This window comes from Anabrus simplex, chromosome 6, assembly GCF_040414725.1.
Source record: "Anabrus simplex isolate iqAnaSimp1 chromosome 6, ASM4041472v1, whole genome shotgun sequence".
NCBI classification, from domain to species: domain Eukaryota; kingdom Metazoa; phylum Arthropoda; class Insecta; order Orthoptera; family Tettigoniidae; genus Anabrus; species Anabrus simplex.
The window spans coordinates 341,187,947-341,260,035 of record NC_090270.1 but is presented as its reverse complement, the minus strand read 5'-3'; positions in this window follow the sequence as shown (position 1 = coordinate 341,260,035).

The following is a 72,089-nucleotide window of genomic DNA, read 5'->3' as shown; positions in this document are numbered from 1 at the left end:
TGGATCCGTCAGGGACCTACCTCTTTCTACAAAACTGGAATAAATCCTTGTCTCCCAGGGGGATAAATGCAGTAACGCTTTTGGCAATTTCTTTTGAATAAAACCATCCAATGGTCACGTTGTAGCGGGTGTTCAGTTTTTAGTTAACTGCTCCTTATATATCTAAGTCAGTACGCAACGGAAGATAAAATTTATCACATGCAAACATGCATGGCCATACACATTACCTCTCGCTCCTTGGAATTCTTCTTTAACGCAATGTGACTGCTATTTCACATTTTCAATATTTTCCAGATAAGTCACCTGGATACTTCTTCCTTTTTCTCCGGTTGGAAAGAAAAGGGAAGGTGACATGTAGCAGGATGAAGATTGTCCACCGAAGAGAGCTTCCGAAACGTGCAACAGTACTTTAAGAATGAACGTTAGTCAGTACACTGAATGCTTTACTTCTTACACTTCCAATCCTGGAAATCTTGTAATATAGGTTATACATCACTATTTACCATATCATACAGAAGTACGGCATTTTGCTGAAATTCTGGTTAAGCGAATTTGAGAGTAAGTTATACTCTAATCCCTTGAGTCATACAGTAGTACCTCGAACGAAATTCGAACACATCTAGTTTTACGTTTAAGTGTCCCGAGCAAATGGCTGTACGCTTTGGGTCACGTAAATGTGAGCTTGAATTCGGGAGATAGTGACTTCGAACCCTGCTGTCGGCAGCCCTGAAGACGGTTTTCCATGGAATCCCATTTTCTCTTCAGGCAAATGATGGGGCTCTAACTTAATTAAGACTCCGACCGCCTTCTTCTCACTCCCAGCCGTTTCAAATCCCATGGTCGCCATAAGAGTTATCTGTGCCGGTGCGACGTAAAGCCAATATTGAAAAACCTTTAAGGTATTCTTACATCTTATAAAACCGGGCGAGTTAGCCGTGCGGTTAGAGACGCGCAGCTGTGAACTTGCATTCGGGAGATATTGGGTTTGAACCCCAAGGTCCGCAGCCCTGAATATGGATTTCCGTGGTTCCCATTTTAATATCCAGGCAAATGCTGGGGCTGTCCGTTAATTTTGCTATTTTGCTTAACGTCGCACTGACACAGATATGTCTTATGGCGACGATGGGATTGGAAAGGTCTAGGAAGTGGAAGGAAGCGGCCGTGGCCTTAATTGTACACTAATTAAGGCACTTCACACTGCAAGCCCTTTCCTATCCCATTTTCGCCATAAGACCTATCTGTGTTGGTGCGACGTAAATGAATTGAAAAGAATCCATTTAGGTGCGCTTAAATGTTATACACCCATGGCAGTAGATTTACGATATTTTAAATAGCAAAATATTAACACTTTGCTACTTTTCAAACCTTATAGCAATCTGAGGGTCATTGAACACATTATTATTATTATTGTTATTATTATTATTATTATCATTATTATTGTTACGGAGTTTCCGTGGAACAGAGAGAGGTGAAAGAAGGTGCGGGCTGACTGGGTCTATCTACGAAAGTCAAAGATTCATTTAAAACTTTGAAATAGAGGTTATATTTCTTTTCGGAAAATTAAATGGTTAACCAACAAAATTCTTCACTTTGCGAAAGAACAAGGAATCAGGTATAGTGACAATTTTGACACTAAAATAGAAAACACAAGAATAGTTAAATTTACAAGTATATAACTTTGCATATATTGGGTTTAGTTAGAGAAGGAGAGATATTTCCCCAGACACAATTCAAGAGCACTTTACTCCAACGGTTACAATATACGGCCTTCCAAAGGCACCACTCATTTTTACACAAATATCAAAAAAGGGCTTACATGCTCTCCAAATTTTACCAAGGAGACTGAGCTCCCCTACTCAAGGCCACTTTACACAAAACTATACAATTTCTGGCCTCTCTAGGTACAACATACAATTTACAATTTAGTTAACACAGGGGTATCTACCCATACTACTGGGCTTTCGTGAAAGGAAGAACATGTTAATTTACTGACCCAAACTCAAAAATTTATGGAGGCGTACACTTGCACTCCTAGAAAACCAAGTTTTAAAAACCCTACTTGGACTTCTTGTGGCCCGATGATGCAGAGGCTAATCCCACACTACTGAGGTGACTAGAAAGAATTTAATTAATGTTTTACAGGAAGAAGAACAGTTACAAAATCGTAGTCACCTCAAGATAAATTGAAACGGAATTCAAGTGGGTAACACACTCTCTATCCCCGACTTACAGATTAAGTCGTTATGAAATTTTACACGAGAAAGAAGTAGTTTACATTTTAGAAACAGACGTTTACACACTTAAAGGATAGAAACGTCCTCTCGGGTCAGTTTGCAGAGATAGCTACAGAGATAAAGAAACTGGTGGCCATTACCTTGGCTGATGTTCTGCCTGCCGAAGAATGGGGAAACCCGCCTCCTTTCTTAACACACACACTCAGAAACTTGACGATCAATAAGACAAGGTAACTTGAAAAAGCCGCGGCTTTTATACCCGAGGGGAGGGTTCGAGAAGGCTCTGGACTAAATCCGAACACACCCTCTCATTTTTATTGGCAGATAAAATAGGTACAAGATACGATTGATTGGTTGAAGAATAATTACAGAAAATTTCTTATTGCCAGATCCAAAGTCGGCGGGAAGCGAAGGTAGTGTTGCAAACTTTAAAGTTTCAAAATAAATGAACCTCAATTCTGTTGAGACAACCTATAAACACAAAACCTCTTCCAATCACTAATTATTCCACCTTGCACCAGAGTGCATGACCTCAGTTTTCTAGTAGAGACATCTATAGAGAAAAGTGAGAACTTCTCGATGTTCGATAGATAGTGCTCCTTAGGGCGCTTCTTTTAAATGTGCGGGGTTGAGGTGTACCTTCCGGTACAATTATTATTACTGAATAATGAAAGAGGCATCACATCTATCTCTATGGCCATACATGTAATTTCCTCGAGACCGTGAATCGCTTTATTCAGAAATGGTGCCATCTCTGGTCTATGTTAGGCTGAGTGCGCCACTAAAGGTTGTTAACATGTCAAGAGAAATGCTATGGAATGCAAGAGCTTTCCCTCAACGTTTTGACAAGAATACGTCTAATGGCTTGGGGTCATCCGAAAATTTGTGTAACGTGACGCGACAAAATGTGTTACGGAAGTGACGTCACATTGGTCGTTACCGTAGACCTTGGTCGCCAAAGATGCTGCGGCAGTGGATTTGTATAATAGGTAAGGTAAGGGTTATTCTGCCCGAAGGCAGGTCCGAACCTCCGCAGATGTGTTCCTGAGCCGGAGTTTACGTGCGGTAGGGTGGCCAGTTCCTTTCCGCTCCTCCATTCCCTTACCCCCACCAACAGCGCGTGGCAACCCATCCAACTTCTGACCACGCCCAATGTTGCTTAACTTCGGAGATCTCACGGGATCCGGTGTTTCAACACGGCTACGGCCGTTGGCTGTATAGTAGAGTGTGTTGAAATAGAAAGTGTACCGTCAGTGACGTCACATTAGTCGTGACCGTAGACCTTGGTCGCCAAAGATGCTGCCCCTGTACCCATCTCTGTGAAATGATGCAAATAACTCCTTCGTTATCAATATTTGGGTTTCATTCATTGAAAGACGTGGTGATTAGTTCCTCGCGAAGCGATAAGTTTCTTTTTTAACAGTCTATTACCTTGGCCGGGATGAAAATCGTGACATTTTCATGTCTCACTATCGCACTGATCCCCCTAGACAGCTCTGTGGTGATAGAACTAGAATCTCTAACTTCAAAGAATTTTCCCGATCATCGGAGTCTGGTAGGTAGCACATGAGCTCAATGTGCTGAGAGAAGACTTTCGTAAGCAACCTTCCTGTTTCCCCACTAACAATTATAATTAACGAGATTGTGCGGGTAGGGTTGTGATGGTATTTGGACGGTACCTGATGAAATCAGAGTGCTAGAAACCATACTTTCTATTAAAGTCCTCTTATAATCACTTGCTGTGTTTATTTCTTATCAGGATCTTCGCTAATTTCTTAAGAAACCGGTTATTTGTATTAATACGTAGGGTTCTTGTGGAGACCACGTGTATGAATTACTGAGACACTTAAATATTCCATAAGATAGCGGCGTCAGGGTCTGTGATTAGAAACTGGGAACCGTGCCCGGCAGATAAATCAGGCTGTGATGCACTGTGTTTACCATCTCTAAACACAGAGTGTTCTCCTTATTGATTCTATCTGGAGTATTTAGAGTAATGCATAGAGTGTTTAATTAGAACAAGGTAATATTTGTGTGGCGGTTCCTACTCGTCGCTCTTAGTGCTGAACTCTTAATATATGAGAATTATTGAACTAAAACAAGGTGTGTTCATAACTTCTTTGGTATGGTAATTTATACTAATAACATTGAAATTCAAGTGTAGCGATGTATGTATGTATGAGAATTAAAGTATACATTAATTAACCTTCAGATAATCTAGAAACGTAAAGTTTGGTAAGGTAGTGGGGCCAAATTCCGTCCCCGCACTCAATTTCGTTCCCCTAGAGACTTCGAGTTACTGTAGCACGGTTGATACCTAAGGTTCAGCCGTGTAGCCTCGTCCCGTTTATTTTCCACGCTGAGCTGACTTAGTGCGGCATTCAAATTAAGACCTTTTATTTCTAGAGTGAGCACTGATATGTGTATGAAATACTGGACTGATTACAGTCGTGTAGTGTAGTTCCTGACACGTATCCGCTACAGTCAGGTGGTTGGCGTGAGTTACTGTAGCCGCCATTATAATAAATCAGGGAATGTTCATGATTTCGTCCTCCTTCATTTTATTTGTTATTTATGAAGTTTATTATTATTTTCAGATGGAAAAACGCAAGCAGTGGGATACGGAGGCTTTTTTTTTGCTATTGGCTTTACGTCGCACCGACACAGATATGTCTTATGGCGACGATGGGACAGGAAAGGGCTGGGAGTGGGAAGGAAGCGGCCGTGGCCTTAATGAATGTACAGCCCCAGCATTTGCCTGGTGTGAAAATGGGAAACCCCGGAAAACCATCTTCAGGGCTGCCGATAGTGGGATTCGAACCTACTATCTCCCGAATACTGGAAACTGGCCGCACTTAAGCGACTGCAGCTATCGAGCTCGGTACGGAGGCTTTGAAAAAGGCAGTAAGGTACAAGATAATAGGTCTCAAACGTGCATGCAAAGCGTTTAACAACCCACGAGCAACGTTGAAAGACTATGTTAGAAAAGAAAACCAAGAAAACATTTGTTCATAAATGGCCTTCAAGTAATTCATTATAAGTAAGTGTTTGGTTTGCCCTTGCTGGCGGGACCTAGTGTTTACAGTGCACTATGTCTTCTGGTATGGGCTAGAGCAATCTTGTTACTTTCATTGATCTGTCTCAGCTTTATCCTTGGCTTTGACAAAATGAAAGTGACTGAGGTATGAGTGATGCTAGTAATGCCATTCCTTCTGCAGCCAGTCCCTGCTATGAATGGTGTGAAAATATTGCTCATAGGGTCGGTTGGTGCATGCATTTCAGTGGGCTTGGCAGACTGATATGTAATAGCAACTTCTGGCTCAGTGAGGAAAGCAACGGGAAACTACCTCACTCCTCATTTCCCTAGTACGCCTCTTCAGTGATGCCTAGGCCATCTATGACAGCTGATGGCGGAGCTGTTGAGGATCCAACCAGCCTTCGGGCTGAGGACTAAACATACATACAAGTGTTTGGTAAGGTTAAAAAAGGAAAAAAAAATGAAAAATTAATTGCATTTTTCATAAATGGCCTTCAAGTAATTCATTATAAGTAAGTGTTTGGTAAGGTAAAAAAAGGAAAAAAAATTGAAAAATTAATTGCATTTTTCATAAATGGCCTTCAAGTAATTCATTATAAGTAAAGTGTTTGGTGAGGTTTAAAAAGGAAAAATATTAAAATTAATTGCATTTTCATAAATTTTGTGGGGGGGGGGATGAAATTACGAACACATTTTACGTAGTGTCGTTTTTGCAGTGCTGATGTTTATTTCAAATATTGACTACGTTACGTCATAAAAGTTTCATTGTAACTTGTTTGCAAGCGGAGAATATATTCAGTAATATAGATACCAATTTCTAGCTTAGTCAATAATATTCCTGAATTTATACAAGTCCAAATGTGCCGAGGGAACGAAATATGCCCCCCCCCAGCCCCCCCCGCCCCCCCCGCCACCTTACTACAGAACCCAGCTGCGTCTGATGTGATTCCCGGCTTTTAATGACGGGTATGTCCGAATTAATTTCCGGCTTTTAAGGAAGTGTACATTCGAATTGATTCCATGGAGCAGAACCACTGTACTTGCTTTACGATTTTCCACAAACTTAAGACTGTCTACATGTTGAAAGCGCTGTTTTCTGCGAATCAGCCCCAGCTCCATGGCTGTATAGTCAGGCCATCATTGCTCTTCCTTGTTTAGTTTGTACTGTGTCACTCGATATGTACCAGTGAAAGCTACATGGTATGCGGTCCAGAAAATGCGCCATAAACTACTGATACAATTAATTGATTTCCGTACCAAGCGTATGAACAAGGTTGACACACTGACGTTCGATTTGGTGAACTCTCATTCTTAACGTAAAGGCTGCATGCTATAAAATTGAAAATTAACATTACTGTCACACATATATTTTACTTAATGTAGAAACTCCGCTCATAATGATTCTAAAGGTACATTCAAGATAATGCATTGCCTATTATGTCGAGAGGGATGTATGCAGCCTCCCCTATATTTCACAACAAATTAAGGGTAGCTGCATTTGTGGTTAGTTTTGAGAGTGTAGGGAGGATCGCCCATTGTAATTGAAATGAGTTGAGCAGTGACAGGGAAGGTTGTGTGCTGCTAGCTTGGCTTCCTAAATATCTACAACAGAAGAAGTGGTTGAGAGCATGGTACCCAAGCTGCCTTGCAGCAATTAAAATTTACATTTATAACTCATTTTCAGAACTTTATTGTTAGAAAATACATACGTACATACATGCATAGACTTGTAGACTGTTATGCCTTTCAGCGTTCAGTCTGCAAGCCAACTTCGCACTTGCACTATTCTGTATTTGGAACTAGCTGTATGACCTCATTTAGCTTTACACCTCTTATCCTTAAATAATTAAAACCGAGCCCAATCATAATCACGTTAGTCTCACCCAGCCTCTCTTACCTTCCATAAACGACTTCATTATTCTGCTTCATTGTTAATCAGTCAATGATCTGTCGCCAGGTGGCAAATTCCCAGTCAATTGTCTATCTAGCTTTTTTGAAACGATTACAGAGAACTTGGAAATTCCATTCATTATTCCAATCCCTCTCTCCTCGTCCTATGAGTGATTATTTGCCCCCATTACAACTTTATCTTCATATTATGATCTTCCCCACTTCTAGAAGCTTCGGTCGAGCTTACTCGCCTATTAATGACATTGCACGCTAACTCTCTACTGACAGATCGAAACATACCGCACAGTCGAGCATCTCGTCTCTTACTCTCAGGTCTTCCCAGCCCCAACTTTGCAACATTTTATTAACGCTACTCCTTTGTCGGAAATAGCCCAGAACAAATCGTGCTGCTTTCCTTTGAATTTTCCACTCGTCGTTTCAAGTATTCTTGATGAAGATCTATACTCCACTTTTGGTATTAACAGAGACGTGTATGCCCTCTCCTTTACATCCTTACTAAAACCCCTAAATACCCTCATACCCATGTGAAGTGATCTGTAACCTCGTTGATATGATCACCCCAATGAAGATCACTTCTTATATTAACATCAATGTTTCTCCATGACGTAGGCCTACTGTCACCCACCAACACAGTAATTATTGTCCTCCTTGGTAACCTATGCAATACGTCGCCATCGGAGCCGTTTTATGCCTATACGTTTTTCCATAGAGTTCACTGCTACGTTACCCTTTATCTCCTCATACCGAATAGCAACTAAACATACAAACTAATAAACAGGGTATCATGAAAGAAACCGCTATTGGCTGATGGCAAACCGGAAGAGTCACTGCCTCAACTGCTCCTCTATAGTAGTGTTCCATTACATCATTATAAATTTGTACTGGCGACATGGGACGTTCTGAACCCCCGTGCAATTGCATACATAGGTACAGTTGCTGGACAGTCTACGCATACCAAGACTAACTTCACGGCCGACTTGATGCGTCGCTCTAGCTAAAAGGAGCGCAGCGAGGGATTCAGTCGGCCGTGCTAACTTTCACACAGTTACGCATGACTCCTGTAGATGTCGTTTTCGATGGCTGTGCCAGCTTACTGCCTCGCATGCAGGATTTACTTCGAAATAGGACTAAACCAGGAAGTTTGATCCAAGATTTTCGTAGACGGTAAATGTATGCATTTATTAATTTTTACTAAGATATGACTCGCTAATGCCAGGAAATGGGAACCAGAGTCATCTTACACTTCCGCCCAAATAATGAATAAATATAAGTTATCTACCTATTCAGTCCGATTCCATGGCTAAATGGTTAGCGTGCTGGCCTTTGGTCAGAGGGGTCCCGCGTTGGATTCCAGGCAGGGTCGAGAATATTAACCATAAGACCTCCATCTGGCGAGCCGAACTTATCCTCGGACACTCCCGGCACTAAAAGCCATACGCCATTTCATTTCTTCATCTACCTAATCAATAAATATAGCATGGGATTACATCCCTTTTCCTGAAATAAAATATATTTGAGAGTCCTGAACAAAATACATCTGAAAGCAAATGGAGTAATCGATGAAACTGCTCCTACATCGATTGTAAGAGTGGTTTTTCATGATTTCTAACTGCTGTCACGATGGCATCCAATGGAAACCCCATAAATCTGCTTTCTTCCAAATCTCAAAGAAAATTAAGCAGAAGTGCGGACAATAATCCAAGGACAAACATTGTGACAGATACAGCGGAGATACCAGACACATTGGAGTGTTGAGCGCTTCAGTCGTAGAGTTACTACAAACGTAAGCCCCCACGAGGAGACAGAAAGCTAACATCACTTCGGAGTGAGTTTTATAAAAACTAACATGTACTTGCACATTACCAATTAACATTTACTTGTGTCACTTATTTTTAAATGTAAATCTGTCAAAGAGAAATCTGCACATGCTCTTTTCAATTTTTAAAGGAAAAATTATTTCTTTGATAAGTAGCTAGTTATTTAAAGAAGAGATTCTGACTCAATCTGAGGACATTTTTCTAATAAGATGAACTGAATTACTATCAAAAAATGGAAATACATCTACGTAATATGCGGTATCAGGTAGTAAGCACATCTACTGTGCTCAAGAGTAGTTTGTACATTCAGTGCAGGTTTTATTATGCTAGCACGTAAATTACATATTACGAAGGGGTCGTACAAATAAAATCAAAATGCAGTCAGCCATGCAAAATTTAAAGAAACACAACAAAAGAAAAAAATGGTAATTAGGGATTCTGAATGCAAAGTTACTTTAATTGTGTGACAGATCAATGTCGTATATCGACACCTCGGGCCAGATGAGGTATACTCAACATCAAAGAATCCACATTGTTTTGCGGCAGATTATACTACACTTTGATGGTACCTTCAGTCAGTAGCTGAGTGTTAGCACGAATAGCACGACGAGCAAATACACTTTTCAGTTCAAGCCATGTATGTTCATGTCCGGAGAATACGACGGCTACACCATTCACTGCCTGCCATGCGTCTCAGTGAACTCCTCGATGGGTACGTGCGTTATCATCCACAGTGGCAGTAACCGGAGGTTGGACAAGAGGCCAGTCATGTTACCCGGAATATGAATTAGAGGCTCATGACGACCGAAACATGACGGAACCTCCTGATGATGATGGCGCACCAGACTGAAGGGCTCGTTTCATGTCTCATCGATTCGTCTTCAGACTGTAGTGTTTGGTTGCAAGCCGTCATCAGAACACTTTCACTGTTCCCAACCGCGCGTGGCCTCAGAATGGAGGTGATTCAGATTTATCTCGAGTTGACGCACGATGGATGACCTGAGCGTATATGGAAGTGCAGCCATACCTCATATTAATTCTAATGTTAAAGACGGCACGAATACCCGGCCTCCGAGCCAGAAGAAGTAATCAGTGGGAGTTAAAATCCTCTCACCCTACCGAGAATAGCACTCGGGATCCCATAGTTCAAAGACTATCATGCTAACTATTCGCACATGGATCCGGACTCTATTGTTCCTGATTCCATGGGCTATGAGTTGTTGACCACATCACACGAGCTACGCTATGGTATGGCGTAAGAGGAGCTTTGAGCACAGGCCTCATTGACATCAGTCCTGCGTCTTGCAGCCCATTTCACAGTGTTTGATCTGCCCCACTCCGGTTACCCTCCGAATATCCTGGCGTTACAAGGTGACATTATCAATGGGCAGGCAAGGTGATGAAAACAACAAATGCTGATCTCTCTGGGACTGCGTGGGCGTCTCGTCCGGTGCGTCTCCCTGACCTTTTCTCAAACTCTGGAGACATCACTCACTCGCTCTTGTGGCATCCAGTTGTCGCCATCCTTCTTAAATCAATTGTGTAATTCGAATGTGGTCAGTAGCCATGTTTACCACAGTAGTACACGCGCTGTCTATACACAACGAATCATACAAATGATGTTTTCAAACTGACCAGCACAACAAGTGTCCCCTGTGAGACAAACATCATCCAGGTTTAGCGTCGCTATGACTTTCATATACTATTCTACAGTGTAAACTGTAAACGTTCTGTGGATGTTCCATGCCAGTAAGTCCAAGAAATACATCATTGGTTAAAATATGTGAGCCTTAAATGTTAATAATATTGATTTTGCAATGCTTATTTGCGAATTTCTGTTTCACATTGGTTTATACGCAGTTATTTGTCACTGATAGTATTAATCAATGCACTTATTATAATTTAACAATAAATTATGGTTGTACAAGAAGATGCTTTATTTGTCAGCGAGACCGACTCACTGACTCATTTTGTTTTAGTTTCGTTCTGTTTTCTTTTATTTCATTTAAATCGTTTTAAACTGTTTATGTTTTTTTAAATGTTCTATGTATGTACTGCCTTTTGTAATTGGAGACAATCTCTGTAAAAGGCAATGTTTAAATAAATAAATAAATAAATAAATAAATAAATAAATAAATAAATAAATAAATAAATAAATAAATAAATAAATAAATAAATAAATAAATAAATAAATAAATAAATAAATAAATAAATAAATGTTACATGTACCGTGACATACACCGCTTGAAATCGTAATATGTAGAACTTTTTGATTCTTTCTCCTTAACGATTTGAAATATTCAGTGAACCGTGTCTACTGCGCCTCCTTCCCCTAAATTATCTCCATTCCGAAACGTCCAATGTTCGATATCTGACTGTGTCAGAGATTTAAAATCTTGTTTGAGAGACTAAAACAAGGTACTCTCCGCCTCTTAAGGACAGTTGAACGTTCGTTGAAACCCCCAATATTTTCAGCGGAACATGAAGTCATTTTCCGAGCTATTCAGCATCAATTCCGGACAAATGTCGGTATGCTATCTAACATTAATTCTAAGGCTGCCTCGTTGTTAATTATAGCCCACCCCTCCTATTTTTTATTTTTGAATGATCGTTGTTCGGTTTAGTGGGCGTGGCAGCCAGCCTAAGTAAAATGCTAGTCCCTCCAAATTCACTTGAAGCCAAATTGTGTATGTTCTACTCCAGAACATTGGGTGTCTCTGAATTCAAACTCAGAGGCTCAACGACTATGAAGAAAAGAAGTATTTCAGATAGTCTGATTGTAGAGAGAGGAAGCATAGTAATTAGATAATACAGTAATAAACCCTTCAGGAATTTTAGTTTTATTTTATCGCCAATGATCGCTGTCTCAGATTTAATGCATGTTTTTCTCGACTGCGTTGCAGTTGAAATAAACGTTCACTGTATTGGACTCAGAAAAAATGGCCAGCCGGGCACCCGTAGTATTCGAACCCACACCTTAATAGTAATCCTTCCGAAAAGAACAAATATGGCCTAGGCAACCATCGATCAATTTTTAAGAGTATCTGATGTCAAGTAGGAAACTTGTAGCCATTTTTGTTCCGTACTTCAGCATGTGCTATTTGTAAACAGAACCTAACACAAACAAAGCTTACTTTGAGCTATCTGAGATTGTTACATGTTCCTCCTATGTCTGTTTTCTGGATTTTATCCTCATTTCTTCTTTATCTTCCTTTACTACTTTCTGTGTGGCCTTCTATTTTCCTCATTCTTCCAATTTCTTTAATTTTTACCGGAAGATGGTGGTCAGAAGTCGTCACCGTCATCACTCTCGCAGCAGAATGTTATTTTATACTCAGTTTCTATAATTATCTGATACTTCTTTTGGTTCATTTTTAATTCTCTCAATGAATATTTTCATCCTCCGAAGACAAATGCTGCATTTCGAGGCGACGTAACGGGAAGCTAAAGTTTTGAAGAAAAATACATAATAATAAGGTTTTCTAGATGACTACCGAATTAGTCTATTATAATGACAGTGATGACGATAACAAGCCCTGTCATTATGTGACTGCAACATTCTTGTAAGTATACTATTAACATAATCGGGATTTTGCGTATAATTTATTCTCAGAAGATCTCCTCAATTACTCGCTAACTTCACACGTAGCCGGATTCCATTATGTTAAGTAGTGGGCTTCCTTTTGAATTTTAAATATTGTGATGTACCGCCGACTTTGATAAGATCAGACATCTGGTTATACCTAAACACTTCCTGTTTCGAGTCCACTGAGTACTTTAATCATTAAAGAGATCCAATAAATTCTTAAAGATTCACTATCGCTTTGTGATTACTGCATGATAGGACATATTAGTGAGATTTAATCGCGTCATCAGACAGTAACTGCAGCACAGCGTTTTATCACTAATGCTACAGCAAGTATATCCACCAGCAGCAAAGAGTGTAATCAAAGATTCATTAGTAAATTAATTTCTAAATGATTGCAGTGCATTAAACTTCACATTTGCGCATTTTGTTTGACCTCCCAGGGTTTCATGTTTATTCAGTATTCAAACACTTCTTATCGGTACAAGAAAATCATCAGCATGAATACATATACGATACATATTTCGATAAGTGAATGCCGTTTGTTTGAGATGAAATAATAATGTACTGAATTTTGTGATTTTTAGAATTGTCATAAATGAGACATGTGATAAAATCATGTGCCTTCATCCTTACTAATATCTCTGTGTGGCGTGCGCCTACTCTGAAGTAGCTATAAAACGCAAAGTTTGGCTTAAACTATGACATCTTTGTATTCGTTAATTAAGGGTGAAATTAACTTATTTCTCCTTCCTCCATTTTGAGGTTGCCAAAAAGACAAAGCTTACATAAAGAGTGGATTGACAGCTATAAGCGTCGTTTAAAATATGTCTATAAATTATTGGTATATCAGATTACAGCCTACCAATTATCCAATAAAAATCGTATCAGTCAATAATTTTGAAACCCATGGCGAACTCCTTGTAGGACAAAGATACAACTAAGAGTATAAACGATTCCTTACTATTATTAACGAGCATTTCAGGCCTGCTAACCCAATGTTGCATTTACCGGGTATGGGTCCGACTCCTTGGCTGAATGGTCAGTGTTGAGGCCTTTGGTTCAGAGAGTCCCTGGTTCGATCCCCGGCCAGGTGATGGATTTTAATATCGTCTGATCAATTCTTCGGTCTCGCGGACCGGCTGTTTGCGCTTGTCCCAACACTCTTCTCTTCATATTCACACAAGACACCACACTACCAACCGCCACAGAAACACGCTTGCATCCCCCACATAAGGTTGGTGTCACGAAGGGCATCCGATCGTAAAATAGGGCCAAATCCACACGTGCCACACAGTTCGCACCCGCGAACCCACAGGTGTGGGAAAAGCGATAGGAAACAGTGAGATGACAAAGTGTTGTTACTTAAGATTCTTTTTACGTTCCAGTAACTGTAGCTACAGGAGGCTGGCGTATTTGAGCCCTTCCAAACATCACTGGACTGAGCTAAGGTCGAACACGCCAGCTTGGGCTTAGAGGGCCATTCTACCACTTATTCTGTCGGAAAAAATCATTATAATTTGAGGGGTACACTGCCAAAAGGATAAGGGTCATTTTTTTCCGAAAATGAGTTTATGTTGGTGATGGATCGTCAACATAAATCATCATTTAACATTGATGTGCATTTAGGGCAGTCGCCCAGGTGGCAGATTCCCTATCTGTTGTTTCCCTGGCCTTGTTCTATATGATTGCAAAGAATCTGCAAATTTATTGAACATCTCCCTTGGTAAGTTATTCCAATCACAAGCTCCCCTTCCTATAAACGAATGTTTCCCCCAATTTGTTACCTTGAATTCCAACCTTATCTTCATATTGTGATCTTTCCTACTTTTGAAAACGCCACTCAAACTTATCCCTCTACTAATATCATTCCACGATATCTCTCCGCTTACGGCACTGGACATACCACTTAGTCGAGCAGCTCGTCTCCTTTCTCCCAAGTCTTCCCAGCCCAAACTTTGCAGCATTTTCGTAACGCTACTCTTTTGAGATGCCTTTGCTGGCAGGACCTAGTGTTTACAGTGCACTATGTCTTCTGGTATAGGCTAGAGCAATTTTGTTACTTTCATAGATCTGTCTCTGTCTTATCCTTGGATTTGACAATATGAAAGTGACTGAGGTATGAGCGATGCTAGTAATGCCAATCCTTATGCAGCCAGTCCCTGCTATGAATGGTGTGAAAATGTTGCTCATAGGGTCAGTTGGTGTATGCATTTCAGTGGGCTTGGCACTGATATGTAATAGCAATTCTGGCTCGGTGAGGAAAGCAACGGGAAACTACCTCACTCCTCATTTCCCTAGTACGCCTCTTCAGTGATGCCTAGGCCATCTATGACAGCTGATGGCAGAGCTGTTGAGGATCCCACCAGCGGAATCGCTGACGGACTGAACATACATACTCTTTTGAGGCAAATAACCCAAAACAAATCGAACTGCTTTTTTTTCAGTTCTCGAATCAAGGAATCCTGATGAGGGTCCCATACACTGGAACCATACTCTAGTTGGAATCTTACCAGAGACTTAATATGCCCTCTTCTTTACATCCTTACAACAGCCCGTAAATAACCTCATAACCATGTGCAGAGATCTGTACCCTTTATTTACAATCCCATTTATGTGATTACCCCATCGAAGGTCTTTCGTTGTATTAACACCTAGGTACTTACTGTGAGCCCCAAAATAACTTTCATCCCACCAACACAGTAATTAAAACTGAGAAGACTTTACCTAATTGTGAAACTCACAACCTGACTTTTAACCCCGTTTCTCAAAATACCATTGTCTGCTGTCCGTCTCACAACACTGTCTTTTTTTGCACTTGCTCATAATCTTTTAACTTATTTATTACTCTATACTGTAACAGTAAATGTGGTAATTTGGTGAGCACGAGAAACGCAGGGCGTGTACCAATCTGTTGAAGTGCATACAGAGGGAGAGGGTTTTCTTTAAAAGAAATCTTAAGTTTTTCTCTGAGTATGTTAATACGTTCAAAATCATATCACCTCTGTACAGAAGAAACAGTATGAAGTGTTCTTTCCTCGTCCTAGGGTTGGCGATGTCCTAGAATTCCGGCTGCTTCCCTCCTTTCCGCACCATTGGACCACCATTCCTCCCTCGATGGAAGTTCTAGAAGATCCATGCGATGTCTAGAAGATCCATACGGTGTTGAAGTAAGGGCGTTGGGATAGACTACGTAAATGATGAACGTGAACGAACACCGTTAAGCCTTGGGGCGTGTTAATGCAAAAACTGCTTCTGCACAGATGAGAAAAAGGTGGAGCAATGGTTTTATCAAGGTTCATAACACGTAAGAATTGTATGATTGAAGGTTTATCACACGGTAGAATGTCACTGAAATCTATCCCGTGTTGTCATTAATCATTTGAAATGAAAAGGAATGTCACTAAACTCGAATAAGTATATAAGTTTAACACTCATAAAATGAAAATCCACTCGAAACTTGTCGTCGAATTTCATTAAAGTCAACTAATAAATAGTCACCTAAAGTTTGTGACACTTAGCATAATGTGAAGTTATGCCACACGACACATTTCTTAGTTTGAAATGTAATCAATTGGATTAAAATGAAGTAAGAATGTTTCACTCGTGAAGTCAATCTTGTTCATGCATGTTAATGAAATGAAATGAAAATAAAGCAAAATTAATCATTTATCAACAGTCCTTAGTTCGACTGTTCGTAGAATTGAAAATGCACAGCTCTTAGTTCGAATGTTCGTTGAATTGAAATACGCAGTTCTAATACACAGTCTACAGTTCATCACCTATAAATATTCACACAGTTTAGAGAATTATCTCCACACGAAATTGTAAATTAGTGACGTAGTCACTCTGTACTCAATCACTTGATAATGCTTGTAATTTGAGTAATTCTAAGTTAAAGCACAGTCTCGTTAACTCGAAATATTCAATCACTTTGTAAGGACCAAACTGTTCCAAATCCTGTCCACAACATTAAACTTTAAATTACGAGCACTTGGAAAAATAATCGCAAGTCTTAGATACTCGTGCAGAATAAACAGTCACCTGATAATGTTCAGAGATTGATGGAGCACAATTTATATCACTCCCCGTTGGAACAGAAGTTTATCACTCACTATTTAAAGAAACTAGTATAAGTTCACACTCGACGCTATTGAGTTAAAGTCCACGGACTCGACGAAGTATGACAGGCGCTCCAAGTTGTATCGCGGTCCTCGCGAGCCGACTGCACGAACTTCACTGCAATGCATGCTCATACACACTGGTCTGCTAAGCGAAGCAGTACTACATTTATATCCGATCCATGCCATCACATCTTATTCCATAACTTCGTCGTCTCATGTCGGATTTATATGAAACCATGCAGGAACGTAGATAAAGGATAGGGCTACACGATGGTGTGGTTAATTTTGTCTAATTATTATTGTGGGGAAAGTTATTATCCGAAGAAACTAAAGGAACATTCCACACTAGTCTAGGCTCTCTGTGTTGCGGTGAGGCAGGCTGTGACGTCACTCCGCTCTACGTCACACACACACAGCTGTTTCTTGCTGTTCAGTCAGTCTTCCGCTGCTGGGCCGGAGCGTAACGCGTAAGTTTTAAATTTTCATTACGGGGACTTAGTTTCGTACCGCCGTTACCGGTACAACACAGAATAACATCATCCGCAAAAGGTCTTATCTATCATTCCGGTTCTTCACTCATATCATTTATATATATAAAACTTATAAGAAAACATAAAGGTCCAATAATACTGCCTTAAGGAACTGCCCTCGTAATAATTACAGGTTCAGATAAAGCTTAACCTTCTCTAATTATTTGAGTTATATTTTCTAGAAATATAGCCACCTATTCAGTCACTCTTTTGTCTAGTCCAATAGCCTCACATTTGCCAGTAGTCTCCCATGATCTTCCTTATCAAATGCCTTAAATAGTTCAATCGCGGTACAGTCCACTTGACCTCCAGAATCAATGATATTTGCTATATCTTGCTGGAATCCTACAAGTTAAGCTGCAGTGAAATAATCTTCCCTGAACCTGAACTGCCTTCCAGTTATTAATTTCGCAAACATGTCTAGTATATTCAGAAAGAATGATTACATGCAATGCATGTCAAACTGACTGGCCTGTAATTTTCAGCTTTATGTCTATCACCCTTTCCTTCATACACAGGGGCTACTATAGCAACTCTCCATTCATTTGGTGGATAGCCAAAGAGCGTTAGAAGCTGCAGAGGGATAGTTTGAAACGTAAAGGATGATGGTTTAGGTATTATCTGGCTTGAAAGTGGTGTTATACTTTACAAGAAGAATGAACGCAACAAAACCAACGCAACAAGGATGACAGTCGACCGGCGAGTTTGGCGGTGCGCTCAGCTTGGTGGGTTTCTTTACGTTCGAGTTTGATGCACTATGTTTGGAATAATTGTCCGAATTAACTTGTGAAATGGATAGTGGTGGGAGTGTCAGTGGCTTAAATAGCGAAAATACGGACTGTGTATTTTGTAATGTTTCTATATTTTGGCGCCAACGGCAGTAGCCGTGTTGAAACACCGGCTCCCGTGATATCTCCGAAGTTAAGCAACATTGGGCGTGGTCAGGAGTTGGATGGGTTGCCACGCGCTGTTGGTGGGGGTAAGGGAATGGAGGAGCGGAAAGGAACTGACCTCCCTACAGCACGTAAACTCCGGCTCAGGAACACCTCTGCGGAGGTTCGAACCTGCCTTCGGGCAGCATAACCCTTACCTTACCTATATTTTGGCGGGAATGAAAATAACAAAGTAATTGATTTGCTATTTTGCTTTACGTCGCACCGACACAGATACGTGTTATGGCGACAGTGGTAAAGGAAGGGCCTAGGAATGGGAAAGAAGCGGCCGTGACCTTCATTAAGGTGCAGCCCAAGCATTTGCCAGGTGTGAAAATGGGCAACCACGGAAAACCATCTTCAGGGCTGCCGACTGTGGGATTCGATCTCCTATCTCCCGGATGCAAGCTCACAGCTGTGCGCTTCTAACCGCACGGCCAACTCGCCCGGTGTAAGTGAATTTTTTTGCTAGGGGCTTTACGTCGCACCGACACAGATAGGTCTTATGGCGACGATGGGATAGGAAAGGCCTGGGAGTTGGAAGGAAGCGGCCGTGGCCTTAATTAAGGTACAGCCCCAGCATTTGCCTGGTGTGAAAATGGGAAACCACGGAAAACCATCTTCAGGGCTGCCGAAGAGGGATTCGAACCTACTATCTCCCGGATGCAAGCTCACAGCCACGCGCCTATACGCGCACGGCCAACTCGCCCGGTTATAAGTGATTTGAACTATGTATTGGCTCTACAGAATTTTGGAGAAAACCTAGGTGGGTATATAATTATTTTGAACATAGATTGATTTTATACCACTGGTCCAAACTTTAAATTTGCTCTAGTCAAAAACTTGGTTTTTGTAACTCTCGTCCTTTCTGCAGTGTTCAATCCTCATTTTTGAAATAAACCTGGTGTTTTTATATAAAAATGCTGTATTTGCTTGTAAAAATATGAACTTATAAGAACTTGAATTTATGTTAAAATACGAGGGTCGAGTCATAAGTCATGGCAACTATTTTTTTTCTCGCGAACAGGAGACAACACGGAAAATCTAAGATATGCATTTGGAAATATAGGGCATGTACCTGTGCGCAATGCCTGAAGACAAATTCTGACTTCAGGAGATCCTCGTAGGAAAGTGACAGAACACAGGCCATTGGTAAATATTGTTTTATTATGCCAGCAAATACACAAGACTACGTACAAAGGACAAGTCTCCACTGGTTACAGACCTTCGAAATAATCACCCAAGATTTCCACTGTGCGTTGCCAGCGGTGGAGCAAATCGGCAGTTGACACTCTCCGTACACCTCGCCACTGTTCTATAGGGCATGTATGCACACCTAATACTTCCCGCAGCTCTGCATGGCATTGGGTGCATTTCTGCCGGGGAGAACTGCTATTTTACTATACGATTGTTGCTCCTGCTTGTTGACTTCCATTTTGTGACGCTCTCGCTCACACACTGAAATTAGGGGGCATGCTTAGACACACTCTTTTGTTTACATACACCATCTAGTGGCATCATACGCAAGTACATACCGTACGCTTCAAATCCATATCTTAGATTTTTCCGTGCTGTCTGTTGTTCGCGAGAAAAAAATAGTTGCCATGACTTATGACTCGACCTACAAATATCTTGCAGGTTTAGTTATACTTACAATTTAATGAACGGAGAATTTCTTTTGCAGGCAATTCGCCCGCCTTAGAGCCGATCAAGCTGTAACTCTTGCACTACCACAAATGAATTACGCGAACATCACTAACATCATATATATATATATATATATATATATGTGTGTGTGTGTGTGTGTGTGTGTGTGTGTGTGTGTGTGTGTGTGATGACGGTTTGAAATGATCGAGACACTCACACCTTTTCACCTCATCCCTCTCTCTCCCTCTGTGTCTGTCATGATTCATTCTGATGTCTTGCATTGTCTGTTTCCTTGTATAGTTTTATGGTTTGGTAATGATGGCTACATGTAATCATAGAGTAAGTCAGAGAACTATGGGACAAATCTGAAATACTTGATCGATATTTGAATATAAGAGAGCTTAGAACGTTATGTTCAAAATAAACTGCTTGTTCAGGAACGGTTTACTAATTTAGAATTCATGGACTCAAAAGAAGCTCTAAAGGATTTGTTTTGTTAAAGTGGGAGCAATTTTCTCTCGACTTAGTTAATGTTCGTGCAGGGTAGGCAACAGGCAAGTCGCTGAAACAGCGGTGGGGATGAACCGTGTCTTTCCTTGTGCTCCACCAATGGTTTCGAAACTGTTAGAGGGAGAATTCTCACTGGAGCTGTGTGTAAGTAAAATTAATACCCGACTTCACAAACAAGTTTCTAAAATATTTAAAAATATTTCCTTAATATTATGATATTGGAAATCATCCATTTTAAGCTTAAGAGAATGCTTTTGACATATAACGATTTAAAATGTTACCCTCAATTGTACGTTCCAGACGACGACGCAAGTGAAAGTTGGGTGATTTAACAGACATTGCAGCTTAGACCTACTTCGTGCTTCATCTACTCCTCTCGTCTCAGCGACAACATTTTCTATTTGCCTCCTCGCACAAGAATGGGTATGAGTTTTGCACTATTTACTTAAACTGCCGCAGAAATTTGTCTTCGTCTTCAAATTCTGTAGCGCAAACAAACCGTCTCGGTAGCTAGGTTAGAATACACCTCTTTAGAATACTTGGGCGCTGCCAAATATTGACTCCGTATTTGGCAAACGACAACAATAGTCCTGCAGAGAATGTGAGGTGATGAATCACACCTCGCTAAGTCCACGTCTAGAAGAAGCACGTGAGAACGCTGCATGCATTTTAACGGCGTATTATAATTAGAACTACTAAATCATACGAGTTTATGTTCTTGTTGCGAATCCTTCACATCTCTTCATGTTAACCCCTCTCCCATCATTCAGCATGAGTGGTTACTTCGCCAAAATTGTTTTCCTTTCTTGGTAGGCCGGGCGAGTTGGACGTGCGGTTAGGGGCGCGCAGCTGTGAGCGTGCATCTGGGAGAAAGTGGATTCGAGACCCACTGTCGGCAACCCTAAAAATGATCTGCCGTGGTTTCCAATTTTCACACCAAGCAAATTCTGGGGCTGTACCTTAATTAAGGCCATGGCCGCTTCTTTCCCACTTCTAAGCCTTGCCTATCCCATCGTCGTCATAAAACCTACCAGTGTCGGAGCGACGTAAAACAAGTTGTACAAAAATAGCTTTCATGGTACTTTAATATCGCAACAACTCAGGTTTTCTAGGCGACAATGTATAGGACGGATGGGATGGAATCTATCGTCGCCTTTACAACACTAACATTTGCCTCGTGTCAAAATGTACAACTCATCTTCAGGGTTTCTATTATGATTTCGAAACCAATATTTCCAAAAAGCAAAGTTACAGTTATGCGGCTTGAACCGCGCAGCCAATTCTAAAATTCCCTCAGGCAAAAATATTTCTACATTCATGACAAGGCAAGCAGTCTTGGCTCTCAGAGTGTTAGGGTAGTGCCTCTCTTCATGTATTCCTTGAGCTGTCTTATGCTATGCCCATCTCTGCTAAAGACTCTGAACTTTGAGATATTGCAATAGTTTCTCCTTGTGTGGTTAGATGGCTCCGCCATCGATACATAAGAGACCTCTTGAAGGTAAAATCCTAACTAATCCTAAAAGAAAGCTTGTATCTCTATGTTTGTAAACGTGATGGCATGCCGTTGTTATTATTTTTATTTCCGAAGTTGCACATAGTTCCTCAACCACCTCCTCTAATTCCGCCAGTCTATCTTAAGGTAGAATGTAATATTACTGACCAATCTGGGTCTCTCTTGGTTAATTTAAGTCGCCCAATCCGATGCTTGGATTGTAAACATCTAGATCTTCCCGGCTCTCTCTACATATAAGCTGGGGTATTTTCAACCTCAGTGTCTTGCATTGCTGATGTTCTTGGGTGCGTGTCGTGAAAGAGAGAGATTTCCCCTCGGGGAACGAATGGAGGTGGAGGTTACGGCCTTAAAGAAGTTCCAACTAATAAGGCATGGTGGGGTAAACTCATCTTAGTGTATTTAACTTTGTATGAAGTGTAGGGTAGATTTTCTCAGTTTTCGTTTAAAATACAACCGTTAGCGCTCTCTTTTCTCATCGTAAAGTAGGGTGCTCTCCGGACTTAAATAATTGTTTCCCTTATGGTAAATTAGTTGAATGTAAGGGAGCACGAGTGGTTACCCTCGTAATTCTCCCATTCAAATGAAACTGGGTGATTAAGTTTTTGTAACTCTGAAACTGAACTTATGTTCTTCGGCTACAAATGTTTTTTCCACTTAGACACCACGTAGTATGGGATTAGATTCTACTTCATCGGGCCATTAGCTCACTTAAGGTTCTAAACTTTTCTTATTGGAGTTCTTGGTGTCCACCTCCCTTCTAAATTGTAATCGTCCTATCGTAAAGTATTCCCTTTCTAAATTTGTTTTGTTGTGGCCAATTAGTATAGATCTTTTGTCTCTGTATTTAAGTTTCTTGAATGATAACTTTAGTGTTCTTTAACTTAATAGGTGAATTGGATGCCACTGATGTAAACTGAAAGACGGTATCAGTAGTCTTTTATGGGGCTGATCTTGTTTGTGAAATGGGTTGTGAGGCATATCCGGAAGTGTAATAATGGAGACATGGTCTCTTTGTCAAATTTTAAGGCTTGTCTTTACTTGGATTTACATTGAATCAACTCGACCTTGCCATGGTCAGGTTCATGTAAATGGGAACTCAATCCATTGTTATTTGTAGCAGTTAGGAGCAAATAATCTCGTGTGTACCGGTGTCAGAACTTCTTAGCTCTTAATTTGTCTTCTCGACCTGAAGAGCTCTAGTTTTGTTTTAAGGTGTTAAGATTTTATCAACTCTTCCAAGAGTTGTAAACTTAGTGATTAAACTTAACACTCTTAGAGAAGAAAGAAACAACATTTCTGGAATATTTACTTTGGATTTTGCCTGTCTGCCTATTCAACCCTAGCGTTTTCTATTTCTCTGTGAGCAATGGAACCACGGTAACACTGATAAAGATCAATGCGATGCTACACCACCACAAGTTCATTTAATGTACTTGATAATTTACGAGGAACTTACATCACTTGAAGGCCAAGAAAGCACGATGTTTTCGTTACTGCTGAAAAGAGCCGCACAATGCCCAGTTCACATGTGCAATATTACCTGATTATGAGAAAGACAAAAGCCTTACTCACGTATGGTGCGCAAAGCAAATGATTCTGAAGAGGAAGATAACAAGAGTTGGGAATTACAATTCACGACGTAGTCATTGTCGTCGTTCACATCTTGATCATACAGACTTGTAACTTGCGCCAAGAGCACGGCCATAAGCTTTATTTCGCGATGCAGCTTATGGGATGACATTTCGGTAAAATTCATATACTAGATGAAGTGGGTCATATTTCTTGGTAGTTTAGAACCATGTACGTTTTAGGAGTCAAATCGACGTGTACCAATTTATTACACTGAGAGCTTGATTTGTTTCGTGGGTGTATTTACTAACAACGGTTATCATCTCGTTAGCGTCTGTCCCGCAATGGAATAGGATCCGCTGTTTCGCAAGCCATTTTCCACTTGGTTATGCTAAGTGCATCATTTGGAACAAGATGAACATAGCGCATGTCTTCTTGAAGGCGATCAAACCACGTGGCTTTTTACCAGATGGCGTGATGCGAAGTGTCGTCTGTACAATAGGTGAACCTTCTCTACGCATTACGCGGCCATAACACCACGCATCTTGTCTACGATCGGGGCAACTCCTGTGATTTTGCGGATTTCTAGGTTGATGACATGATCTAGCCCGGACAGTCCAAGTGACCAGCGAAGCATGCGCATCTCCAGTATATATGAAGTGCTTGCTCGTGCTTGACTGTTGTTAGGCAGCATCAGAGCCATACTGGGCGAAAAACAGTCCTGTAAACCTAGGACTTCAGGTGGATTGGTATCCGACGATCGCAGGGAACACCGGTAGTTTGGCGCCACTTCACCCAAGCCGCATTTACTCGTACACTGTGACTGAAATAGTGTAACACTCAGCGTTGACCAAAGAATCAATTTACTTAAACTGCTCTGCTTTATTGAGATCTTGACCGTCTATCTGAATGGTTCCATATGTCTGCGGACACACTCCATGTACTCAGTTTTCTTGGTATTGCGTCAAAGTCCATGTGCTCTTAGTTTTTAGTTCCCCTTCTTAACCTGCTCTTGAATCTGTTGACTCTCCACAGCATCCAGTAGGACATCGTCAGCATACAGGAGAGACCGTGGGAGTGATAACTGGATATCGGAGGTGACTGTATCCGTACACAAAATGAAGAGAAGTGATGACAGGGCCGATCCCTGGTGGACACCAACCCGAATGAGGAATGGCGGTGAACGTACTAAAATGGGTGAGGATATTAATTTAGGCCCCATAAGAAAAAAACTATCTTCATGCACATTTTCCTAATAAAACCGAACAGCAGCACAAGGTGATGAGTTTATTTGGCATTGTTAATGGACAGAACTTCCAGAGCAGCTAAACATCAACATCTTGAGAATATAGTAGAATATGATAATGTCAGTAAATTGACTAACACACAGGTCTATCACTCGTTAACTGCTAGCTCACCGGACCGGTATTCGATCCAACAATCTTGAAGACTAGATGCGAGCACCTAAGCTACTACGATACTTAGACATGTCCAAGTGATGTTTACAGCTGGGCATTGTCGGATGACAGGTTTAAACACGGGAGGGAGTTGAATCTGTTCGTTGGCCATTAGTGAATGGCATTCTGAGTGCGGGCAATTTCTTGTGATTACTGACTGAAGCTCTAATGATCCCGATACACCTGCAAAAACTAGTTTCGGGTGAGAAGACTAGTACGAGCTATGTTTAGAGACTGTTAGTTTTATCACTATTGGAAAGTTGAAATAATGGTCCATCGTTTGATTAGCCCAATTATTTTCACATAATAAGACAATTTAACACCGCAGTAGCAGCTCTGCACCGATATTAAGTGTAGTTCTATTATATGAGTTAATTTTGCTTTTAGTTGGGAAATTATGTATTAAGAGTCTGCTAATGAGGTTGGGCAAGGAATGTGGCTCTGCTCCTACGAGATGAACTTATAGTTCTTCGGATCTTCGATTAAATTACTAGAGGAGTTCAAAGTAGTCCTGCCCTTTTTTTTAAGTAATTCATTCAGGATGTAATCAACATTTCGTGTGCTATTTCACACTATTCATAACTAACAATCAGGAGAAATGGGAATCCCAACGTAACAATCGAGACTCATTCATCCGATCGTTCTCCCCTTTATCACATGGGTCTGCATGAAGATCGAGGTATTCAACTGACAAGAGAGAGGCTCAGTGTTCTAGTGTGTACATTCCATTTTTTTTGCAAGTTGTTTTATGTCGCACTGACACAGATAGGTCTTATGGCGACGATGGGACAGGGAAGGGCTAGGAGTGGGAAGGAAGCGGCCGTGGCCTTAATTAAGGTACAGCCCCAGCATTTGCCTGGTGTGAAAATGGGAAACCACGGAAAACCATCTTCAGGGCTGCCGACAGTGGGGTTCGAACCTACTGTCTCCCGAATAGTGGACACTGGTCGCACTTAAGCGAGTGTACCTATCGAGCTCGGTTCCATTTTATTAAAAGGTTGTGTATTCAGCAGGGGAACCAAGTGTAGACATCACGGAACATTTTGTTCCTATCGCCCGTGACAACAACAACAACAACAACAACAACAACAGATACATACCTTTAAAGTTAAAACTGAAGGCATATTGCACAAACAGACCTAATGTTTGTCTGGTGTGAAATGCGAAACTACCAAAAGTTTTCTTAAGGGCTGGATGGATTCAAATACAGCTGTAAAGATCACTTGGACATGCATGGCTGGGTAACGAAGTTCTTATGTCCTCCTCCAGAATCGAACTCAGGACGCACAACGATTTCTAGGATCGACCCTCGTCTGGGAAGTAGGAGGGCTGATGGCACTGAAATTCTACGCTGTCAGTTAGGAATATTAATGGCTGCAGGTGTTTAAGGGTGTAATTTAATTAGTTATATTATAGTTTAATAACTATGAAAATATATTCTGTGTTAGAGATCTCATATTTCCCTACCTTGAGAAATACGTGTAGTCAACAAGGGCGAGTCATATACATCCTGTCCACTCGAGAGGGCAAGGAGGGCATAGGTGAAGGCAATAAGCAACTAAGTTGTGATGTATCGAAAAAAGACAGTCTTCTAACCACCTGATTGGCTTGTTGATTGGAGGACCACGGTTTCCATCTCATAGAAACTTGCGGAGAGTTTTGGAATTGGGTGTGGTCACCCACGGGGTTGTTTAAGCCCGAGACGGATAGCAAATCAGTAGTGATTGATTGATTGATTGATTGATTGATTGATTGATTGATTGATTGATTGATTGATTGATTGATTGATTGATTGATTGATTGATTGATTGATTGATTGATTGATTGATTGATTGATTGATTGATTGATAACGGGGTTGTCCTACTAGAATTGTCAGAGTAGTTACCCGACGAATCCCTGTCAGTCTGAGGAGGGATTGCGAAAGGCCAGTAATAATAATCATCCAGTTATATTGGAGTGGACTTAGAACTAGAGAAGACTCCTTCACTGACCACATTACAAGTTGTTCATATTAGCACTGTACACAGTCACTGTACATGCTTCATCAGTCAGCATAGAGGAGAAGCTGTCGTCATGTTGCTCCACACTTATTCAGCACTTCCTGACCCAAGCTCTCCGCTCACAGGAGGAAGTCAATCAACTATCCCGAGTTCCTGTCCCGGTCACGATATTCATTCAATACGTGCACTTGATGTTTTAAGAAACTTAGCAAATACTAGTAGCTTATATCTTATATTATTGGAAAATATTGGCAGTTAATTAATGTGTTAATAAAGGGAAAGCCTCTGAACGTCTCGCAAACCTTTTACCGCTAGGGACGGAAGAATAAAAGTGTTGAAGATACTGAGAACAATGGGAAAGGTAGATTTTTCTGTTTGACATACATAGATCTTATGGCGACCATGCGATAGGATTGGTGAGGAAGTGAACGTTGGCTTATTTAAGGTACAGCTCCATTATTTGCCTGGTTTTAAAATAGGGAACCACGGAAAACCATGTTCGGTGCTGTAGGCAGTGGAGTATGAACCACTGTCTCCCAAAAGCAAGCTCACAGCTAAGTGTCACAAACCACGTGCCAACTTCCTCCTTGGAAAAACTATAATAATAATGTCATTTGCTTTACGTACCACTAACTACTTTCACGGTTTCCGGAGACGCCGAGGTGTCAGAATTTAGTCCCGAAGGAGTTTTTTACTTGCTAGTAAATCCACCGACATGAGGCTGACGTTTCTGAGCACCTTTAAATACCACCGCATTGAGCCAGGATCAAACGTGCCACGTTGGAGTCAGAAGACCAGCGCCTCAACCGTCTGAGCCACTGAGCCCGGCGCTGGGAAAACTGGAATCTATTTGATTTTTAATTATTTTAGAATGATCTTACAGTACCTGTTATTAATCATATGTTTGTCATCAGAGTGTAGTTATTTTGATTTGTATTTGATAATGATGCCGCCGCATATTTTTGACTTCGATCATGTAACTTACAGCATCCTACATTAATGGTCAGATTAGAGTCACTTAAGTTGTATTTAGTAGCTACTATATGTGTGTTGGTACAGAGGACGTCCCATGTTTACGAGCATTGCTCGTTAACAGTTGAGGATGGTCGTAGATCATTATCGGGCCGCTTAACGAGGACGAGGGTGGCGGTGGTCTCAAACGTACCTGCTGTCTCTGTCCGGTAGTGTTAACATTACCCGAAAACAGTGAGTAGTTGTAGAATATTTTTATAGAAAATAGAATACAAAATCAATTCTCCTTTTTCGGGAAATCAAAACCCATAATTTTTCTTTGAGAATTGAGGAGGGGTCTAAGAACAAAACTGCCAATTTACAAATAATCAAATTTTACAAAAGAGACGGATTTCTTAGAACTCTGTAACTAGAGGAGATACATGCATGAATTTTGTACAGAATATAATCCTTGTACTCTTAAACATGTCAAAAATGCAGCATAACCTAACATCTACGATAAACTTTGAGCACTGACGTTATTAACATTGGACATTAACAGGTTTGCAACAGGTGAAGATTTCCACTTCTTAATCCAAAATTCTTAGGAGATTGCCATAATTGCAAGTGAAATAACAGAACATCGTGATCAAATAAGAGTTCATTGTATATTAACTGTGCTTAATCACATAAATAGAACGTATACATCATCAAATCATCTGTTTCTACAAAACGTCCTCTCCGACAATGACTTCTTCGTCATACTCTGTCACAGCAATCCCCGTCGTTTCCAGCAAATTTGTATAAAACTGGAGGCTGTCAAGCGTTTTCCACTGATTGTCGTAATGTTTAATCAACAATTTGTCGACATCTCGCAGTTTCGAAATATTCACTTTAACACCTTTTTCAATTACAATGGGATTTATATTTTTGCCAGTTTTACAGACTCTTTAGGCACGTCTATGTTACTCCTTGCCCTAGCACATTGTTCACTGACATTTTTTTGCTTTTATTACAAAACCGCTTGGTAACATAATATACTTGAAATGGTGTCGAAAACAATTAATCACTTGTCATTGGCCAATATGGAGATTGCCATTCCTGCAACTCAAAGCTACACGGAGATTCCAGACTTTGCAACTAACCGCAATGTGTAACGTTATATTTGAGGAGGATTTTGTCGGTTACGCAACTCAACAATTTCGTCAAAATGCTACTTTAACTCATTTCCCACAAAAAGTGGAGTTTTCCAATTTCTCTTCTAGATTCCTCAATTGAGACAAGCGATTTAGACTACCTGCCAGGAAATGACTGGCAGACTGAGACAGTTTCTTAGGAACAATGGAGACGAAATGCGGTGAGCCTTCTGGTTTCAGGAATGCTTGCCTCTTACGTGGCATCACCGGATTTGATTCTCGGCATGGCCAAGGATTTTAATCCTCGGCTTAGCGTTGGAATAGATTTCGTGACTGAGGATGTAGTTACGCTGACCATGTAACACTTCAATATCTTCAGGTCATCTGGATGGACAGAAACTGACTTGACAGGTCAAGGCACTAATCGGTTAAATGTGTCACATGATGAAATGTAACATCATGCAGGTCTGAGAGCAACTCAGAACATCTGTAGCAAAATTTGAAAATGAAATAAAAAGTTCCTGAGGAGGTAATGTCGACGAATTATACTTTCTATAACCAAAGAAGATAAACATTTTATTATTATTATTATTATTATTATCATCATCATCATCATTATTTTGATTCGTTGTGCCCAACCAGGAGCGTGTGTGAAATTATTTAGCGCAACGTTTCTTCTTGTATTCCAAAATCTCTTCATCCTTTCGCTGTGCTTCTTTCTGCGTTCTTCCGTCCATCGTGCAGCTTGTCTTTTAGGTTGATCAGAAAATTTGTTTTTATGAGATTCCTGAATTTTTTCTCTCTTGCTACTTCATTTATACCAATTTCATGAAGATCTTTGTTTATTTCTGTCAGCAAGTTGTGATTTTTTAGAGATACTGCGAGATTTAGTGCTTTCTTTGTTGGCCTATTGTTATCCATCCTGATCAGGTGACGATACAATTTAAATCTTATTTTTCTAATGGTGCCTGATACTTTTCTGTTATTATTATCATCGATGACACGTGTAACGTAATCCCTGCTGTTGACTTAGATGTAAAATAGAAACCTTTTCTAGAAAACGAGAGTTAGAATGCAACATTTTTCGTGAGGTGGGACTAATAAAAAACTATTTTGAGAGAAAGGACATTATATCGGAGCTCTTCAGTAACTGGTAGGAACACATCATAAATTGAATTCTTTTGTTGTGGCTTCGAACAGGAATTTAATAACGTAATAATAACAATTATATGACCTAGGTTATCATTTAATGTGGCGTAAATTAGGTGTCGTGCTCCATGTTTCAATGTTTAGCGTGATGGACACTGATCACAAGCGTCGCTCGTTCGATTCCCGACATGGTCTGGAATTTAATCATAATTGGTTAATTCCGATGGCCCGGGAGCTGGGTGTATGTGTCGTCTTCATCATCATTTCATCTTGATCACGACGCGCAGGTCGCCTACGGTAGTCAAATCAAAAGACCTGCATCTGGCGAGCTAAACTTGTCCTCGGACACTAAAATCCATACGCCATTTCATTTCCTTTTTACCACACTACTACCCATCACAGAAACATGCAATAGTGATTACATCCCTCCATATAGGGTTGGCGTCAGGAAGGGCATCAGGCCGTAAAACAGGGCCAAATATACATGTTGACGCAGTTCGTACCCGCGACCCACATTTGTGGGGAAAAGCGATACGAAAAGAAGTGTTGAAGTAAAATATGAACAATAAGTGGTACAGAAAAGAGAATAGAAGTCTTTGAAATGTGGAGGTAGAGAAGAATGTTGAAATTGGAATGAGTAGGTAATAACGCGTTCAACTAATTTTTTGTCAGTTTTTGAGAGACAAAGGAGACAGAGACAGAGAGACAGAGGAGCTTTCGACATTCTGAGCTCTGAAGGCTTTCTATTGTGCTTACATTTCTTGAGGTCCTAAAATGGGTGCCCCTAAACTATAAATACTTTAGAATGGACATCGTATCGTATATCTTGTTATGAAACGTGAGTTAATGTGTTCGTTTATAGATGTAGCGCTTTGTAAAGTGGATGTAACCACCGTTTGTTTGATGGCCAAATAATCTGATCCTTCCGTAACCTGTTCTTAAGTAGTGTCTGTCCGTTAGGCGCTTACTACTGTTGATACAGACAAGACAGCCTTGTGGAGGGTACTTGAAGTTTATATGTTTCACTGTCAGCGTAAGGCAACCGTGGAGAATTGGAAGGGCCCGGTTGTACTCTATTCGTGTAACTCATGTCTACATGACACAAGACTTCTCTGTGGTTTCCAGGAGCTCTTGAAGTCTTCTGGATCAAGGAATAACATAACTAACACAAATAACGAAGCCCTCGTTCACGGATGCATTCAATTATTGTCTTGTTTTTGAGAATGTCTGTCTATTAACAATTAAAATACCGAATGTATACAAAACAAAAGTAAACTTTCACAAGAATATCCATGAATGAATCATAGAATTGATGAACAAAAGTGGTTCTCTTTAAGCAAACCAGTATTTATGTCTAGTGTTTTACTTGTAATTGCTGAATACTACGTATGTTCCTAATGTTTGTGCCGCCAGACTCTCTCTTCGTTCCTGTATTAAGAATTTTCAAACCAAAGTAACTGTTGTTGAGGTGCAGCTCCTCGTATTTACGTGATTATTAGATCCAACATCTAATAATAATGTTATTGATATTACGTCCCACAAACTACTTTTAAGGTTAACGGAGACACCGAGTTGCCGGAATTTTGTCCCGCTGGATTTCTTTTACGTGCCAGTAAATCTACAGATACGAGACTGTCGTATTTGAGCACCTTAAATTACCACCGAACTGAGGCCGAATCCAACATCTACTCTTATCTCTCCGTAATATTCACTTTCTACTTTTCCTTCACCCTCTTTCCGTTCCAACTCCCTGTACTTCTAACACCAACTGAATAATTCCTGAGTGATCTTCTTGTCGGCAGCCCTGAAGATGGTTCCCCATTTCAAAACAGCAACCTTATTTAAGGCCACGGTCGCATCTTTCCACGTCGAAGCCATTTGCTATCCCATCATTGCCATAAGACTTATCTGTGTCGGAGCGACGTAAATCAAATAGTAGAAATAAGTCTTAAGATGTTTCTTGTCAATTTATCATTTCCTTAACAAACAGGAGCTTTGCGGCTTCTGTCTCTGTAGTTGGGAGACAGGTAGGTTTGCATCCCTCATTGGGCATCGTCGAAATCGTTTTCAATTGTAATTCAAGGGAAATTCTGAGTTGGCACCTTTCTCAAGGTCACGGCCACTTCCTTTCAACTTGTCGGCCGGATAATTACACCTATTCCCTGAGACAACACCCTCACACCCCGTAGATTGTACCGAGGAAAGCCGAACATGTGCGGTACTCGAAAACTCTCAAACTAAAAGCCATATACTAGAAAATACAGAAATAAAACACAGATATTTTTATTTAGGCTATTGCTTGTGGTTTAACATCGCATTAATACATTGAAAGAATTCGGCGAGGCAAGGAGGAAAAAGCGCTAGGATTGGGAATTTAGCGACCGTGGCCGTAATTGAGATACAATCTTATAATTTTCCTGTGAAAATGGAAAACCCACGAAAAATCATCTTCATGGCTGGTGACGGAGAAATTCAAACCCACTGTAAACTCACTGGCACGCCAACCGAAACACGCGGTCAACCCACTCTGCTCTATCTCTTCTCATGGAAGCATTTCACCAGAACGTTTTCATCTCACGAAATGGATTCAGAATTTCATTTCTCATTATTGCTTGGCTTGTTATCTCAGACAGCAGAGCACTAGCCTCGTGAGGCCAAGTTGGCGGGTTCGATTCCGACTCAACCGCCGATATTTCAAAGTGCTTAGGTACGTCAGCTTCGTGTCGCTTTACTTACCGGGACGTGAAGGAACTCCTGCGTGATAAGATTCCAGCATCCCGACGTCTCCGAAAGCCGTAAAAGTATTTAGAGCGACGTAAGATAATCACGAATTTGTCTTCTTCTTCTTCTTCTTCTTCTTCTTCGTTAGGCCTACAATGCACCATGTGGTTCTTAACTCTGGTGACCTTTCTTCCTCTTCTTAACCCTGTATTTCTTCATTATAGCGCTATGGACGTCTTTTCTTTCTTGAGGCCATTTCACTCCTACTCCTGGACGCATTGATTTAGCTGTTACTGACTGGAGAGAGTCAGATGTCTTGATTAACTTTCTGAACTTATCTCGGTTGTAAATGTTAGCGTGATCAATGTTTATGTATTGTAGGTCTTTCCGAACTAAATTCGTCCATTTGGCATTTATTCCTTTCCCTCCAGATAAGCCAACGGCCGTAGCCGTGTTGAAACACCGGATCCCGTGAGATCTCCGAAGTTAAGCAACGTTGGGCGTGGTCAAGATTTGGATGGGTTGCCACGCGCTGTTGGTGGAGGGGGGGGGGGGGGTAAGGGATTGGGGGAGCGGAATGGAAGTGGCCACCCTACCATACGTAAACTCCGGCTCAGGCACACCTCTGTGGAGGTTCGGACCTGCCTTCGGGCAGAATACACCCTTACCTTACCCTTTAGATACAGTGTTGAAGATCCTTGAAGTGAGCATCTGGCTGTCCATCCTGACTATGTGACCATAAAACATTAGTCTTCGTCTTCGTCACACTTGTTGTTGTGATCTCTATTTTACTGTACAGTTCCTTCTTGTGCCTGATTCTGTACCCATCTCTTTCCTTCTTTCCTTCTGAGGATCTTTCGCTCTTTCACGAATTATTATTATTATTATTATTATTATTATTATTATTATTATTATTATTATTATTATTATTATTACTTTTATTATTATTATTATTATTATTATTATTATTATTATTATTATTATTATTATTATTATTATTATTATTATTGTTACGGAGATATCCGTGGTAGGTAGAGGTGAAAGAAGGTGCGGGTGTGAATGGGTTTCAAGCTACGAAATTAACGTGCAATGTAAAATTAATTTAAAATTTAACTAGGTTATATTTTCTTTTCAAAAACAAGAGATAACAATCATAACAGGTACAGAGTAGCAAAAAGGTAGGTACAATATTACTGGATTCGGGCTCAGTGCCCTTACTTCATAACTCTTGGGCAATCAGCCCCGCCTTACTCCAAAAAATATTTTAGCCAAGGGGCAGAAAACCCCATTCATGCCCAGGAGCACTGGCTCCAAACATTACACATAAAGCCTGCACGAGGCATACAGAAACAAATTTCAAAGAGCGATCCGCTCTCAAAATTGTAAGCCTATCACAAGGCCACACCAAACTCTACCTTCAAGCTGTCCTCTAAGGACGTATTCACAGGGGTAAAATACCCAACCTACGGAGGTCTATTACATGAAAAGAAGGTTGATTACATGACCTCTAAAATAACAATTTGAGAGGAGGCGATCTTGCACTCCTAATACACTTTGTTTTTAAAACCTAATCTGGCTCTGGGCCGCTAACGCAAGGGCTAATCCCATACTACAGAGGTGACTTAGAGAAGAACACTTTACATTACATAAACGAAGAACAGTTTGAGAAAATAAGTTCACCTCAAAACAAATGTGAGTGGGAGCTCGAGAGGGTTAGCACTCTCTATCCCAATATGTAGCTTTACAAGAAAAAGATGAAAAGAGTAATTACATTTTAGGAAAAGGTTACATGATGGAAATGCTTCGAACCCGCCGCGAGTGTTAAACTGCCGACCTAGCAAGAAAAGAAGTTATTAATAGGCCATTACCTGGTGTTGAACGGCTGAAGAGGAAAGAGGCGCTTCCCGCCTCCTGCTATGTACTTAATACACTGAAAGATGGAATAGAAGTGGCCTGGAGACCCTAAAATCAGCAGTTTATATCCTCTCGCGGAAGATTCTAGGCGTTAGGGGAAATAAAACACCCTCCCTCAAAGTTTTTATTGGCTAGGGAAAAGAAACCCCTACATAGAGGAAGAAGAAACACATAATTGGTGGAAAATTAATTAAAGAAATTCGGGATTGGCTAGATCCAAAATAAGGGGAAAAAGAGGGGTATACAGCCAACTTAAACCATGACAGAAAGAAATTTAACAAAGAACAAACTCTTGAAATAAAAATTTCTCCAACAAAATAGTTCTTTGATTTCGCACTAGGTTGCACTATTGTAATTCTTCAGTAGTGTCCTCTAGAAGAGAAAGTTCACACTTCTTACTTCAAGCGAAACAAAGACACATCAAAAGTGACACAGTTCAAAAACTCAAAATTTTCCACGTGGTGACATCTTCTGAGAAAGTAGAGAATTAATAGAATAGATAAAGTTCAACCTTCCTCCAGAAGAGTAGTTTCAACTGGCGCAACTTTTAAATAAACGGTGTAGAGGTGTACCGCCCGGTACAGACCTCCCCCCCCAAAAGTTCCTCCAGGGGTGACACATGAAATCAGTTTGAAACAAAGTCCAAGTAATGATGTTGATACGAAGATAGATAGCAGAAGCATTTACAAGATTTCTTAATTCAGTTTCAAAATATTGTTGTTGCAGGTGAATGAAAGTCTTTATGTTTGTAGAATTTGAATTTCTGAAGATAAACTTTTAATACTTAAAGGTGAAGAAAAATTTTGCAATGTCCACCAAATATTGTTGTTGAATTCCCATGTGTAGTTATTGCTTATGGTGACTGTCCATGTAGTTGATGTAGATTGAGTCGGATGGCCAGACCGGCCGTTGCAGCTTGCGTCCAACGGAGGCCGCTCGGACCCCTCAAGTACCCTGAGATACCGCTCGCCCGCACTATGAGGGGAGCAGAGGTGTTGAAGTACGCCGCGCCCGCGGTGAACAGATACAGGCTGCGGGCATGTAGCAGGTCGTGCGCCGCACATCAGCCTTGGCCGGGAGGAGAGCTCCGGCTCGCCGTGCACATGTCGTCCTCGCTGGAGAGGAGGGGGCCCATCCCCCTCCCCAGTCGCTGCACGGCGCTGCGCGGCTGCGGGGGCGCTGAAACATTAAAGCTAGGCGGCAGAATTGTGTTGGACTATCATCTTCTTTGAGGGTACAGGCTTGTGGAGAGGTTGAGGGGCCAGCGGCGTGTAGATATCCATGGCATTTACTATTATGAAGCCACAGTGTAAGGTGGAGCAGGAGACGGGAGCGTGGTAATGGCCGTGGCAAGAACAGGATGGCATTTTAACGGGTCGGGGCAGGTTTTACACAAGGCTTACATCTAAAACCAAAATATTACAGAAGGGGCAGAATGCCTTAAAAGTGAAACTCAAAAAAAAAAAAATATAACCTTCATATCCTTTCAAAATAATATGAAGCAAGTTAACACAGAAATTACACCGGTTTCACCTGGGACAGGTGAACTCTAAATATCCTCTCGGTGGCTGGATTACTTAGCAATAAGGTAACCGGCGTAAGAAAATCGAGAATGATACAAGGCCCATGAAATCTGGGGGCAAGCTTGCCCGCGGGAACAAAATTTTTGACCATAACCTGGTCACCTACCTTCAAAGTGGTGGGTCTCCGTCCACGATCATACCTTTCCCTAACCTTTTCATGAGACACTTTAAGATTGGCTTTAGCCTTCTTCCAAAGATCTTTAATGTTGTCCGGATCTATTGTCTCGGGCAGAATGTCATTCAGAGACCAGAGGTTAGAGAGCGGCGTGTTGGGAACGAACTTAAACATCAAAGAAGCTGGAGTAAATTTGTGTGATTCATGAACCGCCGAATTCAAAGCAAAAGCTATCCAATGTAGGGACGTGTCCCACCTGGAAGGATCTTCATGATGATAGGCAATGAGTGCGGACCTGAGATTACGGTTAACCCGTTCAGCCAGAGATGGTTGAGGGTAATAAGCAGATGTAGTTACATGAGAGATGGACAAGTCAAAACAGAATTTACGAAACAGATTTGATGTAAAAGCTTTAGCATTATCAGATACAATGTATTGGCACGGACCAAAAGAAGCAAAAATAGAATTTAGGCAAGTAATGGTGGACTGAGCGGTAGCCAGCTTAGTCGGAAATAACCAAGAAAATCTAGTAAAGCCATCTACTCACACAAAGATGAACTTGTTAGCATTACCCTTTGACTGGGGGAAGGGTCCTACATAATCGATATACAGGCGTTCCATGGGGCGCGACGCTTGATGCGAAGACAAAAGGCCTACCTTGGTGGACATGGTGGGTTTACTAAGCAAACAAGATTTACAAACTTTTACAAGTTCACGGATTTCACCGTCCATACCTTTCCAAATGAACATTTCACGAATTTTTTCACGGGTTTTAAAGATTCCAAGATGCCCTCCTAATGGGGTCTCATGATAATACTTGAAGATCATAGGCACAAGAACCGCTGGCACGACAACCTTCATCATCTTATCATGCCTCGATGGGCAACATAAAACACCATTCCTCAGAACATAAGGGACGACATGTTCCCCAGAAGAAAGGGTTTCCATTATCGGACCCAGCGTCGGATCTTCACGTTGGTATTTCTCGATATCCCTAAAGAGCATGGGAGCATCTGTTAGGATGGCATTAACCTCAGATAGTATGGACTCGGAAGGTGATGAACTGTCGACAGGTTCATGGGTCTCGACGTCGTTAGAAAACATACGGCTGAGTCCATCAGCAACAACATTTTCAGTACCTCTGATATGTCGTACATCGAATTGGAAGGCAGAAATACGGATGGCCCAACGGGCTATACGACCAGTACGACGCGGCCTACCTAAGACCCAGCTTAAGGCTTGATTATCTGTCTCCAAGTCGAATTTGACATGTTCCAGATAGAGACGGAACTTTTCTAAGGCAAATAAAACTGCCAAACCTTCAAGCTCATATATGGAGTACTTAGCTTCTTGAGCCGAGAGAGTCCTAGATGCATAGGCGATGGGGCGCCTCCCTAGTTCAGTCTCTTGAAGAAGGACTGCAGCTACCGCCGACGACGACGCGTCGGTTTGGACGATGAATTTCTTCGAGAAATCAGGCATAGCAAGTACAGGGGCATTACAGAGAGCTAATTTAAGGTCTTCAAAAGCGGCTTGTTGAGACGGTCCCCACTCGAATTTGATGCCTTTCCTACGGAGAAGGTTTAAGGGCGCCGCTCTATTAGCAAAATTAGGAATGAACTTCCTGAAGAAATTCACCATGCCAATGAACCTGGCGATACCTTTAATGTCCTTGGGAGGTTTAAAATCACGGATGGCCTGTGTTCTAGAATGATCGACTGCTACACCATCAGGTGACACAATATGCCCTAGGAATGACATAGAGGGCTTAGCAAAGGCAACCTTGGACAACTTAACAGTTAACCCAGCCTTACGAAGGCGATTGAGAACTTCTCGCAGATGATCTAGATGTTCTTCAAAGGTTTCGGAAAATACGACGACATCATCCAAGTAGTGATATAAGTACTCAAATTTGATGTCGGAAAAGACCCTATCTAGTAGCCTAGTGAGCACAGCTGCCCCCGTGGGGAGCCCGAAAGGCACGCGGTTGTATTAATATAAATTCCAGTCCGTGGCAAACGCTGTAAGATGTTTAGACTCTTCGGCAAGGGGAATTTGGTTGTAGGCCTGATTCAAATCCAAGATCGTGAAGAACTTGGCCTTACGAAACCATGAAAAACAAGAATGAAGGTCGGGAAGGGGCACAGATTGCAACACCACCTTCCGATTGAGAGCCCTGTAATCAATGACAGGCCTGAAGCCTCCTTGGGGTTTCGGGACTAGAAAAATAGGCGAAGAATACGCTGACTTAGAGGGCCTAATAATACCATCCTTCAACATCTGATCGATGATTTCTTTCAGAGCCTTCATTTTAGGTGGAGATAGCCTATACGGTGGAAAACGGACAGGAATCGAATCCGTGACCTCGATTTTGTATTCAATAAGGTCAGTAACACCAAGAGTATCAGAGAACACCTCGGGAAACGACTGACACAGTTTCCGAATACTATCAGCCTGCTCCTCAGGTAGATGTCTAAGGTCTAACAACATCTCATCCTGGGTAGGCGAAATAGATGAACATGATACAGAATTACACTTTAACAAGGGAATTCTACAATTGGACGCAAATTTGAATGTGCACGACCTACTCTGGAGATCGAGCACAAGACCAGTGTGAGAAATGAAGTCCGCTCCCAATATGATGGGGCAAGACAAACGCTTGGCCACAAACAATTTGATCTTCCATGTAAATTTAAAAACCCGAATTTTGACATGTAAGGAACCTAGAATTTCTAATGGAGATGAATTAGCCGAAACATATTTAACAGGAGATGAGTCATAGTCAGGGAGTTTACAAACAGATTTCAATTTAGAATACCAATCAGCCGAAATAATGGAACAAACACTGCCTGAATCTAAGAGAGCTGTTATAGGCTCGTTATTTAACTCAATCTTAAGAAAAGGAACAGGTGCGGGGGTATCCGCCGCAATCCTAAGACACTCTTTAGGGCATTCAAAAGATGAATTTGAAGGCTGGTCGTTCTCTGCATTTACAACCTGTTTACTAGGGGCTAAGTCTCGGGAAGCTGGATTAGTCGGCTCAGCCGACGCCACTAGTCACTTTTTATTATTGGCATAGGTGGAATTTGCACCAGAAGTTGAGCAGGAGGGGGTGCTATTCGAATTTGGGCAATTCTTGGCGATATGTGAGAAAGCCCCACATTTAAAACAGCCCTGTGATGAACCAGCCCCATTACTTGTCCCACTCGACTTGATCAGAGGACACTTATTCCGCAGATGGTCAGGCGACCCGCAAGCATAACATTTACGGGGATTGACTGGTCGGCGAGGTGGAGGCCGAGTGTTACTAAAGGAAGGCGGGGGTTCTTTCGCGACACGCAAAGAATCGGCGTATCTAACTCCTTCCGCTGAGACGGCCAATGCTTCAAGTTCAGAGAAGGTTTGCGGACACGCCGCGAAACACAAATATGACCTGTAGGATGGCGAAATACCTTCTACAATAGCCTGCACAATCTGATCTTCAGGAAAGTGCAGAGCAAACACCCTAGTGTAGAATTTGATATCTTGAATGAAATCAGCCAAGTTTTCATCCAAGCGCTGTACACGGTAATAGTACTTCTGAATCAGGGAGGACCTGGCCCTAGCCGGGATGAAGTTAGCTAGCAAATGGGCATGGAAATCCTCAATAGATGATTGCTCGGCAATGGCTCTTACGATTTTATCAGAGAGAATACCAATAGCATACGGATAGATAATTTGCAAAATTTGACATGGCGAAAGAGAAAAAACAAGAGCATGATCCTGAAATTCCACTAGAAATCTTAAAAATGAAATTACATCACTGGTGGTGTTGACGGAAAACTTAGAGATACCTCTAAGCAACATTGCCAATGGATGAGGCAAGCTACTGAACCCAGGTGACATAGTCGTTAAAGGTTTCAATGGCAAAGAAGTTAATTCAGAGCGGATGTTACCCAATGACGCACGGCGTTCAGATTCGTTGTTCGATGGGGCAGAGATAGTTTGAGCAGCAACGGTTATCCTATTGACTTCTCCCTGAGGAGGCTCTTCCTCGTTACCTACATTCACCGTGGCGGGTTGATCAGTTTTGGGAGGAACTTCGCCGGTTAGCAATTGAGTGACCTTATTAGACAATTCAGAAACAGTTTCAAGGAGCGTATTAGCGTCCTTCCTCTGAACGTCATTCACCTTTAGAGACAACAGATCATTAACTCTATTTGCAAAGTGATACAGCCTGCCTTGCACACGCTTAATTTGATTAGGAGACGGATCGTTTTCATCAAAAAAGCTGACTACAGATGCTAGCCCAGTAATATTCTCGACGATCGTGGAAAGAGAGTCATCAATTTCTTTCTCTCCCAAATTGGGGATGGAAATGGGCAAATCAAGGGACTCTCTAAGCTTGTTGGTGTCGATTGCAACCGTGCCTCCAGATTGCACATTTCTGATAGTTAACTCGTATATCAACTCCTCTTTGCGCAAGTAGTTAAGGAGGAGAACATCGCGAGGGCCGGGCATGATGACAGAACAATTTTGAAAAACTCAAAAAATTCCAGCAACTGAGAAAATTGTTAGAGTTCGAATCAAAGCAATGTTTAGCCGTCAAAAGGGGCTAAATTGAGACCCATTCAACCACGCTCTGCTACCACTTGTTACGGAGATATCCGTGGTAGGTAGAGGTGAAAGAAGGTGCGGGTGTGAATGGGTTTCAAGCTACGAAATTAACGTGCAATGTAAAATTAATTTAAAATTTAACTAGGTTATATTTTCTTTTCAAAAACAAGAGATAACAATCATAACAGGTACAGAGTAGCAAAAAGGTAGGTACAATATTACTGGATTCGGGCTCAGTGCCCTTACTTCATAACTCTTGGGCAATCAGCCCCGCCTTACTCCAAAAAATATTTTAGCCAAGGGGCAGAAAACCCCATTCATGCCCAGGAGCACTGGCTCCAAACATTACACATAAAGCCTGCACGAGGCATACAGAAACAAATTTCAAAGAGCGATCCGCTCTCAAAATTGTAAGCCTATCACAAGGCCACACCAAACTCTACCTTCAAGCTGTCCTCTAAGGACGTATTCACAGGGGTAAAATACCCAACCTACGGAGGTCTATTACATGAAAAGAAGGTTGATTACATGACCTCTAAAATAACAATTTGAGAGGAGGCGATCTTGCACTCCTAATACACTTTGTTTTTAAAACCTAATCTGGCTCTGGGCCGCTAACGCAAGGGCTAATCCCATACTACAGAGGTGACTTAGAGAAGAACACTTTACATTACATAAACGAAGAATAGTTTGAGAAAATAAGTTCACCTCAAAACAAATGTGAGTGGGAGCTCGAGAGGGTTAGCACTCTCTATCCCAATATGTAGCTTTACAAGAAAAAGATGAAAAGAGTAATTACATTTTAGGAAAAGGTTACATGATGGAAATGCTTCGAACCCGCCGCGAGTGTTAAACTGCCGACCTAGCAAGAAAAGAAGTTATTAATAGGCCATTACCTGGTGTTGAACGGCTGAAGAAGAAAGAGGCGCTTCCCGCCTCCTGCTATGTACTTAATACACTGAAAGATGGAATAGAAGTGGCCTGGAGACCATAAAATCAGCAGTTTATATCCTCTCGCGGAAGATTCTAGGCGTTAGGGGAAATAAAACACCCTCCCTCAAAGTTTTTATTGGCTAGGGAAAAGAAACCCCTACATAGAGGAAGAAGAAACACATAATTGGTGGAAAATTAATTAAAGAAATTCGGGATTGGCTAGATCCAAAATAAGGGGAAAAAGAGGGGTATACAGCCAACTTAAACCATGACAGAAAGAAATTTAACAAAGAACAAACTCTTGAAATAAAAATTTCTCCAACAAAATAGTTCTTTGATTTCGCACTAGGTTGCACTATTGTAATTCTTCAGTAGTGTCCTCTAGAAGAGAAAGTTCACACTTCTTACTTCAAGCGAAACAAAGACACATCAAAAGTGACACAGTTCAAAAACTCAAAATTTTCCACGTGGTGACATCTTCTGAGAAAGTAGAGAATTAATAGAATAGATAAAGTTCAACCTTCCTCCAGAAGAGGAGTTTCAACTGGCGCAACTTTTAAATAAACGGTGTAGAGGTGTACCGCCCGGTACAGACCTCCCCCCCCAAAAGTTCCTCCAGGGGTGACACATGAAATCAGTTTGAAACAAAGTCCAAGTAATGATGTTGATACGAAGATAGATAGCAGAAGCATTTACAAGATTTCTTAATTCAGTTTCAAAATATTGTTGTTGCAGGTGAATGAAAGTCTTTATGTTTGTAGAATTTGAATTTCTGAAGATAAACTTTTAATACTTAAAGGTGAAGAAAAATTTTGCAATGTCCACCAAATATTGTTGTTGAATTCCCATGTGTAGTTATTGCTTATGGTGACTGTCCATGTAGTTGATGTAGATTGAGTCGGATGGCCAGACCGGCCGTTGCAGCTTGCGTCCAACGGAGGCCGCTCGGACCCCTCAAGTACCCTGAGATACCGCTCGCCCGCACTATGAGGGGAGCAGAGGTGTTGAAGTACGCCGCGCCCGCGGTGAACAGATACAGGCTGCGGGCATGTAGCAGGTCGTGCGCCGCACATCAGCCTTGGCCGGGAGGAGAGCTCCGGCTCGCCGTGCACATGTCGTCCTCGCTGGAGAGGAGGGGGCCCACCCCCCTCCCCAGTCGCTGCACGGCGCTGCGCGGCTGCGGGGGCGCTGAAACATTAAAGCTAGGCGGCAGAATTGTGTTGGACTATCATCTTCTTTGAGGGTACAGGCTTGTGGAGAGGTTGAGGGGCCAGCGGCGTGTAGATATCCATGGCATTTACTATTATGAAGCCACAGTGTAAGGTGGAGCAGGAGACGGGAGCGTGGTAATGGCCGTGGCAAGAACAGGATGGCATTTTAACGGGTCGGGGCAGGTTTTACACAAGGCTTACATCTAAAACCAAAATGTTACAGAAGGGGCAGAATGCCTTAAAAGTGAAACTCAAAAAAAAAAATATAACCTTCATATCCTTTCAAAATAATATGAAGCAAGTTAACACAGAAATTACACCGGTTTCACCTGGGACAGGTGAACTCTAAATATCCTCTCGGTGGCTGGATTACTTAGCAATAAGGTAACCGGCGTAAGAAAATCGAGAATGATACAAGGCCCATGAAATCTGGGGGCAAGCTTGCCCGCGGGAACAAAATTTTTGACCATAACCTGGTCACCTACCTTCAAAGTGGTGGGTCTCCGTCCACGATCATACCTTTCCCTAACCTTTTCATGAGACACTTTAAGATTGGCTTTAGCCTTCTTCCAAAGATCTTTAATGTTGTCCGGATCTATTGTCTCGGGCAGAATGTCATTCAGAGACCAGAGGTTAGAGAGCGGCGTGTTGGGAACGAACTTAAACATCAAAGAAGCTGGAGTAAATTTGTGTGATTCATGAACCGCCGAATTCAAAGCAAAAGCTATCCAATGTAGGGACGTGTCCCACCTGGAAGGATCTTCATGATGATAGGCAATGAGTGCGGACCTGAGATTACGGTTAACCCGTTCAGCCAGAGATGGTTGAGGGTAATAAGCAGATGTAGTTACATGAGAGATGGACAAGTCAAAACAGAATTTACGAAACAGATTTGATGTAAAAGCTTTAGCATTATCAGATACAATGTATTGGCACGGACCAAAAGAAGCAAAAATAGAATTTAGGCAAGTAATGGTGGACTGAGCGGTAGCCAGCTTAGTCGGAAATAACCAAGAAAATCTAGTAAAGCCATCTACGCACACAAAGATGAACTTGTTAGCATTACCCTTTGACTGGGGGAAGGGTCCTACATAATCGATATACAGGCGTTCCATGGGGCGCGACGCTTGATGCGAAGACAAAAGGCCTACCTTGGTGGACATGGTGGGTTTACTAAGCAAACAAGATTTACAAGCTTTTACAAGTTCACGGATTTCACCGTCCATACCTTTCCAAATGAACATTTCACGAATTTTTTCACGGGTTTTAAAGATTCCAAGATGCCCTCCTAATGGGGTCTCATGATAATACTTGAAGATCATAGGCACAAGAACCGCTGGCACGACAACCTTCATCATCTTATCATGCCTCGATGGGCAACATAAAACACCATTCCTCAGAACATAAGGGACGACATGTTCCCCAGAAGAAAGGGTTTCCATTATCGGACCCAGCGTCGGATCTTCACGTTGGTATTTCTCGATATCCCTAAAGAGCATGGGAGCATCTGTTAGGATGGCATTAACCTCAGATAGTATGGACTCGGAAGGTGATGAACTGTCGACAGGTTCATGGGTCTCGACGTCGTTAGAAAACATACGGCTGAGTCCATCAGCAACAACATTTTCAGTACCTCTGATATGTCGTACATCGAATTGGAAGGCAGAAATACGGATGGCCCAACGGGCTATACGACCAGTACGACGCGGCCTACCTAAGACCCAGCTTAAGGCTTGATTATCTGTCTCCAAGTCGAATTTGACATGTTCCAGATAGAGACGGAACTTTTCTAAGGCAAATAAAACTGCCAAACCTTCAAGCTCATATATGGAGTACTTAGCTTCTTGAGCCGAGAGAGTCCTAGATGCATAGGCGATGGGGCGCCTCCCTAGTTCAGTCTCTTGAAGAAGGACTGCAGCTACCGCCGACGACGACGCGTCGGTTTGGACGATGAATTTCTTCGAGAAATCAGGCATAGCAAGTACAGGGGCATTACAGAGAGCTAATTTAAGGTCTTCAAAAGCGGCTTGTTGAGACGGTCCCCACTCGAATTTGATGCCTTTCCTACGGAGAAGGTTTAAGGGCGCCGCTCTATTAGCAAAATTAGGAATGAACTTCCTGAAGAAATTCACCATGCCAATGAACCTGGCGATACCTTTAATGTCCTTGGGAGGTTTAAAATCACGGATGGCCTGTGTTCTAGAATGATCGACTGCTACACCATCAGGTGACACAATATGCCCTAGGAATGACATAGAGGGCTTAGCAAAGGCAACCTTGGACAACTTAACAGTTAACCCAGCCTTACGAAGGCGATTGAGAACTTCTCGCAGATGATCTAGATGTTCTTCAAAGGTTTCGGAAAATACGACGACATCATCCAAGTAGTGATATAAGTACTCAAATTTGATGTCGGAAAAGACCCTATCTAGTAGCCTAGTGAGCACAGCTGCCCCCGTGGGGAGCCCGAAAGGCACGCGGTTGTATTAATATAAATTCCAGTCCGTGGCAAACGCTGTAAGATGTTTAGACTCTTCGGCAAGGGGAATTTGGTTGTAGGCCTGATTCAAATCCAAGATCGTGAAGAACTTGGCCTTACGAAACCATGAAAAACAAGAATGAAGGTCGGGAAGGGGCACAGATTGCAACACCACCTTCCGATTGAGAGCCCTGTAATCAATGACAGGCCTGAAGCCTCCTTGGGGTTTCGGGACTAGAAAAATAGGCGAAGAATACGCTGACTTAGAGGGCCTAATAATACCATCCTTCAACATCTGATCGATGATTTCTTTCAGAGCCTTCATTTTAGGTGGAGATAGCCTATACGGTGGAAAACGGACAGGAATCGAATCCGTGACCTCGATTTTGTATTCAATAAGGTCAGTAACACCAAGAGTATCAGAGAACACCTCGGGAAACGACTGACACAGTTTCCGAATACTATCAGCCTGCTCCTCAGGTAGATGTCTAAGGTCTAACAACATCTCATCCTGGGTAGGCGAAATAGATGAACATGATACAGAATTACACTTTAACAAGGGAATTCTACAATTGGACGCAAATTTGAATGTGCACGACCTACTCTGGAGATCGAGCACAAGACCAGTGTGAGAAATGAAGTCCGCTCCCAATATGATGGGGCAAGACAAACGCTTGGCCACAAACAATTTGATCTTCCATGTAAATTTAAAAACCCGAATTTTGACATGTAAGGAACCTAGAATTTCTAATGGAGATGAATTAGCCGAAACATATTTAACAGGAGATGAGTCATAGTCAGGGAGTTTACAAACAGATTTCAATTTAGAATACCAATCAGCCGAAATAATGGAACAAACACTGCCTGAATCTAAGAGAGCTGTTATAGGCTCGTTATTTAACTCAATCTTAAGAAAAGGAACAGGTGCGGGGGCATCCGCCGCAATCCTAAGACACTCTTTAGGGCATTCAAAAGATGAATTTGAAGGCTGGTCGTTCTCTGCATTTACAACCTGTTTACTAGGGGCTAAGTCTCGGGAAGCTGGATTAGTCGGCTCAGCCGACGCCACTAGTCACTTTTTATTATTGGCATAGGTGGAATTTGCACCAGAAGTTGAGCAGGAGGGGGTGCTATTCGAATTTGGGCAATTCTTGGCGATATGTGAGAAAGCCCCACATTTAAAACAGCCCTGTGATGAACCAGCCCCATTACTTGTCCCACTCGACTTGATCAGAGGACACTTATTCCGCAGATGGTCAGGCGACCCGCAAGCATAACATTTACGGGGATTGACTGGTCGGCGAGGTGGAGGCCGAGTGTTACTAAAGGAAGGCGGGGGTTCTTTCGCGACACGCAAAGAATCGGCGTATCTAACTCCTTCCGCTGAGACGGCCAATGCTTCAAGTTCAGAGAAGGTTTGCGGACACGCCGCGAAACACAAATATGACCTGTAGGATGGCGAAATACCTTCTACAATAGCCTGCACAATCTGATCTTCAGGAAAGTGCAGAGCAAACACCCTAGTGTAGAATTTGATATCTTGAATGAAATCAGCCAAGTTTTCATCCAAGCGCTGTACACGGTAATAGTACTTCTGAATCAGGGAGGACCTGGCCCTAGCCGGGATGAAGTTAGCTAGCAAATGGGCATGGAAATCCTCAATAGATGATTGCTCGGCAATGGCTCTTACGATTTTATCAGAGAGAATACCAATAGCATACGGATAGATAATTTGCAAAATTTGACATGGCGAAAGAGAAAAAACAAGAGCATGATCCTGAAATTCCACTAGAAATCTTAAAAATGAAATTACATCACTGGTGGTGTTGACGGAAAACTTAGAGATACCTCTAAGCAACATTGCCAATGGATGAGGCAAGCTACTGAACCCAGGTGACATAGTCGTTAAAGGTTTCAATGGCAAAGAAGTTAATTCAGAGCGGATGTTACCCAATGACGCACGGCGTTCAGATTCGTTGTTCGATGGGGCAGAGATAGTTTGAGCAGCAACGGTTATCCTATTGACTTCTCCCTGAGGAGGCTCTTCCTCGTTACCTACATTCACCGTGGCGGGTTGATCAGTTTTGGGAGGAACTTCGCCGGTTAGCAATTGAGTGACCTTATTAGACAATTCAGAAACAGTTTCAAGGAGCGTATTAGCGTCCTTCCTCTGAACGTCATTCACCTTTAGAGACAACAGATCATTAACTCTATTTGCAAAGTGATACAGCCTGCCTTGCACACGCTTAATTTGATTAGGAGACGGATCGTTTTCATCAAAAAAGCTGACTACAGATGCTAGCCCAGTAATATTCTCGACGATCGTGGAAAGAGAGTCATCAATTTCTTTCTCTCCCAAATTGGGGATGGAAATGGGCAAATCAAGGGACTCTCTAAGCTTGTTGGTGTCGATTGCAACCGTGCCTCCAGATTGCACATTTCTGATAGTTAACTCGTATATCAACTCCTCTTTGCGCAAGTAGTTAAGGAGGAGAACATCGCGAGGGCCGGGCATGATGACAGAAGAATTTTGAAAAACTCAAAAAATTCCAGCAACTGAGAAAATTGTTAGAGTTCGAATCAAAGCAATGTTTAGCCGTCAAAAGGGGCTAAATTGAGACCCATTCAACCACGCTCTGCTACCACTTGTTACGGAGATATCCGTGGTAGGTAGAGGTGAAAGAAGGTGCGGGTGTGAATGGGTTTCAAGCTACGAAATTAACGTGCAATGTAAAATTAATTTAAAATTTAACTAGGTTATATTTTCTTTTCAAAAACAAGAGATAACAATCATAACAGGTACAGAGTAGCAAAAAGGTAGGTACAATATTACTGGATTCGGGCTCAGTGCCCTTACTTCATAACTCTTGGGCAATCAGCCCCGCCTTACTCCAAAAAATATTTTAGCCAAGGGGCAGAAAACCCCATTCATGCCCAGGAGCACTGGCTCCAAACATTACACATAAAGCCTGCACGAGGCATACAGAAACAAATTTCAAAGAGCGATCCGCTCTCAAAATTGTAAGCCTATCACAAGGCCACACCAAACTCTACCTTCAAGCTGTCCTCTAAGGACGTATTCACAGGGGTAAAATACCCAACCTACGGAGGTCTATTACATGAAAAGAAGGTTGATTACATGACCTCTAAAATAACAATTTGAGAGGAGGCGATCTTGCACTCCTAATACACTTTGTTTTTAAAACCTAATCTGGCTCTGGGCCGCTAACGCAAGGGCTAATCCCATACTACAGAGGTGACTTAGAGAAGAACACTTTACATTACATAAACGAAGAATAGTTTGAGAAAATAAGTTCACCTCAAAACAAATGTGAGTGGGAGCTCGAGAGGGTTAGCACTCTCTATCCCAATATGTAGCTTTACAAGAAAAAGATGAAAAGAGTAATTACATTTTAGGAAAAGGTTACATGATGGAAATGCTTCGAACCCGCCGCGAGTGTTAAACTGCCGACCTAGCAAGAAAAGAAGTTATTAATAGGCCATTACCTGGTGTTGAACGGCTGAAGAAGAAAGAGGCGCTTCCCGCCTCCTGCTATGTACTTAGTACACTGAAAGATGGAATAGAAGTGGCCTGGAGACCCTAAAATCAGCAGTTTATATCCTCTCGCGGAAGATTCTAGGCGTTAGGGGAAATAAAACACCCTCCCTCAAAGTTTTTATTGGCTAGGGAAAAGAAACCCCTACATAGAGGAAGAAGAAACACATAATTGGTGGAAAATTAATTAAAGAAATTCGGGATTGGCTAGATCCAAAATAAGGGGAAAAAGAGGGGTATACAGCCAACTTAAACCATGACAGAAAGAAATTTAACAAAGAACAAACTCTTGAAATAAAAATTTCTCCAACAAAATAGTTCTTTGATTTCGCACTAGGTTGCACTATTGTAATTCTTCAGTAGTGTCCTCTAGAAGAGAAAGTTCACACTTCTTACTTCAAGCGAAACAAAGACACATCAAAAGTGACACAGTTCAAAAACTCAAAATTTTCCACGTGGTGACATCTTCTGAGAAAGTAGAGAATTAATAGAATAGATAAAGTTCAACCTTCCTCCAGAAGAGGAGTTTCAACTGGCGCAACTTTTAAATAAACGGTGTAGAGGTGTACCGCCCGGTACAGACCTCCCCCCACAAAAGTTCCTCCAGGGGTGACACATGAAATCAGTTTGAAACAAAGTCCAAGTAATGATGTTGATACGAAGATAGATAGCAGAAGCATTTACAAGATTTCTTAATTCAGTTTCAAAATATTGTTGTTGCAGGTGAATGAAAGTCTTTATGTTTGTAGAATTTGAATTTCTGAAGATAAACTTTTAATACTTAAAGGTGAAGAAAAATTTTGCAATGTCCACCAAATATTGTTGTTGAATTCCCATGTGTAGTTATTGCTTATGGTGACTGTCCATGTAGTTGATGTAGATTGAGTCGGATGGCCAGACCGGCCGTTGCAGCTTGCGTCCAACGGAGGCCGCTCGGACCCCTCAAGTACCCTGAGATACCGCTCGCCCGCACTATGAGGGGAGCAGAGGTGTTGAAGTACGCCGCGCCCGCGGTGAACAGATACAGGCTGCGGGCATGTAGCAGGTCGTGCGCCGCACATCAGCCTTGGCCGGGAGGAGAGCTCCGGCTCGCCGTGCACATGTCGTCCTCGCTGGAGAGGAGGGGGCCCATCCCCCTCCCCAGTCGCTGCACGGCGCTGCGCGGCTGCGGGGGCGCTGAAACATTAAAGCTAGGCGGCAGAATTGTGTTGGACTATCATCTTCTTTGAGGGTACAGGCTTGTGGAGAGGTTGAGGGGCCAGCGGCGTGTAGATATCCATGGCATTTACTATTATGAAGCCACAGTGTAAGGTGGAGCAGGAGACGGGAGCGTGGTAATGGCCGTGGCAAGAACAGGATGGCATTTTAACGGGTCGGGGCAGGTTTTACACAAGGCTTACATCTAAAACCAAAATATTACAGAAGGGGCAGAATGCCTTAAAAGTGAAACTCAAAAAAAAAAAAATATAACCTTCATATCCTTTCAAAATAATATGAAGCAAGTTAACACAGAAATTACACCGGTTTCACCTGGGACAGGTGAACTCTAAATATCCTCTCGGTGGCTGGATTACTTAGCAATAAGGTAACCGGCGTAAGAAAATCGAGAATGATACAAGGCCCATGAAATCTGGGGGCAAGCTTGCCCGCGGGAACAAAATTTTTGACCATAACCTGGTCACCTACCTTCAAAGTGGTGGGTCTCCGTCCACGATCATACCTTTCCCTAACCTTTTCATGAGACACTTTAAGATTGGCTTTAGCCTTCTTCCAAAGATCTTTAATGTTGTCCGGATCTATTGTCTCGGGCAGAATGTCATTCAGAGACCAGAGGTTAGAGAGCGGCGTGTTGGGAACGAACTTAAACATCAAAGAAGCTGGAGTAAATTTGTGTGATTCATGAACCGCCGAATTCAAAGCAAAAGCTATCCAATGTAGGGACGTGTCCCACCTGGAAGGATCTTCATGATGATAGGCAATGAGTGCGGACCTGAGATTACGGTTAACCCGTTCAGCCAGAGATGGTTGAGGGTAATAAGCAGATGTAGTTACATGAGAGATGGACAAGTCAAAACAGAATTTACGAAACAGATTTGATGTAAAAGCTTTAGCATTATCAGATACAATGTATTGGCACGGACCAAAAGAAGCAAAAATAGAATTTAGGCAAGTAATGGTGGACTGAGCGGTAGCCAGCTTAGTCGGAAATAACCAAGAAAATCTAGTAAAGCCATCTACGCACACAAAGATGAACTTGTTAGCATTACCCTTTGACTGGGGGAAGGGTCCTACATAATCGATATACAGGCGTTCCATGGGGCGCGACGCTTGATGCGAAGACAAAAGGCCTACCTTGGTGGACATGGTGGGTTTACTAAGCAAACAAGATTTACAAACTTTTACAAGTTCACGGATTTCACCGTCCATACCTTTCCAAATGAACATTTCACGAATTTTTTCACGGGTTTTAAAGATTCCAAGATGCCCTCCTAATGGGGTCTCATGATAATACTTGAAGATCATAGGCACAAGAACCGCTGGCACGACAACCTTCATCATCTTATCATGCCTCGATGGGCAACATAAAACACCATTCCTCAGAACATAAGGGACGACATGTTCCCCAGAAGAAAGGGTTTCCATTATCGGACCCAGCGTCGGATCTTCACGTTGGTATTTCTCGATATCCCTAAAGAGCATGGGAGCATCTGTTAGGATGGCATTAACCTCAGATAGTATGGACTCGGAAGGTGATGAACTGTCGACAGGTTCATGGGTCTCGACGTCGTTAGAAAACATACGGCTGAGTCCATCAGCAACAACATTTTCAGTACCTCTGATATGTCGTACATCGAATTGGAAGGCAGAAATACGGATGGCCCAACGGGCTATACGACCAGTACGACGCGGCCTACCTAAGACCCAGCTTAAGGCTTGATTATCTGTCTCCAAGTCGAATTTGACATGTTCCAGATAGAGACGGAACTTTTCTAAGGCAAATAAAACTGCCAAACCTTCAAGCTCATATATGGAGTACTTAGCTTCTTGAGCCGAGAGAGTCCTAGATGCATAGGCGATGGGGCGCCTCCCTAGTTCAGTCTCTTGAAGAAGGACTGCAGCTACCGCCGACGACGACGCGTCGGTTTGGACGATGAATTTCTTCGAGAAATCAGGCATAGCAAGTACAGGGGCATTACAGAGAGCTAATTTAAGGTCTTCAAAAGCGGCTTGTTGAGACGGTCCCCACTCGAATTTGATGCCTTTCCTACGGAGAAGGTTTAAGGGCGCCGCTCTATTAGCAAAATTAGGAATGAACTTCCTGAAGAAATTCACCATGCCAATGAACCTGGCGATACCTTTAATGTCCTTGGGAGGTTTAAAATCACGGATGGCCTGTGTTCTAGAATGATCGACTGCTACACCATCAGGTGACACAATATGCCCTAGGAATGACATAGAGGGCTTAGCAAAGGCAACCTTGGACAACTTAACAGTTAACCCAGCCTTACGAAGGCGATTGAGAACTTCTCGCAGATGATCTAGATGTTCTTCAAAGGTTTCGGAAAATACGACGACATCATCCAAGTAGTGATATAAGTACTCAAATTTGATGTCGGAAAAGACCCTATCTAGTAGCCTAGTGAGCACAGCTGCCCCCGTGGGGAGCCCGAAAGGCACGCGGTTGTATTAATATAAATTCCAGTCCGTGGCAAACGCTGTAAGATGTTTAGACTCTTCGGCAAGGGGAATTTGGTTGTAGGCCTGATTCAAATCCAAGATCGTGAAGAACTTGGCCTTACGAAACCATGAAAAACAAGAATGAAGGTCGGGAAGGGGCACAGATTGCAACACCACCTTCCGATTGAGAGCCCTGTAATCAATGACAGGCCTGAAGCCTCCTTGGGGTTTCGGGACTAGAAAAATAGGCGAAGAATACGCTGACTTAGAGGGCCTAATAATACCATCCTTCAACATCTGATCGATGATTTCTTTCAGAGCCTTCATTTTAGGTGGAGATAGCCTATACGGTGGAAAACGGACAGGAATCGAATCCGTGACCTCGATTTTGTATTCAATAAGGTCAGTAACACCAAGAGTATCAGAGAACACCTCGGGAAACGACTGACACAGTTTCCGAATACTATCAGCCTGCTCCTCAGGTAGATGTCTAAGGTCTAACAACATCTCATCCTGGGTAGGCGAAATAGATGAACATGATACAGAATTACACTTTAACAAGGGAATTCTACAATTGGACGCAAATTTGAATGTGCACGACCTACTCTGGAGATCGAGCACAAGACCAGTGTGAGAAATGAAGTCCGCTCCCAATATGATGGGGCAAGACAAACGCTTGGCCACAAACAATTTGATCTTCCATGTAAATTTAAAAACCCGAATTTTGACATGTAAGGAACCTAGAATTTCTAATGGAGATGAATTAGCCGAAACATATTTAACAGGAGATGAGTCATAGTCAGGGAGTTTACAAACAGATTTCAATTTAGAATACCAATCAGCCGAAATAATGGAACAAACACTGCCTGAATCTAAGAGAGCTGTTATAGGCTCGTTATTTAACTCAATCTTAAGAAAAGGAACAGGTGCGGGGGTATCCGCCGCAATCCTAAGACACTCTTTAGGGCATTCAAAAGATGAATTTGAAGGCTGGTCGTTCTCTGCATTTACAACCTGTTTACTAGGGGCTAAGTCTCGGGAAGCTGGATTAGTCGGCTCAGCCGACGCCACTAGTCACTTTTTATTATTGGCATAGGTGGAATTTGCACCAGAAGTTGAGCAGGAGGGGGTGCTATTCGAATTTGGGCAATTCTTGGCGATATGTGAGAAAGCCCCACATTTAAAACAGCCCTGTGATGAACCAGCCCCATTACTTGTCCCACTCGACTTGATCAGAGGACACTTATTCCGCAGATGGTCAGGCGACCCGCAAGCATAACATTTACGGGGATTGACTGGTCGGCGAGGTGGAGGCCGAGTGTTACTAAAGGAAGGCGGGGGTTCTTTCGCGACACGCAAAGAATCGGCGTATCTAACTCCTTCCGCTGAGACGGCCAATGCTTCAAGTTCAGAGAAGGTTTGCGGACACGCCGCGAAACACAAATATGACCTGTAGGATGGCGAAATACCTTCTACAATAGCCTGCACAATCTGATCTTCAGGAAAGTGCAGAGCAAACACCCTAGTGTAGAATTTGATATCTTGAATGAAATCAGCCAAGTTTTCATCCAAGCGCTGTACACGGTAATAGTACTTCTGAATCAGGGAGGACCTGGCCCTAGCCGGGATGAAGTTAGCTAGCAAATGGGCATGGAAATCCTCAATAGATGATTGCTCGGCAATGGCTCTTACGATTTTATCAGAGAGAATACCAATAGCATACGGATAGATAATTTGCAAAATTTGACATGGCGAAAGAGAAAAAACAAGAGCATGATCCTGAAATTCCACTAGAAATCTTAAAAATGAAATTACATCACTGGTGGTGTTGACGGAAAACTTAGAGATACCTCTAAGCAACATTGCCAATGGATGAGGCAAGCTACTGAACCCAGGTGACATAGTCGTTAAAGGTTTCAATGGCAAAGAAGTTAATTCAGAGCGGATGTTACCCAATGACGCACGGCGTTCAGATTCGTTGTTCGATGGGGCAGAGATAGTTTGAGCAGCAACGGTTATCCTATTGACTTCTCCCTGAGGAGGCTCTTCCTCGTTACCTACATTCACCGTGGCGGGTTGATCAGTTTTGGGAGGAACTTCGCCGGTTAGCAATTGAGTGACCTTATTAGACAATTCAGAAACAGTTTCAAGGAGCGTATTAGCGTCCTTCCTCTGAACGTCATTCACCTTTAGAGACAACAGATCATTAACTCTATTTGCAAAGTGATACAGCCTGCCTTGCACACGCTTAATTTGATTAGGAGACGGATCGTTTTCATCAAAAAAGCTGACTACAGATGCTAGCCCAGTAATATTCTCGACGATCGTGGAAAGAGAGTCATCAATTTCTTTCTCTCCCAAATTGGGGATGGAAATGGGCAAATCAAGGGACTCTCTAAGCTTGTTGGTGTCGATTGCAACCGTGCCTCCAGATTGCACATTTCTGATAGTTAACTCGTATATCAACTCCTCTTTGCGCAAGTAGTTAAGGAGGAGAACATCGCGAGGGCCGGGCATGATGACAGAAGAATTTTGAAAAACTCAAAAAATTCCAGCAACTGAGAAAATTGTTAGAGTTCGAATCAAAGCAATGTTTAGCCGTCAAAAGGGGCTAAATTGAGACCCATTCAACCACGCTCTGCTACCACTTGTTACGGAGATATCCGTGGTAGGTAGAGGTGAAAGAAGGTGCGGGTGTGAATGGGTTTCAAGCTACGAAATTAACGTGCAATGTAAAATTAATTTAAAATTTAACTAGGTTATATTTTCTTTTCAAAAACAAGAGATAACAATCATAACAGGTACAGAGTAGCAAAAAGGTAGGTACAATATTACTGGATTCGGGCTCAGTGCCCTTACTTCATAACTCTTGGGCAATCAGCCCCGCCTTACTCCAAAAAATATTTTAGCCAAGGGGCAGAAAACCCCATTCATGCCCAGGAGCACTGGCTCCAAACATTACACATAAAGCCTGCACGAGGCATACAGAAACAAATTTCAAAGAGCGATCCGCTCTCAAAATTGTAAGCCTATCACAAGGCCACACCAAACTCTACCTTCAAGCTGTCCTCTAAGGACGTATTCACAGGGGTAAAATACCCAACCTACGGAGGTCTATTACATGAAAAGAAGGTTGATTACATGACCTCTAAAATAACAATTTGAGAGGAGGCGATCTTGCACTCCTAATACACTTTGTTTTTAAAACCTAATCTGGCTCTGGGCCGCTAACGCAAGGGCTAATCCCATACTACAGAGGTGACTTAGAGAAGAACACTTTACATTACATAAACGAAGAATAGTTTGAGAAAATAAGTTCACCTCAAAACAAATGTGAGTGGGAGCTCGAGAGGGTTAGCACTCTCTATCCCAATATGTAGCTTTACAAGAAAAAGATGAAAAGAGTAATTACATTTTAGGAAAAGGTTACATGATGGAAATGCTTCGAACCCGCCGCGAGTGTTAAACTGCCGACCTAGCAAGAAAAGAAGTTATTAATAGGCCATTACCTGGTGTTGAACGGCTGAAGAAGAAAGAGGCGCTTCCCGCCTCCTGCTATGTACTTAATACACTGAAAGATGGAATAGAAGTGGCCTGGAGACCCTAAAATCAGCAGTTTATATCCTCTCGCGGAAGATTCTAGGCGTTAGGGGAAATAAAACACCCTCCCTCAAAGTTTTTATTGGCTAGGGAAAAGAAACCCCTACATAGAGGAAGAAGAAACACATAATTGGTGGAAAATTAATTAAAGAAATTCGGGATTGGCTAGATCCAAAATAAGGGGAAAAAGAGGGGTATACAGCCAACTTAAACCATGACAGAAAGAAATTTAACAAAGAACAAACTCTTGAAATAAAAATTTCTCCAACAAAATAGTTCTTTGATTTCGCACTAGGTTGCACTATTGTAATTCTTCAGTAGTGTCCTCTAGAAGAGAAAGTTCACACTTCTTACTTCAAGCGAAACAAAGACACATCAAAAGTGACACAGTTCAAAAACTCAAAATTTTCCACGTGGTGACATCTTCTGAGAAAGTAGAGAATTAATAGAATAGATAAAGTTCAACCTTCCTCCAGAAGAGGAGTTTCAACTGGCGCAACTTTTAAATAAACGGTGTAGAGGTGTACCGCCCGGTACAATTATTATTATTATTTTACTCCAAATTGGCAGGTTTGATCCTGGCTCAGTCCGGTGGTATTTGAAGGTGATCATGCACGACAGCTTCGTGTCGATATATTTACTGGGTCGTAAAATAACTCCTGCGCGACTAAATTTCAGCACCTCGCAGTCTCCGAAAACTGTCCTAGTAGTTAGTGGAACGTAAGCCATTATTATTATTATTATTATTATTATTATTATTATTATTATTATTATTGGAAATTGAAACCTACAAACTGTTTTCCAATCTTTGACATGGTCAGGGATGTAATGAATGAATCATAAGGCCCCATAGGCTATTAGTACGATGGGGTCGCCACTCCCAACGTGATTTATTAATGACTGACAGATATAATGAAATGAGAATGGAGAGCGTTGCTGGAATGAAAGATGACAGGGAAAACCGGAGTACCCGGAGAAAAACCTGTCCCGCCTCCTCTTTGTCCAGCACAAATCTCACCTGGAGTGACCGGGATTTGAACCACGGTATCCAGCGGTGAGAGGCCGACGCACTGCCGTCTGAGCCACGGAGGCTCCATTATTATTATTATTATTATTATTATTATTATTATTATTATTATTATTATTATTATCCTCATATTGAGAATGTTTCTTACACAATAAAAGTTTATGGTAGCGAATATCGTAGGGATGAATGATAACAACATCAAACATTCCGTATTATATGTGAAGTACTAATGATTATTATTTCTGTTCCTTCTAGGTGAGTACCGGTGTTACTCGACTGAAGATGGAAACCTACACTTTGTGAGTCATTATCTTCATCTATTAATCGTATTTTATAATATCGTAATAATTCTTCATTAAACAGTAAAGTTGCATAAAGTATACAATATCATCATCACTTTACTCTTTCTTTCAAATAAGTACAGGCCCCATCTTCGGATAATTCTCCAGTTATGTTTCTATGTACGTGTAAAGTCTGCATACATGATTTTTTTGTTAGTGGGAAGGTTTTTTTTTTACCTGGATACGTCTGCTAAGTGCTACCGAGGCCTGAGCTCGAAACGGCTTTGCGGATTTGATGGTGCGTGCAGCCGTAGTCAGTGCGTGATGATCTGAGGTATCAATGGTACAAATACCTCTCCCATTAGGTTAAAGTTTTGTCATTTCAACCCCAAAGTACTCCTAGACTGTTGGATTAGACTAAATTCATGACCACGTTGTCCAAATATTTGTATAGTCGCGCCAAAAAAAAAAGAAGGAGTTCATGGTAATGTGCATTTTTTAAAGAAACAACTGAAGCTATTGATATAATGTTACACCAAAGCAGTCGCGGTTCGAATCCCAGGAATGTACACGTGGGACTCTTAGGTTTGGATTCTACGTGAAACTGGAGGCCCCGTGGCTTTGGCCACGATATCAACAGTAACAGCAACCTTGCTTGTTTGCTGTAGTGTTTGGACACATCGTTTTCCAGTTCCTAGAAGAGACAATGACTCATAACACTGTATGTACACTGTTGTTGTGGCTGCTTATTTTTGAAACACCGTGTAGCATGCACTTGCCGCGCTATGCACAGTAGAAAGGATGAGCCCGAGTAGACGAGAGGGTTTAAGAATGTGACGACTCCACCCAACATCTCCTGCCTGCCCCAACTTCACTCTCTCACCAGACTACCGCCGCCGGCCCGGCTACGATATGGGTTCCCTGTCGGCCACAGCATGTTCACACTTGAGGAACTTCCATCAGTTTGTCGAGTGAAATGCCACTCTTTATTATTCTACATTCACAGATGCAAATTCGGCGTTATCACTTGAACTGAAAGCGTTGTAGCCTGGCTGAGTGGCCCAGACACTGGAGCGTTAGCTCTCTGAATCCAAGTTGGTGGATTTGCTTCCGCCTCAGAAAAATCATGCGGGATGAAATTCCGGGACTCCGGCGTTCCGAAAACCGTAAGACTAAAAACATTATTTCGAAGATAGGCTATTACAAATATATGCTGTGTCGGGTATTCAGCCCAAAGGATGGTTCCACAGTTCCACCAATAGCTGTCATAGCTTAGGTAGCACTGAAGAGGCAGTCTAGGGAAATGAGGAGTGAGGTAGTTTCCCGTTGCTTTCCTCACTAGGCCAGACGTTGCTATTACATATCAGTCTGCCAAGCCTAATTAAATGCATGCATCATCTCATACCTCGGTCACTTTCATACTGGCAAAGCCAAGGATGGGACTGAGACAGTTAATAAAAGTAACTAAATTATTCTAGCCCATACCAGAAGACACAATCCACTGTAAAAACTACATCTCGCCAGAAAAGGAATCGATGTCTATCATTCTCTAAAGTAGACATCAGTTTAATAAAGTATTACCTGGGACAATGGAAACATTCGGTACCAAATGTTAGAACTGAATTTTCAGATTGGCTTTACACATTTGTGCTCTAATAAAATAAGTTCATTAAGTAGTAATTAGTGCTAACTATTCAAGGCTTTTTCATAAAATATGCTAATTAATTAACCCCTTCTCACATCCTAGTAATATAATCTGCAAACCTAAGTTAATAGTCATTATTTCAGTGTATCACACGTAATTATATTCTTCATGAGCTAACCGCTAACAGCTTGTGAATTGACAGTGCTCGAAGAGAAGTGCAGTGGTAGTAATTGCTTACTTTTATACTGTTAAGTTGTGCATGAGCGGCAGTGTCGGCCTCCAGACGCCAACGCGAAAGATATAGTCAGATTTTTGAAGGACGGAAAAGAAAAAGAAAATGTCCATCCGACACTCTATGTCGTACGATGTTGGCGTGCAAAACATCCGTAGTAAAACATTAGGTGTTTATCTGAGAAATGTCTTATGGCTGGGGTCAACCGAATTCTTAGCATTCGGTCTGTAAGACCGCTTATTAAAACAGGTAGGTCAAGGAACAACATGTTTACAACATGGAACCTTTCATGGCATTGTGACTACTTAGTGACAGAAAGCCACGATACAGGAACTTGGGTTGGATGAGACTATAGAACAAACGTATCACAATGTTAAATTGGATTCATTAAAAAATTTGGCTATTGCTTGATATATGTGGATGTCATAGCTGCTTAACAACGACGAAACGGACGTGGTAAATCGATCTTGCAGTTTTATAAGCGGTTGATATAAATTGGTTACTTGTGGTTTGTATCTACTGCATCCTAAAATTGTATGTTTGAGGTCTGCTTCTTAATTGGGATCACGGAGACAATTTGGGGAGTGTATAACTTTGAGTCTTAACAGATGACTGGGGTAAGGTGCATGTCCAAGTCTCATTCTGATAATTGTTGTGATATCTCGGCAAGTTAGAGATGGAAGATTGAATCATGCTTTTTGTGGGATGTGTCTCTGGATAGCGGCGTTATGCTTGCCATTGATGAGATGAGTTGTTGCCCAGTGATTTGACCATTCTTTGTAAGCCTGTTCCTTGATGTAGTTTTGGAAGTCCGCGCATGGTAGGGGTAGTGCTTGGAACTGGCATTCTGTAACGCCCTGCTTTGCCAGTTGGTCTACTATCTCATTGTATATTTCCAGTGTGGACTTTGATCTACATAAGATGAACTTCTTTCCCGTTTTCCTTAACTTGGTATATACTAGTTACTATGTCCATGATGCATTTATTCGAGTGATTGTTCCTGCATAATTGTTCTAATTTTTCACGTGCTCTCTCGGAATCCGTGAGAATTAATTTTCTGCTGAAGTACTGGACGCCGTACATGAATGCTGATTTAAGGGAAGACTGTAATCAGTTTTGATGAAAATTTTTGAATTTCATTCTTTTCATTTTATTGTAGTATGTACTCTTATTTATTGGAATTAAATAGTCTATTTCTTGAAAGTCATTTTTAAGGGTATAAAATGACTTATTAAATCACCGTCTGTATTAGATGCCATGCTCTCATTTCTTCCTTGAAAGTATTCTCCATGTAATATCTTGTTTATAATAATTCCATGACTTACGCCGGTAATTTTGTTGATGCATGTTGTAGCTCTGCATACACATTACGTTATTCATTTATTTTCCTCCATGGTGGTGGTTGTTTATATGGAAACGTAAGTTATTGACTTCGTGTGTTCAGAATGCCTCGTCAAAGAAGAGTACCTATATGCAAAGCGCAAAGAAGGTCCTGAGAGAAAGAAAATTATACATGTAAATACTGAGAATAGTGTAAACAACTCGAAAACTAGTGTACATGTTGTAAAAGATACCAACCATGGTGATAATGGGGGGAGTGGAGATACGTTATATTCTCCAAGTGTGAATATTTGTAGTGTCTCGAAACGAAACCTATCTTCTACTGATACGCGTGTAAATAATGTGAATGAGTGTATGTGAAGATTATAACGATTCTGATAGTAAAAAATCATTGAATGGGTGCATTATAATAGATATAGAGCTACTGTCAGCTGCTGATTGTAGTTTTATGAAGTGTAAATTTTGTGGTGTGTGCGACAGCATTGTGTGTGATGAAGATATTACTGTCGTGACACAGGTTTTGTCACGACGAATAGTGATGGATGATCAGATTGTTTCCCCGAGCGGTAGGGAGTTTTACATCAATGGGCCTGGGTGATTTGCTACGTGTGAAGACACGAAGTCCTCTGTTTCCCAAACCTTATTTAATTGTAGACTGATGATTATATATACATATAGTATTTACAACTTCTTCTCAACCTTGAATATTGGAATATAGAAGACTTGGCGTGGTCGAAGTACCGTATTGAATATTCTAAGTCTAAACTCGGACGTTATTATTATTATCGGAGACCTGACTGACAGGGCTTCCACCCTCACTCCTAGTAGAGACGTTCCAAAAAGCCTCGACTAGGATGTGTATCCCTGTTTTATACCCTCTCTACGTTACGCCCTTCTTCTAGAAAGCAATATAAGTTCTCTTCCTATGGTAACTGTCCACAGACACACCAGAACAGAATCGGCTCTTTCCGTTCACTTACTTTCCACCTATTCTAGGGACATACTACGCACTTTTAGCAGGGTGCAGCTTCCTGCTTCATGACTCACCCTACCTCAACAAGCCTTTCTTCTAATTTCACAACTTGTTGTTTCCAGCATTTGTGTGCCTTCAAACTCTTAAATCCTATATGATTCTTAATTTACTTATATTCTTCTCCCAATATTATCATTATGATACCTTGGCCTCACTGTCATTACATAGTCACCCTTTCCGGCCCTTAGCGCCCGAAAGCGCCCGACTGTTCATTTAGCCTTCCGGTCCTTAGCGCCCGAAAGCGCCCGGCTGCATTGTATGCATTCGTCTGCGATCTGTGCGATAGTTATTTATTTTTCTCATCAGTGAAGTGTTTATAAGGCATTTATGAACACGCAGTGCAATCTACAAGTCTTAGAGAATAAAGGAAGAGAGATAATCTGTCTTGACGTTGCCTAGGCAACGGTCTTGAACTTTCGCGAGCGCGGGTCAGCTGTTTCGTCCGTAAACATGGCGGGATTGAATTTCGCGTATATTGAAAATGAGCTGAATATGGGCGAAGAAAGTGACACTGAATCCTTGAGTAGGGGTGCAGGTGAATTTTTAATGAGTGAATAATGTATCAACGAAGATAATTTTAGTGATAACAGTGATAAGAATGAAAACGAATATCGAAAAATCGGACCTGATGGCGATGCCACGGCAATTCAGGTAACACTAATATTACGTTTCGTTACTCCGAATGATTAAATGGATGATGTTGAACCTGCGCATAATTCGTAAAGAGTATTAGGGGAAAGAGATTGTTTTTTACGTATGTTAGGAGGAGAAAAACTATTCAGTGACATAACCTATTGCGCATATAACAATGCAGCCTTCAAACAGTCGCATTCCGGTAAGATAAAAACAGAATGGGAAGACCCTCGCCTAGATGAAATAAAATCTTATATACATGGGCATCATTCCACTTCCAAAATCACGTGATTATTGGTTTTGAGGGATTCAGGCAACATGGGAATGTGACAAATGCAGACTGTCTCTGTGTCGAGTATCACGAGGAGGAGGGGGGGGGGGGCACATTATGACTCAATAAACAGAGAAATGGATGTGATGGTATATTTTCTAATGTTATTGAAAATTGGAATTCATTGTGATCAATAGTTTTTACTGTATATAACTTTTTTCTGAAACAATACGGTCTGTTTCAGTTTTTGCTAAATAGTAGGATGAAACCTGGGGATAAGCGGAGTGAAAATGCGGGGGGGAAAGGGTTAATATTAACTCGTAATTTCCCCATAATATCAATGTATGTCTCAGCGACACCATTCCTCCTACGTTCCCGGTCCTCGGATGAGTGAGTCGTGAGCTCGAACTGGGGGGCGGACACGACAATACTGCAAGAAAGGGACTTGCTTGTAGATTACTTTTTGAATGTACTGAATGCCATCAAAAGTCTTTGTAGGGTATGAAACGTTGTTGATAGGTGTGTATGATGCGGTGATATCATTCAATGGCGGTAGTGTGGGCAAACTTAATGTCATGAAGAAATTAGGTTTGGGGACAGGTGTGAACATGGCGACATATTGTTCTAAAATTGATATGAAAAAGGCTGAAAGGGAGTTGGAAATGATCAAGAAACAGTCCAGCCAGCATGCCAGGCAACTTAAAATGGCCACGGAGGATACAGAGAAGGATAATGATCCCGATTACGGACCTGGAATGTTTTGATATCAGTTGAGTATCATGTCAACTTTAAGATGAATTATCTCAAAACGTTTTTAAAAATATAAAAGCACACGTTTCTCGGAAACTATCCAGCATACATACATGAAATTTTCACTGCTTATTCGACCAATGTAAATACACATTATGACATTTATTCAAGGTCCCACGTCTAATAGAAATTTGTACAAACAATGCTTTATATGCCAAAACATGAAATAATTCACAAAATTTTCAAAATAAATAAAAGTTATTTTTTTCAATTTGAGACTGCTAAAATTGGTTCAGGACACGAACTAAATCATTGAACAAGTGTATAAAGTTTCATTGATATACAGATCTGTTCAAATTATTAGACTCAACAGACAAATTCATTCCATTTTGAAATATATTTAAGATACCTCTTCATAAAAGGGACTTTTCTTGTCAGATTATTGGTGAACATGTGCAACATCAGCTCCCACACAGTTTATGAATGCATCAAGCTGTTGGCAACTCTGATTTGACCTTCAACTGTTTTGTTTTGGAGGGAGTGTCATTGCCTGCGCTGTGACTGCAAGTAGCAGTTGGATACTTGCTTCTGAAAAAGTGTAGTTATGGCCATTGTTAATGGATTGTACTGCTGCTAGGGACGTGAAGCTATCTCTAACTATTAATTTTGAAATGATCTCATACAGTTTTATTCAATCAGTTGTTCTTTCCAACTTCTAGTTCTGTGTACCGTATAATCGGATTGTTTTTTGATAATGGGGAAAGACAGAGACACTTCCCCATGTAAATTTGCAGTATTGCACATAAAGTGTCTTTAAGTCAAAAATCAATGAGTAGAATTAGTGTAGAATTGAGGAAGAATACAACTTATCATCAGAGTGGGAAGGTGTGGGCGAAAATCAAATCTTTCCCCACGAGGCATTAGAATACTAAAACAATTGGCTCTTATCAATAGAAAATGCATTTCTAAGGACTTGAGAATTAAAATGGCGGGTTATGGAGCAGTTGTTCCTCCTGGAAGTGTCCGGAGGATCCTGTGTAGTGAGGGCATCAAATCGTGCAGACCAAGGAAGAAAGATCACCCCATCAATGGCACATTCACGTTTGGTATGGGCAAAAGGACTTCAACACTGGTCTGATGAATGGAAGAAAGTGTGTTTTAGTGATGAGTCGTATTTCAGCATTTCTGAAGAATGTTCAAGATATGTACGTCGTCGACGTGGAGAGGAATGCAAGTGGGAGTGCATACAACAGACTGTGAAACACCCAACTGCAGTGATGGTGTGGGGCGTGATGTCCATCTATTGGCCTGGACGAATTCAAATTTTAGAGGGGACAATGAAACAGGACAATTACAAATGGATTCTTGAAGAACAACTCCTTCCTCAGGCCGAAGAATGGTTCGACGATGGCTCTTTCATATTCATGCATGATAGTGCACCCTGTCATAAGGCCAAATGTGTCACAACATTTTTAAAGGGCAAGGATATCAGCGTCCAACCATGGCCGGGCAACAGCTCGGACGTGAATCCAATAGAAAATGTATGGAGCTTCACGAAACACAAGATGATGAAAAAGAACATAACCAACAAACATCAGCTGATAGCAGAAATAAACAATCTGTGGTATACGGATGTGGAACTGAAGGATATGTGCGTAAATCTTGTGAAAAGCATGCCAAAATGGCTAAAGAGTGTCATTCAATGCAAAGGGTATCACACAAAGTACTAAAATGCTCAGTTGTATTCAGGGATTTAATTGTAATGATGTAGTAGTAATTTGTAGGTTGATTAAGTTTTACGTATGAAGTTAAGAAGTTGGTGTGAGGAATGACAAAATTGGGCTAGATTAACTGGAGATACCTCCAAACAGCAAACAACTTATGCAAGGGACTGATGTTATGCTAAAATACTTGTTTTGTTAATATAAATATGTTTTTCAACATGGTTTTGGGAAGAGAAGTAAAAAAGTGCTTGATCTGCCAGTAGAACTGTAGTGTAGATATTTTATTAGATAGTATCTTGCTTAATTTATTGTTCTGAAATGTTCGTATAATCCTATGGATATATGTCAGCATTTAACGGCATTTCTCATTTCTGTTAGAGCGTAGTTGGACAAAATATCAACAGCAATATTAAATAATAATAATAATAAGAATTATTATTATTATTATTTAACCCATTTAACCTCTTGGGTTGATTTTCCCCCCAGATTCAGCGAGGGATCGCACCTCTGTTATGTCAAGGGCAGTGCCCTGGAGCGTAAAACATTTGGTTGGTGATACAACTGGAGAGGAGGACCAGTACCTCACACAGCCGGCCTCACCTGCTATGCTGAATAGGGACTTTGTGGTGGGTGGAAAGACTGGAAGGGATAGACAAGGAAGAGGGAAGGAAGCGATCGAGGCCTTAAGTTAGGTGCTGTTCCGGAATTTGCCTGGATCAGAGTTTTGAAGCCATGAAAAACCATTTCGAGGATGGCTGAGGAGGGAATGGAGTGGACTCTGTTCCAGCCGTAGTACCACTTTTCAAATTTCGTGGCAGAGGCGGAATCGAACCCGTGACTCTGTGCGTCACAGCTAATCACGCTAAGCAATACACCACAGAGGCGTATGCCTATAATAATAATAATAATAATAATAATAATAATAATAATAATAATAATAATAATAATAATAATAATAATAATAATAATAATAATAATATTATTATTATTATTATTATTATTATTATTATTATTATTATTATTATTTATTTATTTATTTATTTATTTATTAATACATCCATAACAGGGTATATTCCCAATTACAATGGATGGTACAAAATACATTCAATATATAAATGTTACCTATATGTACAAAAAATATATAACAATTAAAAAACCAAGATTGCCTTGACTAAATTAAGAATAATTTAAACACATTTTCAATAAAACATACAAACATATAAAGTATTAAAGTTAAGAAAGATAAAACAAATAAGCAGAGAAAAAAGAAAACTATTCAAAAGAACAGCAAATACACGAACACATATACATTTGAAAAATAATAGTGGCATTACATACATCATATTTCAGTGCTGAATTTTCTCCAATAAATTATTCATTATAATGTAAATATTGTTTTAACATTTTTGAAAATAAAGGAAGTGATAAAGCAAAATCTATTTGTCCGCTGGCTGAAGATATTTTGTTATATACTTCACACATTTTTACAGCAGCTGAATTTTTATGATGTGAGGTGCTTGAGAAGGGGCAGTAAAATGTTTGTCTCAAACGAAGAGTTACCCTCTTGGTATTGAAGTTGATTCCTTTAAGAAACTCTTGGTTATCTAATATTCCATTAACTGTCTTGTAAAGAAATATCTGTTGAGCTAATATTCTACGTGTACTGAGCTGCATTAAACCAAATTCATTTAATAGAGTTCTATAAGAAACTCTTTGATGATATGATGATCGGTTATATTTTTTAAAATACGAATATCGCAAAAATGTGTTTTGTATTTTTTTTATTTCGTTAATTGTACACATGTACTGAGGAGACCACACTAGACATGCATATTCAAGTTTACTTCTAACAAGATGACTGAATAAGATTTTTAAAGTATATTCATCGCTAAGTTCCCGAGTATTTCTAATAATAAACCCTAATTGTCTAAATCCATCATTTGTAATTTTGTGAATGTGACTGTTGAATGAAAGTTTTGAATTAAGCATAACACCCAGATCATTTACTAAATTACACCTCTGCAAGATCTCACCATTTATACTGTAGTTATTCACAGTCACATTCTTATTACGAGAAAATGTGATCACAAAACACTTTTTAATATTGAAAAAAAAAGCCTGTTTGCAACACACCATTTGTAACAGTTGTTCAGATCGGCTTGCAATTCCATAGCATCATCATACCCGGTAATTTGTTTATAAATCTTTACGTCGTCAGCAAAGAGTAAGCATTTTGAATATTTTATTACATTCGGTAAGTCATTTATAAATAATAAAAAGAACAATGGGCCAAGATTTGAGCCCTGAGGGACTCCAGAATTAACTTTGAACTTGAATGAAGTATTTTGTGCGTAAGATACAAACTGTTTCCTGTCTAATAGATATGAAGAAATTAATTTCAGAAATTCAGAAGATAAACCAAATAATGATAATTTTCTCAAAAGAATACCATGAACAATTTTATCAAAAGCTTTTGCAAAATCAGTATAAACTGCATCGACAGGAAACCCTTCATTTAATGAATCAGAAATATCCTGAATAAAGTTCATAAGATTAGTCGTAGTAGAACGCTTGGGATAAAACCCATGCTGAAATTCTGATACGTATGGTTTGATATGATTAAATATTCTAACATAGAGTATTTGTTCAAAGAGCTTTGCTGGAGCACATATTATTGAAATAGCTCTGTAGTTCTCAATTTTTGAACTATCACCAGATTTAAGGATCGGAGTTATTTTACTTATTTTCCAAATTTCAGGAAATATTTGCGTCTTTAAAATTAAATTATATATGGTACATAGTGGAACCATTAGCACCTCTGCACATCCTTTAATAATGTAAGGAGGTATGTGATCAATTCCCGCCGATTTAGAAGCCTTAAGTTTTGTTACTGCATTTTTATATGACCCATCTGCAAACTATGAGCAGTAATCATTGACACTGACTCGGAGGCTATTATATAAAGAAGGCTGGGGTGCATAAACAGTTTGAAAATAACATGCAAACGCATTGGCTATTCCTTGCGCAGTTACAAAATGGTTTCCACCATATGTCATACACTGTTTGAACAAACTATTATTTCGTTTACTTTTTATGAAACCCCAAAACGTTTTCGGATCATTTTTTACATTATCCTGTGACTGTAATATATACAATTTATATGCCCTTGCAATAAGAGTCTTAGACTGTTTTCTTAATTGTTTGTACATGTGAGCACTGTATTCAGAATGCTTTATGTGCTTCCTGTGAATCTCCTTTAATTTCAACATTTTAATTATATCTAATGTAAACCAACAAGGGTACATTCTTTTCTTATTCACTGTTTTTTAGGAACATATTTTGTGAAAAGGTTATTAAGGACTTCATAAAAATAGCTTACTGCATTGTTGGGGTCTTTACTCAATAGTAACTGATTCCAGTCATACTTTTGTAACGATGCATACAACTCATAAAAATCGGCCTTCTTGAAATTGTAGATGCTGACAGGTAATATTTTGACTCTCTCAATGTTAGCAACCAGTTCAAAATATAAAGCAGGATGATTAGAATCTTCAGGCACAAGGGGGTAATCTCTTCTGAATACATTAATATTTCCTACATAGTTGGACAGAACTAAATCAAGTGTTTTACCATTGGAATTTTTTACGTTATTAAACGAATTCAGATTGAGTAAAGCAATAAAATTAGCCAGACCAAGACATTTTGGTCCACAGTTAAGTAAATTACAGTTACTATCATTGATCATAGGTAAGTTAAAATCACCCGTTATAATAACATTATAATGTTCTATGAATTCGATGTTTTCAAGTACAGCAAAAAATTATTATAACTTTCTAAATCAGAGTTTGTGGAAAGTAAACAGTTACCACGAGATATACCTTTTCACCTAAAATAAATTTAACACAGACACATTCGATGTTCTCTACATCAATTTCTACAAGAACAGATTTAAAAGTATTGGCAACAGCTATCAAAACACCACCACCCTTTTTATGAACAAGATCCCGCCGAAAAACATTATATCTTGTATCAAATATTTCTCCATTATATACGTTCTTCGTCAACCATGACTCTGTAACCATAATCACGTCATAATCACTAGCAAGGACACTTGTGTATATGTCACTTATTTTGGTGTTCAACCCTCTAACATTCTGATAGTAAAATGATAACAATTTATCCCTTACAGCGATCTATATTATGCCAAATTCTTAACATCATCAATCGTTCTAAGAGTATATACATAAGTGTCACTTGCTTTCTTCCTAAGTTTAATATTTCCTGCATTATCCACCCACAAATATGCAAAATCTCTCTCCCTTTTCACCTTTCTCGCTTCACTGAAAATAATCCTTCTGTTTAAAGTGAGATTTTGGTTGACATAGATAGGCCCCCCCAGAGGTAAGTCCAATGTCAGCAAAGCTCAAGTTACATTTAATCTTACGCCTCTGGAGAAACATATCCCTATCAAATCTTCTAACAAATTTCACGATAATTCCTGCGTGAGGTTGACTTACTGGCTTTTTTAACCTATGACATGTGTCAATCATATTATCAGTCACAGTAACATCTAATGCCCGACCTACATTTTTCACTAAGGAGATCACATCTTCATTTGGCGTTTCAGGAATTCCATGTATTTCCAGTGTATTCCGCCTTCCATATTGGTCTAGGTCATCTATTTGTTGCTGTAAGTTGCCGATCTTGTTCTTTAATGCACAGTTCTCTGATTTAAGGCTCTCAATAACTTCCTTACATGATTTCAGTTCTTCTCCATGACTCTTGAGTAAAATAAAGTTTTCCTCCAGTTTCTCATGAACCGAGTTCAGAGATTTACCGAGCTCTACCTCAAGATTCTTACACGATTCCTTAACTTCTTTACTAATTGAAAGCAGAAGTCGATATATCTCGCTTACAGTCGGTATATTTTCTGCAACTTTACTGCCCTCCTGATCACTCACATTACTACAGGAAGTTTTCTCACAGTTACTGCATAACCACATCTCATCATTGGATCGCAAGTTTTTCACGTACTCTTCCGTAAGATTTACACACGCACTATGAAATAGATTTCTGCATAACTTGCACTGAATTTTTCCATTTACATCCTGACGTGCCACAGCTTTAGAACAATTTCCACACACACCCATTTTACATCAGGAAATACTTGTGCTCTGTACAGATAAACTTTCGTAATGTTGGCAGTACTCGTTGCAACCGATTCAGTACAATACACTTTTACTCCTTGGAAACAGTGAACAATGAAGTTGGTTGCAGTTTGTAACAATCGATAGTTCACTTGACGCCACAGAAATTTCAACACTCTATGTTGATAGCAACTTTGTAAACACTGTTATATATTACACTGAATCTCACTACAGTTTAAAAACTGATTTACAACACTAAGTTGAGCTACAATTGAAATGTTTTTACGTCAGTTTGAACATGAGTACTTACAGTTTGAAATAATTGCATCCTTTTCAGCCAAACATCACTATATCCACTATAAAATATTGAAAGCCTAGAGCACAAGTCACTGCCTGCCTACCTCGCCATTACCAACATAGAATAATACGGAAGAAAGAAGACAGGCCGCCAGAGAGAGGATGCTGAAGTTCTGGGCTGTGAGGAAGGCTTCCAGAAACATGTAATTGTTATCTAACGTGGTCTCTAATGGCCGTAAACGAATATATAATAATAATAATAATAATAATAATAATAATAATAATAATAATAATAATAATAATAATAATAATTCATTAGGAAAATCTTAGGAACAAGGTACACCCAAGATGGTTACAGGTTACAATAAGTCAGAACAACAGAAAAGTTCTTCAATTTCGAAATTGACATTAGGAAAAAACGAATGAAACTCTTCGTCCATCTGACTAGATTATCAGAAAGTCGATTGACAAAAAGGTTTAAATTTCGTGTGGCTATTTCTAGCCGGGTGCAGCTCTTCGATGAGGGTGGGTGGCATCGGCCGTGTGTAGGTAACTGAGTGTTATTGTGGTGGAGTGCTATGTGTGGTGTGCGAGTTGCAGGGATGTTGGGGACAGTACAAACACACAGCCCTCGGGCCATTGGAATTAAGCTTGAAAGTTAAAATCCCAGACCCGGCCGGGAATCGAATACGGGACCCTCTGAACCGAATGTGAGTACGATTACCATTCAGCCAATGAGTTGGACGACAAAAAGGATAATAGATGATGTAACCTCGCTTAAGAACTCAACACTAAATAAGCTAAGGAAGGGGAAGGTACATGTTGTTAACGGCTAGGACAAAATAAATTATATTTAGTGTAGTTACAGATATAAGAGGAAAATGTAATGCATGTATCAAACTTTAATGAATTTCAATAGAAGAGTGCTCTCTCCCTAGTTTCACTCGATACGGAACTAGGGGATGGGAGGTTCTATTCTGTCAACTTGTTGTATCTCTGTACTGTATGTGAGTGGCAATCTGCATCAGTTGATATCGAGGCAGTAAGCCACTGTGGTTTCATGAATGTTTCGTGTCTGTGCTGTTTTTAGCTGTAGCATATTCCTGCAATAATAATAATAATGTACAGTTTATCATATAACTGTCATAAATATTGACTAGTGGAATCATTATCCATGCAAAATACCCATCATTATCATGCCTACGAGTCATCGATTAT